The sequence below is a fragment of the Lycium barbarum genome, chromosome 1, assembly GCF_019175385.1.
Source record: "Lycium barbarum isolate Lr01 chromosome 1, ASM1917538v2, whole genome shotgun sequence".
Taxonomy (NCBI): domain Eukaryota; kingdom Viridiplantae; phylum Streptophyta; class Magnoliopsida; order Solanales; family Solanaceae; genus Lycium; species Lycium barbarum.
In genome coordinates this window covers 154,751,040-154,812,028 of record NC_083337.1, presented here as the reverse complement: position 1 = coordinate 154,812,028, position 60,989 = coordinate 154,751,040, and the positions used below count along the sequence as shown (strand labels likewise).

At 33.2% G+C, this 60,989-nt stretch overlaps 5 protein-coding genes and 4 non-coding genes across 13 annotated transcripts in view; 4 read left to right on the top strand and 5 right to left on the bottom strand.

Annotated features, from left to right (window-relative positions):
- The window catches only part of LOC132645914 (peroxisome biogenesis protein 2), a 7,884-nt gene extending 6,828 nt beyond the window's left edge, over positions 1-1,056 (bottom strand). The window contains exon 1 of the mRNA XM_060363173.1: positions 642-1,056. Coding sequence (XP_060219156.1) covers positions 642-752 — 111 coding nt within the window. The 5' untranslated portion in view covers positions 753-1,056. The remainder of the gene's footprint in view (positions 1-641) is intronic.
- Positions 1,057-7,449: 6,393 nt separating this feature from the next.
- Positions 7,450-7,531, bottom strand: TRNAS-CGA (transfer RNA serine (anticodon CGA)). The gene has a single exon. It is a non-coding gene; the product is annotated as a tRNA-Ser (tRNA).
- A 2,349-nt stretch (positions 7,532-9,880) lies between these two features.
- On the bottom strand, positions 9,881-14,693 carry LOC132645898 (uncharacterized). 2 transcript variants are annotated; one of them, XM_060363154.1, is made up of 4 exons: positions 14,322-14,693; positions 11,764-12,208; positions 11,460-11,575; positions 9,881-10,539 (listed from the first exon to the last, which is right to left on the bottom strand). In XM_060363154.1, exons 1-4 carry the CDS (start codon positions 14,641-14,643, stop codon positions 10,121-10,123), a joined length of 1,302 nt encoding a protein of 433 aa, XP_060219137.1. In that variant the 5' UTR covers positions 14,644-14,693; the 3' UTR covers positions 9,881-10,120. The 2 variants fall into 2 exon arrangements, with proteins under 2 accessions (XP_060219137.1, XP_060219145.1); XM_060363162.1 differs by having other exon boundaries at positions 11,764-12,204; positions 14,322-14,461.
- Positions 14,694-17,549: 2,856 nt separating this feature from the next.
- LOC132618456 (U5 spliceosomal RNA) lies at positions 17,550-17,666 on the top strand. The gene has a single exon (XR_009574109.1). It is a non-coding gene; the product is annotated as a U5 spliceosomal RNA (small nuclear RNA).
- Positions 17,667-21,747: 4,081 nt separating this feature from the next.
- On the top strand, positions 21,748-21,863 carry LOC132618447 (U5 spliceosomal RNA). Its single transcript, XR_009574106.1, has one exon. It is a non-coding gene; the product is annotated as a U5 spliceosomal RNA (small nuclear RNA).
- Positions 21,864-24,738: 2,875 nt separating this feature from the next.
- LOC132620231 (aquaporin TIP2-1-like) lies at positions 24,739-27,062 on the top strand. Its single transcript, XM_060334935.1, has 3 exons — positions 24,739-24,980; positions 25,681-25,931; positions 26,502-27,062. The coding sequence occupies exons 1-3, from the start codon at positions 24,854-24,856 to the stop codon at positions 26,868-26,870; spliced, it is 747 nt and encodes a 248-aa protein (XP_060190918.1). The 5' UTR covers positions 24,739-24,853; the 3' UTR covers positions 26,871-27,062.
- Positions 27,063-28,161: 1,099 nt separating this feature from the next.
- On the bottom strand, positions 28,162-28,235 carry TRNAN-GUU (transfer RNA asparagine (anticodon GUU)). The gene has a single exon. It is a non-coding gene; the product is annotated as a tRNA-Asn (tRNA).
- Positions 28,236-32,816: 4,581 nt separating this feature from the next.
- LOC132645876 (uncharacterized) lies at positions 32,817-39,256 on the bottom strand. Of its 4 annotated transcripts, XM_060363141.1 has the most exons (15): positions 39,040-39,252; positions 38,499-38,826; positions 37,333-37,753; positions 37,047-37,138; positions 36,577-36,735; positions 36,097-36,433; positions 35,256-35,374; positions 35,091-35,163; positions 34,807-35,027; positions 34,666-34,722; positions 34,429-34,585; positions 34,061-34,183; positions 33,810-33,980; positions 33,383-33,442; positions 32,817-33,307 (listed from the first exon to the last, which is right to left on the bottom strand). In XM_060363141.1, the coding sequence occupies exons 3-15, from the start codon at positions 37,534-37,536 to the stop codon at positions 33,188-33,190; spliced, it is 1,893 nt and encodes a 630-aa protein (XP_060219124.1). In that variant the 5' UTR covers positions 37,537-37,753; positions 38,499-38,826; positions 39,040-39,252; the 3' UTR covers positions 32,817-33,187. The 4 variants fall into 4 exon arrangements, 3 of the variants coding, with proteins under 3 accessions (XP_060219124.1, XP_060219115.1, XP_060219106.1); XM_060363132.1 differs by lacking the exon at positions 38,499-38,826 and having other exon boundaries at positions 34,429-34,541; positions 34,666-34,718; positions 39,040-39,254; XM_060363123.1 differs by lacking the exon at positions 38,499-38,826 and having other exon boundaries at positions 39,040-39,253.
- Positions 39,257-53,125: 13,869 nt separating this feature from the next.
- LOC132645867 (dehydration-responsive element-binding protein 3-like) lies at positions 53,126-56,655 on the top strand. Its single transcript, XM_060363111.1, has one exon. The coding sequence runs from the start codon at positions 53,668-53,670 to the stop codon at positions 54,223-54,225; it is 558 nt and encodes a 185-aa protein (XP_060219094.1). The 5' UTR covers positions 53,126-53,667; the 3' UTR covers positions 54,226-56,655.
- Positions 56,656-60,989: the final 4,334 nt, after the last annotated feature.

The following is a 60,989-nucleotide window of genomic DNA, read 5'->3' as shown; positions in this document are numbered from 1 at the left end:
ATAATACTTCCAATAATATCATTCCGCTCGCATACAAATTGAAGAAAATTTAAGCTAATCTGGGCCGGACTAGGGAATCTAAATACATTTTTCTGATCTCCCACAAAAAAAATAAAAAGTAAAGTATATGAATGTTCTAAGCTCCATCAAAGTTTCCAATGCGGAGCCAGAGGGGTCAATTGGACCCCCTTGGTCCTTCATTGAAAAATTATACCACATATCTAAGGAAAAAATGATTTTTTTTTTCTTTTGCATATATATAAGTTGTTGAATCCCCTTGGCGTAAGAATTTTTTTTTAAGAAAAATCCCCTTACTTGAATTCCTGGTTCCGCCACTGGTTTCCACAACAGGATAGGAAGCCAAAGCACAGTTTTGTCATCAAAACTGAAACAATAACTTACAATACTAAAAAAAAAAAAACTTCCATGGATTAAGCCATTCAATAATAAAGACAATATTTTGTGAGCAAGACATCAAATGAAACAGAAGTGCAGATACCACTGTAGCATTACATTTAAAAAAAAAAAAAAAAATCAACTAGACATACACTTTCCGCCCTAACTGGAAATTGGTTGTCATCTTAAGTGTAAACGAAGATTAAAATTTGTGGCATAAAATGGAATTAGGGCAGTGAGAGTACCTGGCGTGATGGAGGAAGAGACTGCCATTGAGGAAGTAAATTCCGGTAGGTATTGATCCAAGCATCTTGTTGTGGGGGAGAGGACGATGACGCTAGATTTTGCCTGTCCATATCTAGATATAATTTAAATCGAATTTTAACTACAGATATATGTGATGAACAAAATTGGTAATTCAGTTCAAGCAATGAATTCCAGTAATTTACTCTCAGACCACGCAACACAAATTTGAGACACAACAGTTGAGTGTTGACGTCTAAAAAATAAAAATACGAGCGGTTAGGGATATTTGTGAAGGGTAGTTTCGTCTTTTAAAAATGATGAGTCATGGAAGGAAGCTCGCGCTTCAAGATTTATTGGAAGTCTCGTCCTAGTGACCACCACTAGTTTTCTTCAACAATCAAACCACGCCGTAATTTTATTACTGCAGTAATTTATTTATTAGTTCTACTGCAGTCCACATCTTCCTTCATTTTCTATCTGCTTGTATACTAAAGAAGACACGCCTCGACTACTACATGAAGCGAGCTAAACTACTTGTATATTTGGTTTTCGGAATTGATTTTTGAAAACATTTGAGGATATAACTTGTGTTTTTCGTTTTGCAAATTGCAATGAGTTTTTAATTATACTAAGAGATATGAGGGTTAAAAACACACTCTAACTATCACTATTTTTTTAATTTCATACCTAAACTATCAGAAGATTGACAAAAAATTACCTAAACTATCGCTATCTAGTTTGCAAAACAAACCTCAAATTATACTTGAATGACACGTGATCTACACTCTCCATTTTATATAAAAATGTTGTCAAGTGTTGTCCACATGGATAAATAATGTCACAATGGCACCTACATGGAATTTTTTTTTTTTAAAAAAAAAAACTATTTGTTTTAAAAAAACAAACTGAATAATAATATTTTTTGTAAAAAAAATATATAAAAAATTATAGAAAATAAAAAAATAGTTTAAAAAATGGAAAAGCTATTTATTTAAAAAAAAAAAATAAGAAAACTGATTATTTAATTTTCACATTTAAAAAAAAAAATCAACTTTTTGCATTTTTTTAAATCATTTTTTTCTGATTTTCTAAATTTTTTGATATTTTTTTTTTCAGATTTGTTTTTTAAAAAATGCTGGTTTTTAAAAAAAAAATATACTATTTTTTTAATAAAAAAATATTATTTTTTAATTTTCATATAGGTGCCACCATAGCATTACTTATGTCATGTGGACAAATTTTTTGAAAAAATTTCAGCTTCACTTGTCTTTTGGAGGGTGAGTTCACACATTTAGTTCAGGTGTGTTTTGTAAACTAGATAGTGATAGTGTACATAGTTTTTTCACCCTTACGATAGTTTAAGTATGAAACTAAAAAAAAAAAAAAGTGATAGTTAGGATGTGTTTTTGACCCTTATCTCTTATACTAAACATGTTAGTTGGTTTAAAACTTCCAAACCCTTCAAAATTGGCTTCTTTTGCTATGGGCAATTCACACCCTTCTTTTGGGGTGGTCTTTAACTTTTGCCCCTCAAATTGATGGTCTTTAATTTTTATTCTTCGCCTAAAATTTATAGATTTCGGGTTCAAGTCCCTACTCAGTCAAAACAATTTAAAAAAAATCGCAAGGCAGAGTTTGAATTTCGCTCTGCCCCCTCCGGCAAACTTTGTCTTGAGGCATATATTTTATTTTATTTTACTTTTCAAGACAAACTTTTAGTTATACCTTAAAGAAAAATTCCTCCTTATGGGGCATACTTTTAGTTATGTCTTAACTAAAAGTCTGCTCCATAAGGCATAACTAAACTATACCTTAAGGAAAAATTTTGTCTTATGAGGTAGACTTTTAGTTATGCCGGATCTGGCATAACTTTAGTTTTTCCTTAAGGCATTTTTATGCCTGAGCGGGGGTTCGAACCCAGAACCTCAGGTATTCGTCCACCTTTCCAAGCGAAGGGCAAAACTTAAAGATCACAAATATGAGAGGCAAAATTTAAAGACCTCCCCAAAAGGGCAATCCGCGCAAAAAAATGTTTGCCATTACTTATCTACTACTCCTTCCGTCTCAAAATATTTATCGTATTTTTCATTTACACGCCCATTAAGAAAGCATTTATAAGGGTATCATTTTGACTATAATACCCTCTTAACATATTTCATCATGTTCTCTCTCCTCAATAAATATTTACTCTGTTAATGATGAAACATCTTAAATGTTGGTATGTGAACTCACAAAATCAGCCCATTGATGTAATTAATACAAAGGTAAAATGGGGAAAAACTACTTAATTTTATCTTCGGTACATAAAACTATAGATATTTTGAGACAAATATTTTTAGGAATGACGACAAATATTTCGAGACAGAAGAGTATATGAAATAATACTAGATATTTAGTTTTACTCATCTAATGTGAAGAACCAAGAGATAATTTTACTCCCTCCGTTCACCTTTACTTGTCCACTATTTCAAAATTAGATTTTCATTTTTACTTGTTCCTTTTCGCATATCAAGAGAAAAATAATCTGCTTTTCCTGTTTTAGCCTTAGCATTAATTACTCATTCCAAATCATTTTTCAAATCCAATACAATTATACACCAATTAATATGAGTATTATGGTAAAATATACACTTCATTTATTATTGGAAAAACATCACCAATTGCCCCCAAAATACAAAATATTTACCCGCCCATGCCCCCTCCTAAACTATTTTCGCTTCTACCCCCATGGTCTGAAAGTATTTACCCGGCATACCCCTCAGTCAAACCCCTTCCTCTCCGTGATACAATCGCAGTATATTTATATATCATGATGGTATCATGGAGAACTAAGAGAGGGACTGAAACAGTCCTCCAGGACACCATCTCAGTATATTTATATACTATGATGGTATCATGATCCTAAAGAGTGTCTCATTGAAGGACTGAAGCGGTCATTCATGGTATCATCACGATATATGTATATACGACGATGGTATCATAGAGGTTTTTTTTCAAAAAAAGTGTGTCAATTTTAATAAATAAACATGATCATTCATAATACCGTCTCGATATATTTATATACCATAATGGTATCATGGAGGACTAAGAGAATGACTGAAATATTTTTCATGATACCATCTCAGTAAATATATATATATATATATACACCATGATGGTATCATGGAGGACTAAGAGGACTAAATCATCTTCTATGATATCATGCAATATATTTATATACCATGTTGGTATCACAACTGAGGGGCATCTCGGGTGAATATTTTTAATTTTTTCTGGGGGCATGAAAATAATGGGGTATGGGTGGATAAATTTTTTTATTTGAGGGGGCATTCGTGATCTTTCCCTTTCATTATTTCTTAAGGGTGTGCAAAATTCATAATAGACAAGTAAAAGTGAACGGAGGGAGTATCATTTATAATCAAGGTTATATAATGTAACGACCTGTTTGGTCGTTTAGCACTTTTGAACTCGTTTACGCTAAAATACCCTTTTCGTAGTTTTAAAGGGTATTTTTGACTTGCGGGAATTGGTGACACGGTGATTTAATTGGCGAGTACTTTTTTACAAAAATATTTATTTAATATGTGCGAATAGTTTATTTATAGGAATATGAGTTTCACACATATAAGGTCTAAGTTGGTAAATAAAGTATTTTACGGAATTAGAATGATTATATTTATTACAATGGTTAAGTGAGTAGATAAATTGTAGAAATTATTTGGCTAAGTTATGGGGCTTAATTCACTTCTTATGACCCATATATATTAGAAGCCTAGGGTTTAAAAATAATTCATTTATTGCGGGCATGAAAAATAAATAGAAGAGAAACAACTTTGACGAAGGGGAAAAGACAAGGAAGCAGTGGGTAAGAAAGGGCGGTTACTTGTTTTCGTGTATTGAAGAAGTACATCTCCAGCCCTCTATTTATTTATCTTCTTTGGAAGGGAAGAAGGTACATTATTTGGATTGTTTTCATATATATTTTTTTTATAGCATAGCTTGGAAAAACGTAGGAAAATTAAAATACTTTTTCCTCTATTATGTACATGATTTGAAAGGCATCAACTTTCTCAAACTGATTATATATTTACACCTCTGTCCTAATTTCATGCCATTGTTTAAGTGATATGAAGGCAACTTCTTGTTGTGATAATGTGAAGGTGAAGTAGAATTAGACCTCTTTACGGGTACAATTCCTTGCTAGAAAGTTTAGGTGATAGATAGTGGAGGTCATAATGATTACCAAATGATTTGAGGAGCTAATTATAGTGTAATGATGGAATAAACTTTGGGAATATTTGATATAATGGGTGCATGGTAAGTCACTGTTTTGCTAAGTTGATATAATGGGTGTGTGGGTACCGCTCTACATTTATGCTAAGTGAGTTAGTGTTCCTCCGATTTTGAAAAATTCTCTTGTATGATTATCATGTTAGCCACTTCAACTTTTATTATATTAGGTATATGAAATTGATTATTAGGATATTGAACTATACGTACGCCTTCAAATTTTTGGTATTTGAGTTATGGAAATTGAGATTTCAATCCTAAGATAAGATTTTCGGGTAAAGAAAGATTTTGGGCTGTAGTCGTAAGAAATGAAAATTAATGATGAAAGTGACTAATTTTCTGGACATATGACCCTTAGGTTATGGGTAATATAATTTTCTAATAAAATTTCAGTTTTGCCTTTGTAGGCCCGTGGTTACTTTTTAAGGTCGTTTTTGGGTTTCGAATATAAGTATAGCAATATGGGTGTCTTCAGATTTGTATTCTAACGTAGATCGCATATTTGATAGGTTTTGATCGTTCAGAGGCTCTACGCAAAGGGAAGGCATTAGTTTGATTGTTCGTGGTACCCGCTCGGCATTGAGGTAGGTTACGGTCTACTTTAGTTAGACTCTGATTAGAGAATCGTATGTGGTTGTAGAAATTAACAGGGATAGCATGTTAGGCCTTCAGGCATGGAGTGGAGGTGAATTCCAATTAAGTTGGTTCTGTCAGCTGTTATGTGGGCTTGTCGTCGTATGTGTTATTTTCTGTGATTATCACTTGTTTGTATCTCCATCACATACTAGCTCACTCATCACGTGGAAATGAATTGTAATATCGATAATTGAACAGTGTGACTTGTACTTGTTGATTGTATATTGGTGATATTGTTGAGACGGATATCATGCATGACATGCTTTTCATATTATTCTTGTGATGATGGTGAGGTGAGTGATTGAGAGACTCCGAGGTCTTTGCCGGAGCTTGAGAGTGACAGAGAGACTCTGAGGTCTTTGCCGGAGTTTGAGAGTGATTGATAGCCTCCGAGGTTTCTGCCGAAGAGCATGGATGGTACATGGACTTCGCGGGTCCCCCATGGGTCATGGCTTTGAGGCACTGCCCTTAGCATATGTGTACGTGAGTGGAGTGAGAGAGGAGACAGTTGCATTGCATTGCATTCATCCACTCATATATTTGACTGGTCATTTGGTGAGCTATATCTATCTTAGTTGATTTCATGATTCCTTTACACTTTACTTGTATATGATGCGTGACCATACCTGTTTGCTTTATGTGCTACTTGTTAGTTTCCACTTTTTCATGCGTTATCTAATCATTGTCGGCCTATGATGCTTACCGGTACTAGTGTTGTACTCATACTACTCTTGCTGCACTTTTTGTTGAGTGCAGAGTACGATCCAGGCTCCAGTTCTACGCCCCGTAGCTAATACGCGAGGGTGACATCTTTCGGTCATTCAGGGTGAGCTACTTGGTCATCCGTGGCTCCTGAAGGACCCTCTTATTTAATTCTGTTTTTCTTTTATTCGACAGACAGTATGTAGCCTTCGGGTATTTTCAGACTTCTATTCCAGACTATATTTAGCGCTCTTGTACCATTTGACTAGGTTTTGGGATGTCGTGACATTTTTAGTTATGATAAGTATTTAAGACTTGATAACTTCTTCTCATTTAATTATTTTTTTCCGCTTATTTAACTTGTTATTGGTAATGTGGTTCACCTACTGGGAGGGATAGTGTAGGTGCCACCACGACTCGCGAATTGGGTCGTGACATATCGTAAAATTATTCTTTTATTTATTGCTTCTTAAATTGCTTATTTATTGGGGAAATTTCAGTAATGTACAATTTAACACACAAAATTACATTTGGGTAACCATATTTTTAAATTACAAACCTATGTCCCAACAAATTATGGCCACAACATGTATATACAACATTATACAACAATGTACAACTTTATACAACAATATACTACTTTATACACCTAATGTAGACAATGTATAAACCTTGTATAAAAATGTATAATAACTTATAAGAGGTGTTTATACACACTTCTACAGTGTTATGCAGTGTTATACAGTGTTTATACAGTGTTAAAAGTGTAACATAGTGTATGTGTTTTATATACACTTTACCCTTAAAAAAAACACCAACATTAGAAAGAGATTTGGAAGGAAAAAATAGCATCTTGGAGTTTGATATGGGGGAAGGGGGGGGGGGGGGGGGGGGCTATCTCGGGTAATAACTTTTTTTTAAAAATGGGATGAAGGCTTAAAAATGTAAGAAAAAAAAAACTATGGCCATTTCGGGTAAATACTTTACCCAAAATGCCATAGCGTGTTATTTTCCCTTATTTATTGCTTCATAATTTGCAGGCGCATCTTGCACAAGATAATACTCCAAAAAATATTTTATTTATTGCTTCTTAAATTGCTTATTTATTGCTTCATAAATTGCAGGCGCATCTTGCAGAAGATAATACTCCAAAAAATGATCATATGAACCAAAAGAAGACGTCAACAGCAGGATTCGAACCTGCGCAGGCAAAGCCCAACAGATTTCGAGTCTGTCTCCTTAACCACTCGGACATATTGACGCTTTCTTTGTAAACTCAAAGCAATTTACATATTGCTAAAACCATCACGGCAGGCTAAAAGTCTTCAGTTTCCCACAATTGATATTGTTATAGGAGTAAGTTTTTAGTCTTTCATTACGTCTCCTGAAAACTGTCCAATCAAAACAACAGAAAGAGAAGCTCTTGGCTCGTAACAAGAGTTCGTCTTGAACCTTCAATGTGTAAATGCAACTTTCTATAACCACGTACTTGACACCCTCTGTGCCTCTATCTCCCATCTCCTCCCCAATGAAATTATGAAAATGGTTACATATGATTGCTTCTGTTGCCCTTCCCTTGCTTGAATTGGTTTAGGTGCCGACTGTCTTATTTATTAGATACTCCCTTTGTCCCAAAAAAATTGTCCTCTTTTGATTTGACACAAAATTTAAAAAATAAAAGAAAACTTTTGAAATGTGTGATCCAAAACAGGCTTTAGATAGTTGTGTGGCTGTAAATCATCTCATAAAGTTAAATTGTTTCTAAATATAGAAAGGAGACAATTTTTTTGGAACAGACTAAAAAGGAAAGGAGAACAATCTTTTTGGTACAAGGGAGTATATGGTATGAGTTTCTGTACTTCAATCTCAACCGTCTATCCCAATTTCTTCATCAATCAAACCTCTCCAACCAACTTGTAATCTTGCCACTGGGTATTTATGGTTTAACACTAACAGCGCGGTAGTGGGGTGTTTTTTTTTTTTTTTTTTTTGGCACAGTTAAATAGATGTAAAAATAGGGGTACAACCGTACACGGCAAGGTAACCATCACTCTTTTTTATATGAAGATAAATACAAGTGACCTATCACTTGATGCATCTTTTTTATATTTCTTTGGCTTAATATCTAGATAGATCCTTAAACTTGACATGTTTTGTAAGATAGGCATATAAACTTACAAGGTGACCAGATAGACACTTAAACTTGCTCAAAGTATATTTGTCAAACACATTTGTAGTGAAGACCTGTGCGTGAGGTCCAAACGCCAATTATGTAGCAAATAAATAAATATTTTTTCATGTAAGAAAATATAGTCCAATCACGTGTAATTTTATTTCCATGTAAGCAAATAAGCGTATGAAGATATACTACCCCTCATTTGTTCAACCACACTTTTTTTTTGGTACAACTTGAGAACTACTGCATTCCTCTCCCAATCCTTATCAAATTCCTTGAGCTTGAAACAACATCCCTCTAATTCTAAAGTCAAAACTCATCTAAACTTCTACAAAAATCATGAAAAGGTGGAAATTTCATCTTTTGATCGGGGATTGAAGGGTTCATTGCAGCATTCATAATCAAGGATTTTGATGAATATTTTTAGAGATTTCGGTTGATTTCATCCTTTCATTGATAAATAGCAGTAAAAGAATCAGAGTGGTGTTTCAAGAGATATGGGACACTCTTCCACTAGTTCTGCACAACATAATGGTACACAAGCAAGTGCAACTACTCCTATTGTTCCTATGGCCAGTAATCCATCTTCTATTTGTGAAGATACATCTAGAGTTCAAAAAAGTCAATCCAAATCAGGTGCATCTGGAGGGAGAGAGAAAGGGAGAGGGAGAGGGAGTGGGAGCAAAAAGCCATAGAAGATTATCATACCACGTAAAAAAACTTGCATCCAGCCTAGTCACAAAGCCATAGAAGATTAGTGCCCAGAATAAGAGCAAAAAGAAAATCTGAAATTAAATTAAGGAAAACAAAGATCCATAAAACAATACTTACTTGTCCATATTCGCGGCCATAAAATATTCGACCAGGGTTATTTGGAGACCAAGAAGCTTGTGATACTACTTTTTTCCACAATTACAGAAAATATCATATTACCTAGTCTCATCGTCAACTTATTTGGATATCAAGAAAGAGAGTTAAATTAGAGTTTTTTACACTAATGTGAGAGAGAGGTTGAAGAAAGCACATGGGATGATCTCTGAATTTTTTTGGCTTTAATGGTGTGGTTAGCAAGAAGAAGATGGGTATAAGTTATATAAAATTATTTTTTTTATTGCCTGGTATTCTGACTCAACAATTTTAAAAACCTTCACGCGCTTAGGATAAAATTGAATCCACGCTAGTTTCCAGATGGAGAAATGTGTTTAAAAAATACACTTTGAGCAAGTTTAAGTGTCTATCTGGTCACCTTGTAAGTTTATATGCCTATCTTACAAAACATGTCAAGTTTAAGGGTCTATCTAGGTATTAAGCCTATTTCTTTCTTGCCATATAGCTTAAGAGTAATAGAGGCAAAGGAAGAGCCATCGAACATCAGCAGTTTTGGGCCTTTTGGCATATATTCCGTGTTGCGTAAAGAGGATCAAATTTCACCCATTGGACATCTAAAACTTCACGTAAATAATACTGTAGACTGTAGTACTTATAACAACCAGGGCATGAGCAAATTCCGTTAGTACCATGCCCAAATGGACAAGGGATACACTTGGCTCTCAAGAAGTACATCCTAAAGAACTGAAGAAATAGAGAGAGAAAGGAGATATACATGTAAAGAACAAAACTACAACCTAATACAGTGGCAACAAAAAGCTCATTTTTGACCAAATCTAAAACCAATTAAGGTTCTTGCGACACCTGAAGATAGACCATTTGAGTGTAACCATTGAATACAGAAGTCTCGAGTCCAGATAAGCCAAGCCTCTGAAACAATCTATATCTGCCATCTTCAATAATAGGACTTTGTGCACGAGCTGGATCGTATCTCGTCTGATGAGTAAGTGAAGGACCAGCCACAGGCGGGAGCTCCCAGTAAACATCTAACACTGACTCTACAAACCTGCTGTTTTGAAAATGCTCCGCATAAGTAATAGCTTTATTGCTGTGGTTAAAATCATCACGCATCTGCCCTCTCACACCCCACCAAGCTTCACCAGGACCGCATAGTTCCTCAATATCAACGGCCTTCTCCCAAAACTTCTTCCTTCTTGATCTAACCCTAGCTTCATCACTATCCTTAAAGCAGCTATGACCCCCACCTGAATATCAAATAGAAAAATGTATTATGCATGTATGCATTTTGAGTAGCACAGCAACTTCAAATAACCTAATGAGTCCATGATAAATCATAAAGGAGGAAAATTCACAATTTCAAAGCATATTAAGAAACACTAAGTTCATCTGTCAAGTAGAAAGAGACATTAATCCAATTCCATTTCCAGCAGTGTTCTTCCCTGCTACCTCTATAGCATAGATGCCTTATCATTTATTGACACTGTCCTAGAATGCATTAGCTTCATTTTATGTTCTTCCTTTTTCCTATTTTTTGGTTTCACAACAAGATTCTTTCCGAGAGCAAGAGTTTGCCAATTGTTCCTACACATTTTTCTCTTGTTATCTCAGTTTCCCGAATTCATAATCAAGACTATCTCAATTCTTAATTTAAAATCAATTAGCCAGCTATTAGTGTTTCAAACTTGCGTATTTTGTATACGCTTGGAGATGAATAGCGTATTCAAATTATGATAGTATATATTAAATTATGATATATTTAATGAGCTACATTACATACCCAAGATTTGCAATCAATTCATTTGGATTCTCTTGTTGTAATGTTGATTCAATTGATACATTCGTCTCCCGAATCATAGTGAGAGTAACCACAAAATCTTTTTTTAAGGGTTTTAACAGGGAAGATAATTGTTGGACATGCATATGTGGTAGCACAAAATCATTCTTCAATTGTCGAGTATCAATTTCCCAATATATGTTAAATCAACTTAGAAAGGGGGAAAAATATAATATAAAACTGAAACGAAATAGACTTCTATAGAAATTTAAATTAAACAGCATTACTTAAATGCAAAAAGATTTATAAGAAGATTAAATGCAAAATAACTTAAATGTCCAGTTAGGTCTTGACATATGAAAAAAGATAGGAAGTCGAAACGAAACACACCTCTTACATAAAATTGATCGCACATCTGCCTAAAAGAATAGTGGTCTCCAGTGCCAGTATCATAGTTGTCCTCAAACACAAGATGTCTGAACCCTGCTTTCAGTGCTTGCTTTAGTCTGTCAATCAAAGTTCAAAATGGAGAGTCAAGTGACGTAGAGTCAACAATTTTGCAAAACAAGTTGCAGTCGGTATACCATTAGACAGAATGGGTACTATTGCATTACAGTTAGACCGACCAAATGACCAAGAAATCCTCCATCAAGAAAAACACTACAAGACCGTCCAGTCTAAAAAGACATAATACCTTTTCAGTTCATTTTGATGGTCGTCGAAAAATATAAGAACCTTGCTAAGATCCTTGATTTCATGTTTCTTCATAACTTTTGCCCAATCAACACTTCCAAAATCAACAAAGTCTTTTCCAGCAAAGTACGTGCAATTTCCATCGACATAAGCAGGTCCTTTCTTCAGATATTTCTCTGGATGACGGGGTGTAATTGATATGATTGGTGTATCAGGCATTGCTTGTCTCAGAACCCAAGTTGAGTGTCCTTTGAAAGCGCCACTCTCAATCATCAGCTCTGGTTTCAACCATCGAGTAATAAACCAAAGCCCAAAGCTGTGGTCAAAACCCATCCCATACATGTTATTCTTGATAGGTCGTGTCTCGTATATTGGCACAAACTCCTCCAGACCTTTGAGTAAGTCCTTGGTGGTCCATTCAACAGATTTATCATGTTTCGATCTGCCTTTTGACAAGGATTAAATTATAAGCTGCATTGGGTCATTTTAATATCATCTTCTAATGCTCAAACCCAAAATGTTCAGATAGCTACAACTGATTGTTTGTCATCAATGATTGCACTGATTCTAGCTTCCTCATAAATAGAGAATGCACGGAAAAAACCTTCCAACATTCAAATGGTCATCCATTTTTTGTACATAAAAACAGATATATATCTATGTATGCGTGTATGCTCGTGTGTGCGTGCATATGAATGTATGCAATAATTGCTTCATTTAATGACACTTGATCGAGGCTACAACTTAAGACACAATTCAGGAAAAAGAAATAAGAAAAGAAGTGTAATGATGATAAACAATTCTTAATTCGGCAATCACAAACTGCGAAGCAGCAGCAAGTAACCGATTCATCCACTTTATGCCACATGCTAAAAGTTTAAAATGATCATCTATCAAACAACAATATAGTGAAACTCGGTATAAACAGGTAACTGAACAGTCTATATTTTGAAACTAAATTACTACTCCTACTTGGACCTATCAAAAAAAATTAGTACTCCTACTTGGCAAAATCTACAATCATTTCACCTTTTTTTTTTTTAATATGACAAGGGAACCCGCAGCCACTACCCTTTGGGTGCGCACAGGTTAAACTCCGCTCCTATGCAATAACCCGCAAACCACACAGGAGAGAGCTTGACCCAGAAGGCAAATCCCCTACTACGGCAGGGGGGTTTCAAACCTGAGACCTCCATTATGAAAGCCTCATGCTCAACCAACTGAGCTACCCGCGTTCTCAAATATAGTCCCATAATAGCACTAAAATTACACGACAGGACTGCTGCTAATAAGTTCCTCAAGTTCCATATCTGAGTGTACCAAATACCTATTAAATAACCAGAAACTCAATTCACACTTAATAAATGTTCCCATCGGGCCATTATACCAACCCCTTCCATTAACAATACACAGTAGCTGCTTTCAATCATATTTATATCACCTTATTGGAGGGTTGTCTATAATAACAAAAAGACTAACGCGCAATCCAGTAACTCGCACCTTACAGTTCTCCATTCTACCCAATCAACTAGGTCGTAATCCCAAACTAGCCAGAGCGGGCTATGAGTTCCTGATTCCACCAAAGATCCAGATAAATTTGGTAAACTAGACGTCAAGACTTCTTTTAATCAGAGAAAACTGGACCACAAGCAAAAATGAAATGTAGCTCTAATCAACAACATACCCAGTGAAATCCCACAAGTGGGGTCTGGGGAGGGTAGGTGTACGCAGACCTTACCGCTGTTTCCAATAGACCCCTTGGCTTAAGTAAAACATTTTAAAGCAGGTTTGAAAAGAAATACAGCAGTGACGAAATGTTGCAAATAATGTAGAAAAGAACAGTAACAACAACAAATAATACGATATTGAAGCAAAGGAAACAACATATAATAGTAATAAGAATCACAGAAATAGGAGAGTAATAATAATAGTACAGAGAAGGACAAAGTAGACAACGCTCAACTACTTACTAAACTTCTACCCTAATCCTCGACCTCCATATTTTCCTATCTAGGGTCATGTCCTCCCTAAATGTAGCTTTAATCATGCTAAGTAAAACAGCCAAACACGTCACATAATAATCTGTTTAATCACGAGCGAATTGAGCATATATTTCTGATCAGGAACGCATAATATACTCGGACACGCAATACTCAAGGGGCCAATTTGTGTGCTAATTATGAGGCACATGAACCCAGGATCTCCCTGTAAAACTAGGTATTTTATGTATATATTTTTTAAAATTGGTATAATATTATTTGCTGGAACTCATACTACAGGAAGGTTAAATGGTGCACTTGGTTGAACGTTGAGTTATTTACCTAGCCATTTAATACATTTTCTCTCTGTTTTTTAAGTGGTGAACCCATGTTCTAGAAATTCTAGATTTGCCTCTGTACTCAACGCCACAAGAATACAGATCTAAACAATTCTGGATAGTAAAAAACAACAATACATGAGAGGAAACTCTCATTTCTCAATATCATAAATACGCGAATTCATTAACTTTATCTACAGTGAATAAAAGAGATCCACACGTAATCTCACAAAAGAACTTACACCATGGAACACCAAGAGATCCGAAGTCAGTTTCAAGGCCTTCAAATCCAAAAAATCGCAACCTTGAAATATGATCCGATGAAGAAGCAGAGATACAAACAAGGTCACGTGAGTGATAAGCGAAAGAAGTAACGACCACTAACACAACTCCTATAATAAAGACAAATGGCCAGATGTGACATGTACGAGTCATGTAATTACTGAATCTCGTCGCCAGAGATAATTGTTTCCGTGTTTTAGATTCGTCTCCTTCTCCGTCACCGTCGCCGTCGTCGGTGACCGGAGATGCTGCCCTGCGTAAAGAGAGAACTCTTTCTAGCATCTTCTGTGTTCACTCAACACTCAATGTGTGAAATACAGTATCCTTTTCTTTTTGTTGGACACGAAACTACGGTTCACCTCATTTGGCAAAGTGAATTACACTTTGACCACCCAATTCTTTGTGGAATCAAAAAAATGCCCCCTAAACTATTTTCAAGGTTTTCATTTTTGTTCTTGGTTAAATACTGTACACTAAACATCCAGTTTCGAATACATTCCCTATATTTTGAAATCAAATACTTACACTGCCTGTAATTTATATTCCTAACTAAGTATATTAAAATTATGAGTGAATTTTTTTACGTATTTATTCATGAATTTTTTTATTCACGGGTTTGATTGAAAAAGAGAATAATAATAGGAAACATGTATCGAAAAGATAAATAGAAAATCAGCACAATTTTTAAAGTCAGATGACTAGATTTTTACGTATTTGTTAAATTATTTTGATTTTTCGAAACTTGTAAATATAATGTTGTTATAATTAATTTTCTAAAAACATATAAGCTTCTTGGGCAACACTTTCTTAATAGCACAATTTTTCTGTTAAGGAACTCTTGCTTCCGTTTAGAGAAAAGGACCAAAATCATCCATAATGTTTGGGTTTGGATCAAAATCATGCATATTTTTTCACATGGTGCACTAATAGTACATTATGTTTGCATAAGTGGTGCACTTTTAGTCACAATCCCAAATAAATTTAACGGAAAAGAACAAAAATGCCCCTGAACTTTTAGAAAAGGTATAAAAATACCCTTTATTCATCTATTTTGTTAAAACTACCCCTCAATTCAACTTTTTGGCTCATTTATTCCCCTTGACTAACGGACAACACTAATTTTTTTAAAAAAAAAATAAAAAAAATTGCACATGACATTTTATTACTGAAAAATTGATTTATTCTTTTAAAAAGAAATCTGAAAAATCGTTATTTGTAGAATAAGGAAAAATAATTTTTCAACATCCATTTCTTTAAAAAAACAAATGTAGTAAGCCTTTTATATATATATATATATATATATATATATATATATATATATATATATATATATATATAATATATATATATAAAAAACAAAATTGGATTGTCATTAAAACATGTGGAATTTTTTTAAGTTTGGAAAAAAAAAATTAACGGGTGGAAACCCCATTTTTTTTTTTAGAAAATTCAATTTTTAAATCTGAAAAACTGATTGTTTTTTTAAGTAAAATGTGCAAAACTAATACTCCATAATTTTCTTCTAGATTTAAAAAAATATAGTTTTCTGGTTTTATTTTTAAACACAGTTTTTCCATAAAAAAATTAATTTTTTCAGATTTTTATAAAAATCCAATTTTTCACATTTTGAAAAGAAAAAAAATTAGTGTTGTCCGTTAGTCAAGGTTTTACTCGTTAAAAAAAAGTTTTCCAAATTTAAAAAAATTCCAAGGTTTCAGATTTCTTTTTAAAAGAATAAATCAATTTTTCAGTAATAAAATGTCATGTGCAATTTTTTTTTTTTTTTTAAAAAAAATTAGTGTTGTCCGTTAGTCAAGGGGAATAAATGAGCCAAAAAGTTGAATTGAGGGGTAGTTTTAGCAAAATAGATGAATAAAGGGTATTTTTATACCTTTTCTAAAAGTTCAGGGGCATTTTTGTTCTTTTCCGTTAAATTTATTTGGGATTGTGACTAAAAGTGCACCACTTATGCAAACATAATGTACTATTAGTGCACCATGTGAAAGAATATGTATGATTTTGATCCAAACCCAAACATTATGGATGATTTTGGTCCTTTTCCTTCCGTTTATGGCGAAACTATTATTTTTGCACTATATTTCTTCTTGAGGTCAAAATTTAAACAGTGTTATCGGAATATTTTATTTGTGTTTGTGCAAACAACTCTGCTCCAGTGATTTTCCAATATATCTAGAGCCAGGTGCGGAACTAGCCCTTCAGGCATGGATTCGACGGAATCCAGTAGCTTTTGTCCGAATTATATATTTGTATCAAATTTTTTGTCACATATGTACAAGTTATTAATTAAAAACCTGATAATTTTAAAGAATTAGAACTCTAAACTCACAAGCTTCGAATCTTGGCTCCGCCTCTGTCTAGAGCCTGTAAATTGTAAAGAGAGCGAGAGAGCGCTTCCTCTTTAGAAAGAAGTATGTCTAATGCCATTACCAGCATCTACACTAAGATCAAGTATAATATACCGTCAAGCCTTTCTATAACATCGTCGTTTGATTCAATTGTTATAAACAACATATACTATGACATAATATGAAAGATTGATTTCGCATAAAACATGATTATTATAGAGAATGACTATTATATAGAGGTCTTACTGTAGTACTACACGTTCTTATCATTTGAAAATATATATATGAAATATGGATTAGTGTTTGCGTTGGCAGTATTAACTTACACGTTTTTAGGAGGAAGTACCACCATGCATGATAACTTGTTATCCGGCCTTTGCTATCGTTGTCATACGGGCCTTTGTTCACCTATTTTTAATAGTCTAGTGACCATTTAAGTAATGAAAAAAACTTATTTTCGTGAATTGGAAAAGCCACTAGTGGATGGTTCAAGGAAGACAAAGGAGCTATGTTTCATTTTCTTCGGTTTTAAAGATGTGATTTTACTTTATTCTTAATAAAATAATTTATAACTATGCAAATTTTTAGACAAGAAACAAAAATAAATTTGACAAGAGAACGTGTGGAGCTCATGTTAATGGCCCAAAAATACAAGCCCAATATCTCCATCATATGGGAAAGAGCACAAAGCCCATACTAGCAGAGCCCATAGTGATAGCCACTGCAGAAACTAGAAGAACATCCCACATCAAGAAGTTAGTGAAGAAGCGAGCGTATGGAACTTGCATATAAGGAGCTCAAGCACATCAACACAAATCACGCAGCCACGCAATGAGCACATAGCGAATTATTCTTTCGCCTTTTACTAAAGAATACCGTGTGCTCGTTCCATATAGTGGTATACGCCTATTTTTGGAGGGATTTCTTTAATGGAAACCCTAACAATACTAGTCTCAAATTTTCATCATTTGCTAGTTTATTAATTTCATTTTGTCCTAAATTATTATGCTAACAAAATTAGTTGAACATTCACAAGATAATAGTATGAAAAACAATTAAAGAAAATCCCTTAATGAGAAGACCATAGCTTCTTCATGTCGCTTTTTCTTTTCAGTTTTGAACAGTGCCATCTACAAAAACAATCAGAAAATTAAGCTCTGCCGACTGCCAAGATATATGCTTGGATTGACCAAGGTAGACAAGTCAATTTTATGCTAAAAATCAGTTTTGTATATTGTTTCTTTTAATTTTAGACATTTCTAATATATTTCCTATAAACTATGGACTCTTTATTGTATATTATTATTATCATCATAATAGTCGTTGTTTAGTTCTTATCAATGGAGATTAACTCTTTAAACTTCAATGGCAAATTATTGACACAGCCAATCTTCAAGTTTTCAGTTTAAACTTATTTATTCCAAAAGGCCTAATACATATGCGGCCCCTTCAATTTGTCCAAATTTTTTATTTAAACATCTAAACTTAACTTTGTTACTATTGAACACATGAATTCAAACTGAATTGAGTTTTAAGACATATATTTTGCGAACTCCAACCAAACTGAAGTGAGTGTATATCACTCTCTGCCAACGTGGCCAGTAAAACCAATAAGAAAAAGACGCGTCACCAAAAAAGAAAAATTGAAAGACCGTGTCTTCTCTCTTAAACCTAGTCTTTCTCCACTTTTTTGCTTATCCCCTGTTAGTAGTAAATTACCTAAAGCTCCTTCTAGTAGTTTTAATGCCTCAATTCTTAACTTTGGTGAAATTTGTAACAAGGATTCAAATTTATGAAAATTCAACTCTAATCACGTTTTATTACAGAAAAATTTAAAACTCGAAAACATTTACTAAAATATTGTCAATGGTGTTCACGCTGGTTTGGATCTTTCATTACAAATTAGAGGGCTGACAACTATTTGGATTTTTTCTTGCCAGTTATTGATGTCTAATTTAACATTAGGTACCCCAATCAGAAATCGATACTGCTATTCAAACTTTGAAAACTTTAAAACTCGAGAATGCGTAGATCGACAGCCATCTCCAAGCCACTCCCACCGGAAGACTGGAAGAGAGATGGTTTTGGCGTTTCACTTTGATTTATTCAAAATCAGTGGAATTCGATTTCTTGTGAAGAAGAGAGAAAAATTAGAAGAAAGATTAAGAAATAGAAAAGGAATTTTAAAAAAAAAGAAGCAAAAACAAGAATAAATTAGACATTTTTAAGGTTGATCACGCGCTGAGAAGGAGTGAGAGATATGCATTCTACCACATCATCACATTGTGTCTAAAAGAGACACTTTGGTTTGAGTTCATGTGTTCAATAGGAATATAGTGAAGTTTAAGTGTTTAAATGAAAAATTCATGCAAGTTTAAGGACCACATATGTAATAGGCCATTCCAAAATAACGTATCAAAGGTTCTAAAAGTAATTTCACTTATTTGTACTACTTTGGATAGAAAAAAAAATTAGAAATGAATTTACAGATCTTGTAAGGAATTCAATAAAAGAAGGGTTGACTACATATATATATACATATATAGAGGGTGTATTTACAAAAAATACCAATACTTTCAAGTTTGCAAAAAATAAGATTAGAAAACTTACAAACCCTATACAAAATAACAAATACAGTAAAAAAAGTTAATATACGGTACAAGAAAACCCAAAGATCACGGTGTAACCGATTAGTATCCTGCTCCCCATAATTTCTCTCCCCTTTTTTTTCTCCCTGATTTCAGCAATCCACGACAGTTTGAAGTAGAAACCATATTTTCACCATCACGGTTGAAGAGTCTTGAAAATTCATTTAACTGTAGTTAAAAATTGCAGAATTCATAAAACATTCAATATCAAAGTTCCAGATAAAAAAAATTCTATGTTTCAATGGCAGATGAGACAATTCATTCAATAATGGTACAACACAATGGAAGATGGGACGCATCAGGTGTTCATGTTAATGCCGAGTTTCTTATAAATTTTGTTTTTTTTCATGTTATTTTATTTTTATTTTTTTGCCGTTTTAAACCATATGATATGTATAGTTGTGTATAAAATATGTATGAATGATGAATCTAATATGTATATATTTGATTATGTAATGTGTCGTTAGTGTGTATGCACTTTGTATTATATTTGTATCATAATCGTCGTTCGTATAATGTGTATTTTGTTTTAATTTTTTGACAGGTAGATACGTAAATTTTGAAGTTGAAGGAATATTATACGATTCCAAATCAAAGTTTAGTGGTTTGGTCACAGTGATTGCTGCTCAACTAGGAATAGATACAACAATTCAAGGATTGGAGATTAAATACATTGTTAGTGACAGATGCCCGCCAATGACCATACACAACAATATAGGTGTCCATGTATATTTAGACCAAAAAAAGGAAAACAAAAACTTCTTCAGTAAGTATCCTTTATGTATTACATCGAGGGATGTAGCTTTGGATTTAATTGAAATCCAAGACGATGGAGGCGGCGGTTCGAATTCTATACAATTCGTACCTTCATACAATGGAAAAACTGATCAGTTGAATGCCATGGTTCCCAGTGTTGATTTTGAGGTTGTGGAATGTGAACGAAATGGAATTATAAGCGACAATCGATATGAATTTGTTGCTGAAAAACAGATTTATAAGGACAAGGAAACAATTGTTGCGGTTATGAAGAACTACGCCTTTTCGAAACAATTCCAATTTCAGGTTAAAAGATCTAGTTCTAAAAGGTATGAAAATTAATGTTATTTCAATATGTTGAATAATATGTAAGATATAACTTTTAAACAATCCTTTCAATTATTTATGTTTACGATTGTTGTATGATATATGTATGAAAACTGTATATAAAATATGTTTCTAATTTTTTTCTTTCTTCCAACAATAGCTATTGTCTTGAGTGCCCTGCGGACGATTGCTCTTGGAGTTTTAAATCGTCAAGTTTGAATGATTCAGGGCTTTTCAAAATTAGATCATTTTGTGAACAACATTCTTGCTTATTAAAGGATAGGATTTATTCAAGACGTCAAGCAACTACATCGGTTGTTGGAATTATGATAATGGATAAGTATGAAGATCCAAAAAGAGTATACACACCAAAGGATATAGCATCAGATATGAGGAAACAACATGGTTTAACAATGACTTACATGCAAGCTTATAGAGCCAAGGAAAAGGCATTAAACATGTTGCGAGGGGATCCAACTGAATCATACAATAAGTTACCGAGCTACTTTTACATCCTGGAAAAGACATATCCGGGCTCAGTTGTTAGTTTGGAAAAAATAGCAGAAGACCGTTTCTTGTATGCATTTGTAGCATTGGAACCTTGTATTAGAGGATGGGAGTATTGTATGCCTATAGTAGTTGTTGACGGCACCCATCTAAAATCAACTTACGAAAGAACTATGCTAATAGCAAGCACACTAGATCCAGGAGGTTTGTAATATTTTTTTTAATTTTATGCTTAAATTTCAATTATAAATGACCGTATTAATTGCATATAATTTTTATACAAAAACAGGTAGTATACTGCCACTAGCATATGCAATAGTTGATTCGGAGAATGATGCATCTTGGACATGGTTCTTTGAGAGATTTAGGATAGCTTTTGGTGAAAGGGAGAATATGTGCATTGTATCAGATGGACATGATAGTATATGGAAAGCTTCTGCATTAGTATATCCCGGGCTGACTCATTATGCATATATTTAGCATTTGTGGAATAATTTACTTAAGAAATGCATGGGAAATAAAGAACAGGTCAGGAGACTATACTTTGCATTAGCTAACGCATACAAGCCCATACAAGAACGTGCGCAGCTCATGTTAGCGGCCCAAAAATACAAGCCCAATATCTTCATCATGTGGGAAAGAGCACAAAGCCCATACTAGCAGAGCCCATAGTGATAGCCACTGCAGAAACTAGAAAAACATCCCACATCAAGAAGTTAGTGAAGAAGCGAGCGTATGAAACTTGTATATAAGGAGCTCAAGCACATCAACACAAATCACGCAGCCACGCAATGAGCACATAGCGAATTATTCTTTCGCCTTTTACTAAAGAATACCGTGTGCTCGTTGCATATAGTGGCATACGCCTATTTTTTAAGGGATTTCTTTAATGAAAACCCTAAAAATACTAGTCTCAAATTTTCATCATTTGCCTAGTTAATTAATGTCATTTTGTCCAAAATTATTATGCTAACAAAATTAGTTGAACCTTCACAAGATAAATAGTATGAAAAACAATTAAAGAAAATCCCTTCATGAGAATACCATAGCTTCTTCATGTCGCTTTTTCTTTTCAGTTTTGAACAGTGCCATCTACGAAAACAATCAGAAAATTAAGTTCTGCCAAGATATATGCTTGGATTGACCACGGTAGAGAAGTCAATTTTATGCTAAAAATCAGTCTTGTATATTGTTTCTTTTAATTTTCGTCAATTCTAATATATTTTCTATAAACTATGGACTCTTTATTGTATCAGTACTATCATCATATAGTCATTGTTTAGTTCTTATCAATGGAGATTAACTCTTTAAACTTCAATGGCAAATTATTGACACAGCCAATCTTCAAGTTTTAAGTTTAAACTTTATTTATTCCAAAATAACGTATCAAGGTTCTAAAAGTAATTTCACTTATTTGTACTACTTTGGATAGAAAAAAATTAAGAAATGAATTTACAGATGTTGTAAGGAAAATGATGGATTGGGCTCCTCTCCATTTCCCTTTTCTCCATTTTCCCCAAGTTCTATTTTGGATTTGAAACATATGGAATGAGTTATAATTAATGGCTAAGATTTAATTGGGTAAAACAAGACCCTAACCATGATTTATATAATTAATAACTTATTCATAGATATATTAAAATATTTTCTCTCTCTTCCTATTTTACTTTTCCTACACAGTAAAATATCTTTTCTTTACCTGATTAATTTTCCACTTAATTTTTTTTCCCTACTTAGAAATAGACCCCATTATTCAATTGGTGATATTTTCCATTTTTTTCAATTATGATGCTTAGTAATTCACATAATATAGACCCCATTATTCAATTGACAATTGTATATTTCTGAAAGAGTTGTCTATATTTTGTAAAATATCACCATTAAAGAGTTGTCGTAATTGAAAAAAAAATAGAATATTAAAATAGGAAGAGAGAGAAAATATTTTTAATATATTTATGGATAAGTTATTAATTATGTAAATCATGGTTAGAGCCTTATTTTAGTCAATTAAGTCTTAGCCATTAATTCTAACCCATGCCGTGTGTCTCTAATCGAAGGTAGAATTTGGGGAAAATGAAAAGAAGGGAAATGGAGAGGAGCCCAATCCGAAAATGATATACTAAAGAAAGGCAAAAGTACAGAAATAAATGGTTTGCAGAGAATATACAGATCTTAAATAGAGGGGAAATGAATTTAAAAGAAGACAAACACCAAACATCACTGGAGCAAGCTCTCTCAAGATTCATTATCTATCCAACACAATGGCAACCCTTTCATCACGTTATTAACCCTTTAATTTAAATTATCTATGCTAGCAGTGTAAAAGTGTTAGAAAAATTGTATACGTATCTCAAAAGGAAAAAATTTAGAGGTGAACCTGAAGTTTATGGACTCTACAACGATCTCAAGTTAATATACAATAATAAATGAGTTCACGTGAACCTAATACATAGGCTAGCTCCGCCTCTGAAGAGTACCTAATTACTGGTTAAAGTCAGTGTTTTTAAATGAATTTATAAAAAAATTATCCTTTATTGGGCTCGTAAGTCGTAATATAACTATAGTAAAGGAATTACGCGCCTGAGAAATTGGCCTTAAGGCAAAACTGATGAACTTGCCAACCCCAACCACCAACTATTTGTATATTTTGGAGCTTACTGGCAAATGTCCAAAATAATCCTCTTGGAATCTAATTAATCACATAACCATATAATTGAGTTGTTAAGCTCTTTGATATATTATTTTTGTTATACTTTTAGCTGCTACACAGTTATATTTTATACTAATAATATTCATTAGTATACTAGAATAGTTACTGTTATCAATTTTTATCATATAGATTAAGATAAAATAATCTAAATACTTTTTAGTACTCCCTCTGTCCCAATATATATGACACACATTCATTTTCAGTCAGTCCCAAAAAGAATAACACATTTTCTTATTTGACAACAATTTAACTTTAAACTTTACCGTTTATGCACGAGATGATTTATAACCACAAAAAATATCTTTGGCTTGTTTTAGACCACAACATTCAACAATCTTTCTTTATTTCTTAAATTTTATGCCCAGTCAAACTACATCAGAAAAATTGGGACGGAGGGAGGAATTAATATTATGACTCTACTTCAATTTTTATCCACACATTTTAAGAACTCCAGCAAATTCCATCACAATTCACAAGCCCGATTTTCCATTTTCATGGTTGGTCGGTGAATCTTGTAGATCAAAACCCATTGGTCATGCATCCATATACGTATCACCAACTCTTTTGTTAAGCGTTATATTCTTCACAAGGGACCCCTTATCCACCACTCAAAATGTCTTAATTAACGATCGGTTCACATGGATGATCATTAATTATTTGATCATGTGAGCTTCCAGACATTTCCATAAACAGACATGTTAGTGACAGCTAAGTTTGTAATGAAACATCTGATTGGATATATATATATACATATCCATTCCACTTATATAACAAAAAAAAATGCTCGTACCAATCTTATGGTATACTCAGAGGAGCCATGATTTGAAGCTTGTGGGTTCGGGATTCTAATTCGTTTAAGTTACTGAGTTCTAACGTAAAAATTTATACATATTCAATAAATTTTTCAAGACAAATGCAAAGTTTCAATTGAAATTATTGGATTCGGCCGAACCCGCAAATAGGCTCCGCCCCTTGGTATACTATAGTGAAAAACTCATGAAGTGCATTAATTGACACGATATTTTATTCTTATATTTGTAGTATAAATACGTGACAAACTAAGGACTCTTCGGGTCATCCAAAAGCAATATTCTGCTCTCTGTCTATTGTAATTTGCTCTTCTCGAAGAGTTCCCTCATAAGCTTCTTAATTTGAACAAATTATAATTTTCTCTAAAAATGCCTTGCATAGCTTTTGGACGCTTTGATGATTCATTCAGTTCCGGATCTATTAAGGCTTATGTAGCTGAATTTATCTCCACCTTGCTTTTCGTTTTCGCTGGAGTTGGTTCTGCCGTTGCTTACAGTTAGTAACCTTTTTTTTTTTTTAAGTATTTAATTTAGTTACTTATTAATGAACTCTAATGGAGTAACTTTGTTTATGTTGAAGTATCTTTTGCAAATAGCTTTAGTAGTACGTAAAGTTCCTTACGTAACACCCACTTTTAAGTGAAAATGATAACATGCATAGATTAATTAACGTATGAATTAATTTTACAGCCATAAATTATAGACAGAGACCGATCTATGATTTGAATTTTATGGGTTCAAATTCGTAATTCTATCACTGCCATTAAATTTACCTGGTTTGGAATTTTATGTGTACAGATTTAGTACTAGATTTTTTTACCACATATACATAGCCTAAGCCAAAATCAATGGGTTTAGATGAGCTCATATCTAGTCAGTTGGATACGCCAATTTATAGATAATAGAGAATCGAGGGCGGTAAGCAATATTCTGTAATCATTCCAAGTTTTCTAGGCTGTCCATTCTCTTTGTATGAAAAGTAAGTGTCTTAGGTAAAGCCGTCCATTACTATATCCGTAAGCCTTCCATGTATTGCATTCGTTCGTCTAGATAATATTATGTGACAAGCATATAGAGTTTTGATCCCTGCAAATTATGATAAGTAACATGTTACGACAGGTAAAACAACGTACACTAGTTACTTCTGCATTTTAAGTTCGATGGTTATTCCAAATTAACATTGTGTTGAAATGCAGACAAGTTGACAGCAGGTGCTGCTCTTGATCCTGCCGGGCTAGTAGCAGTTGCGGTTTGCCATGGATTTGCTCTCTTCGTAGCTGTTTCTATTGGCGCTAACATCTCCGGCGGTCATGTGAACCCTGCTGTTACTTTTGGTTTAGCTCTTGGTGGCCAAATCACAGTTCTTACGGGCCTGTTCTACTGGATTGCTCAACTTTTGGGCTCCATTGTTGCTTGCTACCTTCTCAAATTTGTCACTGGAGGATTGGTAAGTTAACTAATTCTAGTTCTCAAATTATAGACTTGCATTCGAAAAGATCCTTGTTATTAGTTTATGTTAGAATATGATATTTATGGTTAAAACAACAATCAATTTTAAGTTATCTTGATTATGGATAGGCACATGATATTTGACTTTCTAAGAAAAAGATCATGTTAGTACGTTTATTTTGATTTGATGCTTTTCTAAGAGTATTTTAGCCTAATCATTGATTTATATGCCAGTATAAGATACACACACACTATCTTTTTTCTTTTATTTTGTATGATTATGGCATGTGATAAGGTTAAATATAATGGAGAAATAATCGGCCATGATGATTCATATAGTTGACCTTTGGGACTGAACGATATACAGTTGTTGAACATGAACTGTATTAAGCCCAATAAAAAACATGGCTGTGATAGGAATGATCAACGTAAAAGTAATCAAACTATGACAGACCCTCCCAAATAGCCAGCAGAATAAATACAAGAAAATCAACTCTAAACTAATTTAACATTGAATCATAATTGATCGATTGATTTTATATCTAATTATTTTTCTTCTCTCTCTCAGGTTGTTCCAATTCACGGTGTGGCAGCTGGTGTAGGAGCTGCTGAAGGAGTTGTGATGGAAATTATTATCACATTTGCATTGGTGTACACAGTGTATGCTACAGCAGCTGACCCCAAGAAGGGCGCATTGGGTACAATTGCACCCATTGCCATTGGTTTCATTGTTGGTGCCAACATCTTGGCTGCAGGCCCATTCTCTGGCGGTTCAATGAACCCAGCCCGATCTTTTGGGCCCGCAGTAGCCAGTGGCAACTTTGCTGGCAACTGGATTTACTGGGTTGGACCACTCACGGGTGGTGGCTTGGCTGGTCTAATCTACAGCAATGTGTTCATGAACGACGACCATGTCCCTCTCTCGAGCGATTTCTAAGAAATTGTTTGAATTTGATCGTGTTCAGTACCTCATTGGCTTTTTGTAATAAAAGGAAGAAAAGCAACATTTTGCTGTTTTTCTTTCTTTTTTCCTGGTTTAACATTTTGTCATGTTTTCTTGCTTAATTTCTAGCTTTTGTTGTGCATATTTGGATTCAACTTTAATGAAATATTCGAAATGGTGCACGAATTTGATGATATTGTTGTGCATTCATTGATCATATATTGTGCCATTCATTGATCATATTGGTGTGCAATTTAAAATTTGAAATATCGTGGACAGTGTCCCTGCTTGATTGATTCACGTACATTTGGCAATGAAAGCAACCGCTATTATCAAGCCAACGAGCAATTGGTATGCATTTTAAAAGGTCGATGCTCATAATTTTGTCATGAAAGGGTATCTAATACTAGTACTCAATGGTCCCTGTTCAATTTATGTCACGAAGTTTCAATAGACATAAAGTTTAAGGGCCTGTTTGGCCATAAATACCAAAAACTTTTTCACCTTTTTTGGAGTTGGAGTTGTGTTTGGCTATAGTTTTTGACGTTGTAATTTTTGGTGAAATGTAGGGTAAAAAAGTGAAAAAAGTTGAAAATTTTTGAAAAATAAGTTTTTCTTGTTTTTAGTATTCCGGAATACAACTCCGGAAAAAAGTGAATAATTTTTATGGTCAAACGCTAAAAGTAAAAAAAGTGAAAAAAAATTCCGGAAAAAAGTGAATAATTTTTATGGTCAAACGCCCACTAAGAAATAAAGAAAGATTTTTGAAACTTATTATCATGAAATAATTCCCAATTTTAAAAAGTTTTTTTTTTTTTTTTTAACGAACTAAAAAAGAAAATGTTATCATAAAAGGTGGAACAGAGGAGTATTATTTGTCAATAATTGTTGATGTTTGGCTTAATGATTGATCACCTTGTGTCCTTGCCATATATACACTTCCTAGATCCGTTTGTAATGTGTTGAATTATACCTAATGCTAGACAGCTAGAGGTGCCGTTGACTATAATAGAAGGGACTATCATTATTGAAGCTGATCAAGTTATTTGGTACCATAATCTTTTGATCTTTATTTACAATTGGTAAATTCAACTCAACGTTTTATATGCAATCAGCCTACTAAATTTACACAGACATGCTAGCAAACAAATTACTTTTTTCAATTAGGAACTTCTAATGAAGCTACCAAACATCGTACAAGATCAGTTGGTAAGAACTTTGCAGTTGCAGGCAAACCACTGGCCAAAAAAAAAAAGTTAAAAAAACGAAAAAGAGTGACCTTCAACGCTAGAAGAAGGGGTTGAACCTTCGACGTTGTGGTTAACAGCCACACGCTCTAACCAACTGAGCTACTCCAGCTGATCGCTGTACACATCTATTTTATTAATATTTGAAAATTTTAAACATTAGCAATTTTTTAGAATCTACTGTGAGTTGAATAAAATATTCTCTTCTTCCAACCAAACAATGGAATATAAAGATAATAGAAGTAATTGTTTTAGTTCCCTCTCTTTTTTTTCTCTGCTTTTTGAAACGTCTAGGTAATCCTTTTCACATTTAAGTTGACCATTTCTGCACTTACAACTATGCTATCTAGAGAAAAAAACTTAAAGAGTACCTAAGTAGGCGTTTGGCCATAGAAACTATAAAAAAAAAATCACTTTTTTTGGAATTGTTGAAGTTGAAGTTGTGGTTGGCCATAATTTTTGAAAATAATATTTGGTTGTTGAAATATACTTTTTCTAAAAAATATGAAATATGATTTATACCCCCCCCCCCCCCCCCCCCCCAAAAAAAATTTCTAAAAACTAGAGAAACCACCCAAATCAATTAATAAACATCACCAGTGCGAGAAATATAGAAACTATACTCGAGATCAGCTTATGGAGTGCTCAAAAGTGATGATTTCTTTCCATCAAAAGGCTTTTTAGCACATGATGTTGAATGTTGTTGGAGTGGAGAACAACTGAGCAACATAAGTTGCCTCTGACCAATGAAAAAAATTGTATGAACTTTTAGGGTAAAAATTGAACTACATAAAAACTTTTAGGGTAAAAATTGAAAATAGAAAAACAAAAGTAACAGTCCAAAACAGAAAATAGAAAAAGTGAAAAACTAGATTTTGGTTGTTTTTCCAATTCCAGAATTTTTATGGCAAACACCATAAAGTGAAAAAAGTGAAAAAAAAATCCCGAAAAAAGTGCATAATTATCATGGCCAAACGGGTCGTAAGTATATTCTTTCAGTATCCCACGTCAACTTATATTTGAAAAGCATTCACCGGTTTCTCAGTAAAAGAAAATACTACTCAGTGGTCGTAAGTAGAGGTGGCAAAATTAGCCCAAACCAATTTGACCTGCCCAACCCGCGCAAGCTTTAATGGGTTTGGGCTAGAGTGATTTTGAAGATGGGCTGATTTGGGCTCAAGTTGACCCATCACAAATCATCAGCCCAAACTGACCCATCGATTGTCCTCCGTTCAGAAGTGTAAAAGCTACAAAATATAATTAATTTTTTCATTTTCTTATTTAAATTTTTATGATATTTTTATTTTAAAATTTTTAATAATTTTTTTATTTTAAATTTGTATAAAAAAATTTATTTGAATTTTTTAACAATATTTTATTTTTAGTTTCTCAAAATGTTTGAAAAGTGGGATAAATTGGGTTGGTTGGGTTATGGCTCATCATTTAGCCAATCTTGACCCAACCCATCTTAGCCCAAACAAGCTTGGGTCATTTGCACGATTATCCTTCATGTCACGACCCAAGCCGATGAGTCGTGACGAGTGCCCGACCATTACTGACCAAGCACCCCTAATCTCGTACTTGCATCTCACCGAGCAACCTGGTGGCCCATAAATAACTTACAACTGAGCTATACCATCTCTTGTAAGATTAATACCATAGACTCTGCATCGAAAACTCACAACCAATGCATATATATAAACATACGTGCTAAGGATAACAGTGCAAGCTGACTAGGCCGCTACGTATGTTGTTCAACAAAAATAAGAGCTGACAAGGCTACATAACATCCCAACTACATACAACTGTCTACAAACTTCTATGGAGTGCCCGACCATTACTGACCAAGCACCCCTAATCTCATACTTTCATCTCACCGAGCAACCTGATGGCCTATAAATAACTTATAACTGAGCTATACCATCTCTTGTAAGATTAATACCATAGACTTTGCATCGAAAACTCAACACCAACGCATATATATAAACATACGTGCTAAGGATAACAGTGCAAGCCGACTAGGCCGTTACGTATGCTGTTCAACAAAAATAAGAGCTGACAAGGCTACATAACATCCCAACTACATACAACTGTCTATAGACCTCTATGGAGTACGAGTTGTAGAAAGGATAGGACAAGGCCCTGTTATACCCATATATACATGTCAAAATGGCATAACAAAAGGGATTGCAGCTCCGAGCCAAGTGGAGCGCACGGTCTGTAGTTGAGCGGAAGGCCTACTGAGCTGGATCGCCTGTCTGGCTACCTGAACCTGCAAGCATGAACGCAGCGCCCCCCGGCAAAAGGGACGTCAGTACGAAACAATGTACTGAGTATGTAAGGCAAAGGATAACTGAAACTGAACTGAAAACAATACAATCTGGAGGCTAAAGAATGCCCTGAATATCTCACCTGACCTGTCTCATATGAAATGCAATATAATGCTATTATATGTCTCATTGACCCGTCGGTCAGGCAATCTGTCTCACTGACCTGTAGGCCAGGTAATCTGTCTCACTGACCAAGTGGCCATGCTAAAGAAAATTTCTCACTGACCAAGTGACCAGGCTAAAGAAAAATATATATGTACATCATGCATATGCTGAAAAACACTAATACTGTAACATGTCTCTTCTGTCTCTCTATAAACTCAAGGACATAGGGAGGGGATATGGCCCCTCAGAAAGAACAACATAACACTCGGAAACTATGTGACAATATGACAAGCTCTACTTTGACAAATCTCTAGTCATAAGGTTCTTTACGCTCCTACCATATATGGAATCATGCCAAGAAAAAAAGGAACGGCCTTATCATACCTGGAAGTTCACTTCTCGACTTTCCAATCTACTTCTGGTCTCGCAATCTACATAAAAAACCATTCATACTATTGTTAGGCTTATTGTCGTATGCTTATCTTAAGACTTCAAATTAAACCTTTTGAATCTGCCGAAATTCGGGCAGCATCTCCCCTATATCTTCTACTCCCTCCAATATTCAAAACAACTCCCAAAGCACAATAAAACATCAACAATTCCATAATCAAAAGATTACATCCAAACTATACTCATTTTAATCCTAAAACTTCTTTTCATAATCAATCTATAACAACAACTTCACACAACCCCTTATATACTCGTATACGACAATTCCTTAACATCATTATTATCCCTCATAACAAGATTATGCTCAAAACATACTAATAATTATAACTCAAGCTAATTCACAACTCAAAATATCATCAAATGCATATTTGAACTTTTCCTCCAATTTTCTTCTCCTCAAATCTTAACATAATTACCAAACAAACTCATAAACATGAAATTAAGATGAAATCTTACCTCAAAATTCAAGAACACTTCAATTCCATGGTTACTCCGCCTTAAAAATACTCACCCAAACATCTTCAAGAAGAGGAGACAAGTGTAGACCTCACTTGGAACCCTTAACCACTTTAATCTTCACTTTGATCCTAGGTTTGGGCTTGGAAATATGTTTGGAGAGGTTTCTAGGACTTCCTATGACTTGGGGCTATGTTAAAAATGAATTAAAAATGACCAAAATTGTCATATAGACTTGTAGGAATATGTGTGCATGTTGTGGAAGTTGGAGGAATGTTCTACAGGATTTGGGATATGTTTAGGGGGGTTTGGATATTGGGTGAATGTTGTGGGAGGTTCTAGAGAGGTGTGGAGATGAGAAATGGTGAAAAATTAAGTGATTTAGGTGACTTAAGAGGGTATATATAGTACTCCAAATCGGGTTGGGCTGATGGGCCGAAATTGGTGGGCCTTTTAAGTAATTTCTAAAATTTCTGCGTAGGTTCGCAGGCTTCTGACAGTCTGTTTTAAAATGCCCGTAACTCCCTACTTCAATGTCGTATTGACGAACGGTTTGTTGCGTAGGAAACTACACTCGACGAACTTCATTTTAGGCTTTTGAAACACCTCAAAACTCGTGATATCCAAGGAGATATACTTCTCTGAAGTTGACCCAAAATTTCTGTCCAAAATTCTGCCAAATTTTTCCCAAATTTTTGACAAACTTATTTTCTTCTATTTGTTTGATCCCAGAACCTTTAGACACTTGCTTAACACTTGTTAAGAGTATTTCTTAACCTTATAAGGGTTCCATGACCTCTCCGAGCTTACGTTAGTTTACTCACGACGCACACGACGTGAAAATTTTCGAGGTGTAACACTTCAAAGGCATTGGTCTTTAATTTTTGCCCTTCGCCTAATACCATGAGGTCTGGGATTCGAACCCCAGCTCAGTCAAAAAAAAAAATAGCAAAGCAGAATTTCGTAGCAAAGTTAGGCCTATTCGGGCCAAGGTTAGGCCTCAGGTAGAGTTGAGGCAGAGTTTTGCATTTAAAACTCTACCTTTGTGAAATTCCTTCTTTTTTTTTTTTTTTTTTTTACTAAGCTAAGATTCGAACCAGAACCTCAGGGTATTAGGCGAAAGGCAAAAATTAAAGACCAGTGCCTTTGAAGGGCAATCCACACCAAAAAATGAACAAGCTTTGGGCAGAGTTAGGCATTGACCCATCTATTGGTTCAGTCCATCTTGATCCGTCCAACTTCAACCCAAACGACCCATTTGCCACCCCTAGTCGTAAGTATGCACTGTGCATTGACCTCCTTGTGGTTTGCCGACTTCTATAGGAATTTCGAAAATGAAAGTTATCTCCAACTAAAAAAGAAATAATTGTAACGATTATAAATTTAGAACTTAGGGAGTTGTTAGCAGCCACACACTCTCACTAAATAAGTTCCTCGAAACTCGAAAGCTTTGTCTTAAACCATGGACAATATTAACAATAGTCAGATTATGCCTAAGCAAATACACTCGATCAAAATCTAAGTTGCTTTCTCTAAAACTAAAACTAAACTTAGCAGCATCTTTGTGTACAGGTGTTCTTGAACGAGTGTTGTTTCTATTTCCTCTAATAGACAGTTTCTTGCATCGGCTATAATAAGGTGTATGTGCAACTTCTCTTGCCACTTTACAGAAGTTAAGCTGAACCAACACCATGATAATGAAGTTGCTTTCCACAGCTTGCATTCACTCTACAACTTTAGAAGAAGGGTTCTCAATGCTGCTCCGAGCTTGGACTTCCTTCTTCTTCGTTCTCTTTAATTGTTTTATTAGACCAAGTCTTTCAGAAGAATACGGAGAAGGAATCTGGGCCACAGAGAAAAAATATAAGCAAATAACGGCACGGAATATTGTATCAAATGATAGATTACAGTTAATTACCAAACTTGGGATATATTTCTTGATTGCGGCTAGCATTGCTGCATGACCCACGGCAGAAACCTGATAAATTTAACAAAGTGAATCTTTGAGAAGCTCTTTTCTTTGTGAGAACAATAGGGAAGAACTATTTTTCACATTGACATCCTGAAATTAGATAAAAGCTATTCATGGTGAAAGTCTATTGTGCAACACCTATAAGAATCAATCCCCGTTTTCCAGATCATTTCATTTTCAAAGAGACTTTATCATGCTTACTTTGTAGTCCTTTAAACCTTGTCATATCATCTCTGACTTCTTTTTGAGTTCTATAGGCCTACCATTTCTATCATAGAGCATGAAGTTGACCAGAAGACCAGTTCATTCAACAGAAAATATAAGCATTGAGCAGAAGGGACGAATATCCATGTTTCATATAGTTGATCCTTACAGGGATTAGCATTAAGATGGTTATGGGAACAAGGGTAGCAATATCACCCAGCGTTCTCTTCATTTTCTTTCTCTCCCTTTTTGTGAGTCGACGGCCTTTCAATTGCTTTATAAGTAGCCCTAAAGCATCCGATACGTCTGTAAAGAGCAATTCAGTACCCATCCAGATATCCTATAGCATAATGCAATACAAAAATTAACTACTATAGACATAATCTTTTGATTTGATTGAACAACTGGATAATAACTTACAGCACTTGCAGATAACAGCTTGGTTGTAGATTTTCTGAGTAAATTTTCATGCAGTGGTTTGGGTGCAATTGAGCAATCCAACTCCACCAGCGTCACAGAGTCCATCACAGCAGAGCTGGTGGCCTGCCATTTGATAAAAGAAATTAAAAGTCTATGAAGGGCTTCAGAAACTAATTGCTAAGCCAAAAGGTTGTGCACAAATATTAGATGACTATTGATGAATAAAATAAGAACTGTCCACAATGCGTAAAGCAACGTTTTCTCGTGGGACACAAAATTTAGTAATCCAGACTTTCTTTTTTTTTTGGCCAAAAAAAAGATAACGAACTTAGTAAAGCAGTCCCTTTTATAAAATCTAGTACTTGTACCTGATTCAATCTAGATCCAGAATGATGCTTTTCCTTTTTTATCAAGTCAGTTGGCCTCTCTTTTGCTTCCCATAGGATGGATGAACCCATTCCACCTTTACTAATCAAAGATGCTGCTGGATCAGAGGCACTTCTATCAGCAAATTTTTGCACTTCTCTGTTCGAGAGAGATAGGCAACTCATTATTGGAATGTGAAGCAACAGAAGATTAAATCTTGTCCATTAAATCCAACATACCCTGTTCTATCATAGGCTGCCCAGTAGTCCTCCAGACATACAGACAGCAGACTCTGACTAAAGAGAATGACAGAAATCAGCTAAAAAGTGAGCTACATTTATGCCGGAGACTTTCAGTACATTCTCAGAATGATTTGATACCTCTGAAGCAAGAAGTCCAGTAATTTTGCATCTAATGGCTGCTGCGCGGAATTGCTATAGTGGGCGAATCCAGCTATAATATCGTAGCATACAGTTAAAACAGTGTACAAAATTATTTCTTTCTCCGCTTGGATTGGTTGTTGTTTGGATCTTCTTTTGACACAAAATTTGCTAGCAGCTGCAGCATAAAAGTCGAGCCACCCAATTTCATTGACTACTACCTGCGAGAGTTGTTAATTAATGTTTATTTCTTTCACCTTTTCCAAGTTATTTTAAATGCTAACCTCCATGAAGAGCTGATATTCAGAGAGAGTGGAGAATTCTGGATGCATAAGAAGGCTACCGCATTCTAAGTAACTGCAAGGAGAAAGCATAAAATTGCCCAACATCAATCAAATGTACAAGCCACACTGACTAGAGTAAGGAAAGTAGGCTCTCTCTTTAAATACCTCAGAAAATCTTTAGTTTGCTCATCAAGATCCTTTACACCCATTTCCGAGAGGAACAATCTCGTCTCTCTTCCCAAATATGCAAAAAGCCCCAGGGTAGCTAAACTATTTTCTTGAACCTGTCAGATCTCGAAACTACAATCAGTTCAATATATAACCTTTTCTGTCAAAATCACAATTAACTGATGCATCCAAATTATAGAAGAACCATCATTTTCTTTTTAGGCAGGGCAAGCTTTCAGTCTGCTGACTAACTATTTCGTAATTATTGTTATTGTCAATCTTTTTTTTTTTATAACTGTGGTTTCGGAGCTAGCTTGTGCGCAACTTGACTAATTCCATGGGTTACCTGATACCTCCCACCAACACAAGTACTTCTAACTCTATACACCAAGGATTGGACAGATGGGAAGAATCACCTAGTGTTTTTGTCTCCGCTCGGATTTGAATCTAAGACCTCATGATTCTCAACCCACTTCATTGACCACTAGGTCACACCTTTCGGTGCTCAGTGTTATAGTCAATCTTTTTATAGAACTTATTGAAATAGGAAGAAAAAGGTATTTATCAACTCTAGATCAGTTCACTTACCCGGAAAAAAAAAATCCATTCAAAATCAGTTCCAAGATGGAGTTTCTTTAACATTAAAGATTAATGTAACCTTCTTTCTCTGAATTCAAGACCTAAACATAGTTCAATGACAGTAACGGCGAGATATCATAAATTTGTAGGTACTTCGCAGGTCTTGTCAGTTGTCAAGCATAAAAAAAAAAAAAAAAAAAAGAGAGAGAGAGATCAGTCACATAATTAATTAACTACAATGCAATTCGTAAGAGCTAACCTTGTCGTGAAAAGTATGCTTGTCTGCAATCACGTTCTCTCTGTGGAATGCATTACTGAGTTTACTTTGTACCAATCCTATCCAAAATTCTACATCTTCAATACTGTTACTTGGCAGAACCTTTCTACCAAAATGGAACAAGAAGTCTTCTTCGAATCCAGCCTCAGTTGCTAAGTAGTGCAATTTATCAACTGAAACAAGTCTCTGTGACAAGTTCATGAGCTCTACTAGTGCATCTTCAACTGAAGCTGAAAATAAAGGACAAGAAACTCGTCCAGGACCTAATTTCTGCACTGCAGTGCAACAGCTTATAGCCAAGATATTTCCTGCAACACCACTGAATAATTCTGAATTAGATGTTTTATCAACTGAGATATGAAGAATACATGAACCAATCAGTAGATTAATATTAAACAGCATATGGTTGCATCATGAAGACAGCTATAATAACTTACGAAGCAGTGGTCTTTAAGAACATACCTTCCTGCATAATCCACAGACCATTTCTTGAATAGGGGAATGAACATTCCTGCAATCCGTGGCAGCTCCATTGTTCTAAACCATTGCACCAACTTCGGATTCCTCAAATTCAACTGACTTTCAATGCGCTCACCAAGAAAGTCAGTGATTGGGGATAGGCTGATGTAAAGCAAGAAGAGAAGAACATGAAAATACGAAAAGGGACAAGTTCGCCAAATCGTGACATGCAGTTTCCTTCTCCATATATAGAAGACACACAAACACATAGGAGTTCATGATGAGTTCCATAATGAATATGATCAAAGGAGATCATAAAACTGAGTGACCATACCGCTCTACTACTTTCTTCTTTCTTAACAATTTAATAGACAGAGGCGCACGCTAGTGAGAAATTGATAAGCTTAACAGTTAAACTACATGACAATACATGAATGTCCATTTGTGGAAAGGTTTAAGATAGTCAAACTTACATTTCATGAACAGAAGAAGTGTTGCTGCTGCGTTTGCGAGAAAGAAACACCTCCACTTCTATTGCTGCTTTGAACAAAGCATAAATTGCTACCTGTGCAGCAGCATTTGCTTTTTATTTGTCCGCATAGGTTCCAAAGTTTGCAAACTTGCCAATTATCATAGTTATGAGACAAGTGTTTAAGATGGAAAATCACAACTCATATTAACCTTCACAATTTAAAACTGAACCACAAATGCAGTGTGTCAGAAATTCTATTCACAGAACTGCTGGCTGTACTTCCATACCTGATATGCGATGCTTTTATGCCAGGCATGCACATCCACCCCAACCCATGCACTTGCAAGCTCAGGCCCATTTTTAGCCAATTCAAGCGTCTGCACTGCAACTGAGAAGCTTCTTGCAGATTCATGAAGTACCCACACAAGACAATTGACTCGGCTGAATTCCAGCTCATCCCTGAGTCTATTGGCTATAGAACAGTCCGTCATAATAATGTTTTGATCAGGGTTGCCTGTAGCTGCCACTGATCCTAGTGCTTCTGAAGGAATGCATTTAACTGAAATCTTCTGGGACAATGATCCAGAAAGATATCCTTGCAGAATAATGTATTTTACACAGCCAAAACTCTGCTCTTTCACATATATATTAGATGAATGCAGTTTCCTAGACCCAGACTTCGCTAAGTTCCATGATCGGACAATTTCTCTGCAGAACAAAAGATCCAACAGTGAATTTGATTTAATGTCTGAAATATGAAGAAATCATAGGTTTCAAGGACCTTTTTAATCTACACTTGCATTCTCACAAATTTCCAGACCCTTGCAAAAGCATCTATCTATGATTTAGAGACTTCTGATGGGGCTTAAAATTTAAGAACCCAAACCTAGTAGACTTGCTTGGACCTTCTCTGCAGAGGGTCTTTATAGTTTCCTAACCAAACTCATGTATGGTTAGTGGTTAATTTGATACTGCGATGATTTGCACTCCCCTCAAACACAATTTCAGACAATTAAACTGAGGTGATTAAGTGATAACTTATCGCTGGATGAAGAACAACCATCTAAGAAGCATCAAATCTTGCATTTTTTGTTTTTGTTTTGGATGTATCACCATTTTATGCAGATCTATAACTATTACAAGAATGATGATAGTAAAACCTTTTCCTTCCTTGTTGAGTTGTGCTGATGCACTTCTAAACTATTTCCCATTGCACTTTATCAGTCAATAATACTCCATCCCAAGCTAGTTTGGGTTGACTAGATGAGTTCTCTTATATCCATGCCACTCTATTTGGACTTATTTCAAGTGAATACTAAACAAATTATCTTTCAAGGTAAATTAGGAGTTCTCCTAAAAGTAGATTTTCTCAATAATGTTATACAAGTTTTTAACAAGAATAAAAATACTTTGGAAAAATACCGAACTTAATGAAGTGTAAACAACTAAATACCTATTGGCTGGTACTATATGTCAACATTTGTTTTCACTGTGTCTGTGTTATGTTCTCAAGCGATCTTCTCTCAATGTTTTATCCGTACGTACTTGTCCCCTTTATCAACATGATCATTTTTAATTTGTCCAATCTGGTATGATCACACATCCGTATTTATATGACACTTATCTTGCAGACATATGTATCTTAGAAGCCCAACATTCATTCCCATATAATATTGCTAGTTCGCAATCAGTTCTACAGAACTTGGCATTCACTTTATTAGTAATCCCGCCCGCATGTCGCTCCTCCTCTTCAGCCATATATTTCCGTCTCACAAATGAATCTGAGTTACAACGCAAAACCTTAGGGCTTTGAGCTGATCCTTAACACTAAATCTTTATACTAAGCACATTACGAAATAACGAGACTCAAATCATCGTTGACTCTTATTTTCAACAAATCCACACGATATAACAATGGAATTAGCAATCATACTTGTAAAAACATAAAAAAAAAAAAAAAAAAAAAATAATTAGGGGCAATAGAGAGAACTTACTGATTGTGGAAAGTGGAAGTTTGGAGAGAAAAAAGGGAAGCCATGAAAAAGGATAGGGATGAAAAGCGAATATATATATAAAAGAGATTGAAGCGAAGCCATCGAGGTAGACAGAGAAATGAAGATGGAATTTGATGTGTTAGGTGGGTTTCCGACTTTAATATCCTACGTAAAACCAACTTGGGATTTAGCTCCCACACAGCTATTCCCTTTTTTTTTTGTTGTTTTCTTACCAGGAAAAACGAAGCCACTATTTAAGAATGAGAGTTAATTCCGGTCGATAATTTTTCACATCATTAGACCTCATATTTTTTTAATAATAGACTTATTTAACTCATTTAATCAAATTCATAGTTTATATCTAATCAAATATGACCCTGTTAAAAAGCGAAAAGGAACAAACAAGCATGTAATCTATATGAATTAGAATTAAAAGAGAGATTTTTTTAAAATCTATAGATAAGTATTAAATTAAAATTAAAATATAAAAAAAATATTTAGAGATTTATTTTAATATATTGCTAGGTATTAATATGATTAACATGAAAAGTTGGAATATCTATATCATAACATGAAATAAATTAAGAATATATTATATTTCATATAAGACTAATAATATAATATTTCAAAATAAAAAATAAGAGTTATAATATAATATTTTAAAATAAGAATTATAGTAATAAAAATTCTATACCTTTTGCATGAGAAATAAAAAGACCTCGATGGTATGTAAATGAAAATCCCAAAAATTGCACACTAAATATATAAGAATAGATAGCTAAAAATAAGAGAGAAAACTTTACACTAACTTTATTTTTTAAATATACGATTTAATTAGATGTTTTAAAAGTTAAACCAATACGAATATCATTTTTGTGTTATCTGTGTAATTATATTTTAATGTGGAAAGAACATGTTGTTTAATGTGGAAAAAAATATGCTATTTAAAAAAACTTGAATTTGAATAGAAAGATTAAATTACTTAAACTTTAATTTAAATTGAAAGATAATATATTTGAGTCGAGATTAAAAAGAATTTAGATTTGAAAAAGTGGCTTAATAAAAAGTATGGTTTGATTCTTTTGCCACTTTTTAAACATGTGATATTTAATTGGGTATAAAATATGAATTTGATTAAATGAGTTTGATGAGTTAAATATGTCTATTATAAAAATTAAAAAAAAATAGCACTTCAGTGACATGGCATGCCAACTAGGAGAGAATGAGGCTTTTGAGGTGTTTAAGTACTTTTTGAGGAAAATCGTGATACTTGAGTGACCTTATTGTCCTAAATGAAACAAGAGTGACTTTTGTAGGAAATTCTCTAAACTTAGGTGACCATCCAAGGAATTAACTCTTAAGAATGACGACAACTTTTAATTCTTACACCCTTTATAATAAATAAAATACTAGAAAGAAATTTTAATAATGTACAATCTAGTATATAAAATTACATTTGCATAGCCATGTTTTTAAATTACATTCCTCATAGCCATTTTTTCACAATATACAACATTATACAACTTTATACATCTGTAGTAGATAATGTATCAATCTTGTATAATAATGTATAAGAGGTGTTTATATCCAAGAAATTCAATTGTATACAACAATATACAATATTTTTTCAATTGTAGTGAGGTTACAAATATAGGACAAGCTTTTGAAGCGAGGGATACAAATTGGGCCATTACGGCTAATTTTACAAACATGTGCTATTTCGATTAATTGTTTTTCCTAAATAGTCATAGAGGATTGTTTTCCCTAAATACTAGTTACCGGAGGCATGTGTTAAGCCCGAGCCAAACTCAAAATGTGTTTTATCAAATAAGTATAATTTGTGTCACTTTTTAAGTACATACTTAATTTAATTTAATGTAATTGCATGTTAATCATATTTAGTTTATAAATTTTCAGGATTACTAAATATTGTTCATCATATAATTGAATAGTCTTTTTTAAAAAAAATTATTATGAGGAAATAAGTTTGGTAGGAAAACTACCAAATACCATAAGGGCTCAAGCGATTCGGTATTCTATAAACTAACATGATAAAGTATGATAATTACAACTTGGCGGAGATCATAAGCTGAAAATTATTTTTGTATTTTTATAAATTTGTGAGCATGCGATTTTTATTTATAGATACAAATAGATTTCTTTTGATATTTATTAATTTTTCACTCATTATTTTATGTGCCAAGACTTTATGCTAGTCAAATGTGTTTTTTAACTTTAGTTTTAGACAAAATTCAATAAATAACCTAAATTCATAAAATGAACAAATTTATTCATATATACTTTATGCTCAAAATGATTGATTTTTAGTTAATCAAACAAGAGATTTTAAAGATAATCTAATCTAGACTAATAATGCTACCTTCATTTTCACACTAAACAATGTCATTCAATAATTTTTACTTTATGTATTTGTAAGCACATATGATATCACTAAAGAAGTAAAATGTTGGATGTTTAATAGAGAGAAACATATGGAGAGAAATATATGATGTTGGCAATGTTTGAATGTAAAGTAAGACCTAATAAATGCTTTAGTTGGAAAAGAAAATTTGACTCTAACAAATCACTCATACCTAGAAATTGAGAAGTTTTTCCACTAAATTATCCTTAATTAAATATTATCAATTTTATATGGTTTCCTGTTAGTGTATAAAAATTAACTTATCTAAATGAGGATAAATTTAACTATATATAAGGAGTATATAACAAAGAAAATGACAATTCTAATTTTTTAATTTACTTCGTTTAGAACTGCTATACCTTTACATCAAATTTGCTCTTAACTTTACATCAAATTTGCTCTTAAGTAACTTTTCAAACCCAAATGGAGCCAAATTAATTAATTTATATACTTTATAACTAGACGACTTATGCCTGTGCTGCGCACGGGTCCAACACTTTAGATTATACTGCATCTATGTGTATGTAGTTGTCTTTGAATAGTGATTATATATATATATATATAACATGATTAATATAACATTGTAGTTTGTGCTCCGTATCTAAAATTTTATTATATTAATGTTTGCTACGAATACAAAATCGGCAAATTTATTAATATTTTTTAAAAGAGAAGACTTGTTGTAGAAATTGATTTTCTATCTAAACGAAGAAATGCTATTTTTTAATTGTTGGTAAATATTCTCGGTTTAGCTCGTTTTACTTGTCATGTTGTCTTTTGCATTAAACTCTATCTTATTTTAAAATATAAATATTTTAAGTATATTTAGTGAACATAATAACTTGATTTTATCAATATGGGATACTATGTTCAAAACACGATTAATATAACATTGTAGTTTGTGCTCCGTATTTAAAACTTTATTATATTAGTATTTGCTACGAATACGCATGGTGTTAATATGGGGCCCACATTTTTTTTAACATTGTTTGTTTTTTAAATATGTGATTCACTTTTTTTTTTTTCAATATTGCTTGATTTTGTTAATATGGGGTCCACTTTTTTTTTAATACTGGATGGTGTTTAATATGGGGCCCACAATGTGGGATTCATTTTTTTTTTTTTTTATATATTGCTTGATTTTGTCAATGTGGGATACTATGTTCAAAACACGATTAATATAACATTGTAATTTGTGCTCTGTATTTAAAACTTTATTATATTAGTGTTTGCTACGAATACGCACGGTGTTTAATATGGGGCCCATAATTTTTTTTTTTAATATTGCTTGATTTTGTTAATATGGGGTTCACTTTTTTTTCCCCGTGAGTTTGGATGTGGTGGGTTCCACTTTTTTTTTTAATACTGGATGGTGTTTAATATGGGGCCCACATTTTTTTTTAATATTAGTCGTTGTTTAATATATATAGGGCCCACAATTTTTTTTAATGGGCCTGTTTAATATGAGGCCCAATTTTTTTATTTTTATTTTTATATATACTATATTCAAAACACGATTGATATAACATTGTAATTTGTGCTCCGTATCTAAAACTTTATTATATTAGTGTTTGCTAAGAATACAAAGTCTGCACTTTTTTTTTTTTTGACATTGTTTAGTTTTTTAATATGAGATTCATTTTTTTTTATATATATTGCTTGATTTTGTCAATATGGGATACTATGTTCAAAACACGATTAATATAACATTGTATTTTGTGCTCCGTATTTAAAAATTTATTATATTAGTGTTTGCTACGAATACGCACGATATTTAATATGGGGCCCATAATTTTTTTTAACATTGTTTGTTTTTTTAATATGGGATTCACTTTTTTTTAATATTACTTGATTTTGTTAATATGGGGTTCACTTTTTTTTTTCCCGTGAGTTTGGATGTGATGAGTTCCACCTTTTTTTTTAATACTGGATGGTGTTTAATATGGGACCCACATTTTTTTTAATATTAGTTGTTGTTTCTTTTTTTTTTTCTTTTTTTTTTCCCCACCCATTTAGGAGGATTTATAGTGTTTCCACACTTCCCCTCCAGTGTGACTCGAACCCAGGACCTATCGGTCGTAGGTGGAGGTGCTTAACCACTGAGCCATCCTCACTTGTCAGTTGTTGTTTAATATATACGGGGACCACAATTTTTTTTTATGGGCCTGTTTAATATGGGGCCCAATTTCTTTTTTTTTTTTATATGTACTATGTTCAAAACACGATTGATATAACATTGTAATTTGTGTTCCGTATCTAAAACTTTATTATATTAGTGTTTGCTACGAATACACATGGTGTTTAATATGGGGCCAACTTTTTTTTTTAACATTGTTTGTTTTTTAAATATAGGATTCACTTTTTTTTTTTATAATACTGGTTGGTATTTAATATGGGGCCCACAATTTTTTTTAAATATTAGTTGTTGTTTAATATATATGGGATCCACAATTTTTTTTTTAGAGCCTGTTTAATATAGGGCCCAAATTTTTTTTTTAATGGGACCCATCAACGGACGACGAAGAGGGACGACCAAACTCCCTCTTCTAAGTAGTAGAAACTTGGATTAAGAAAGTTATATAAAATGACACTTTAGAAAATACTAGTAAAAAACATGATAACTTTATGAAATTATTAACATTTAAAAAAAAATATTAGATTAAAATTGAGCAAAGATATGATATGCGTGTTGAACAATAAATAGTAGCTTAATGAAATGCAAAATAAATACATTTTGAGTTATTTCTTAAAATAGTTTAGGTCATAGTGATAGATTTATAGCCGGTTTGGCCAAGCTTATTTTTCTCTAAAAGTGCTTATTTTTTAAAAAAATATGAGGTGTTTGACCAAGCTTTTGGGGAAAATAAGTGTTTCTGGGGAGTAGCAGATGAAATTTTCAGAAGCTAAAAAAAAATGTTTTTGCCCAAAAGCACATTTGAGAAAAATAGGTTTATAAGCACTTTTTAAAAGCTTGGTCAAACGCTAATTGCTACTCAAAAGTGCTTTTTAAGTTAATTGGTCAAACACAAACAATCTTTCATTGAAATAACTTTTTTGAAAAAGATTTTTCAAAATAAGTTGATTTTAGAAGCTTAGTCAAACATGCTATTAGTCTTTCATTGCGGGTGTAAATATATAGGAGTATATCAATAGATATATACAACACCTTTATAATTATATATATATATATAATCCAATCTCTTACTCTATTTTTTTAAAGGAGAGGTACACAAAAAGTCATTGCATATTGTCAATTTGACAAATATACAATGAAAAAGCTGGAATCCTTCTTTAGAGCATTGCTGCAACTTTAAAAAATAAAACAAAAAATGAATAATAAATGGTCCGTGTGAAAATGTAGATTTTACGGAGATTGGACAACAAAAGAAAATATGTGCCCTTGAGTAGAGTTTATGTGGGACCTTAACTTTTGAAAAAAAATTCTTGATAGTTGCAAAGTGTCTCTCCACCTTTGTTGCTTTTTGGGTATAATTGCCATCATTTTTTTTTAAAATTTACCAAAATACATATAGGCAACTATGTAAATAAAGGCCAAAATCGAAAGTTTTGAGGTTGTAAAGACTAAAAAAACTCTTATTCTCCCTTATATGAAGCCTGTTTGGATGGGATTAAAAAAAACAGTTTATAAGCCAAAAAAAAAAAAACAATTGCGGTACCACAATTTTTTTTTTTTTTGCTTATAAGCTGTTTTAGATAAGCTAAGCCAAACGGGCCTAATTATTTTTTGGGCTTATTTTAAACACAAAATGACTTTAAGTTGGCCAGCCAAACAACTTATAAGCCAATCCAAACGGACTCATAGTAGTAAATTTCATTTGGAATAAAATAAAAAACTTAAAGTTAAATTATTTTGGATCTCCACAGAAAATTAGTTGCACATCAAGATTAACATTCCACGTCTTAACCAATTGTACCACATAAAAACGTAGAGAAAAAGTCCAAATATTGTCACTCTCTAAACTTAAAAAAGAACGAGAAGACCCCCAATGTCACAATACCAACTATTTAAGTTTTCCTAGTATTAATGGTACTCACGACAAGTATACAAGAAGAAGAAACATATGATGGATCATAATAATTGATACTACAACAGAATTGCAACAGTGTGAACAATTCCAAATAAAATTCAAAATTTTGTGAAGTAAACCTTTACTTTTTTCATTCGAAAAAAAAAAGAACCTTACTTTTTATTCCCTAAGAAGGAAGTAGCCAGGAAACTAATCGAAAAAATTGAAAGTAAATTTTTACGTAATCATTTGAATTTAATAAATTGAGTGTATTTTCAATTGCAACAACTTTCCAAATACCTATACTAGACATTAAAGTATATTGAAGAGAATTTCAAATTACTCTTCAAAGTCTCGCTTAGTTCAAATTCCAAATGATGAAATAATATGGAAAGTGAGCGCGATACAATAACAAGAGAAATATATAATAATGAACTCTTGGTGGAATGGTGGATGAACGTTGGAACCATGGCTTCAATAGCCTCAAATCTTTTGCGCTACTACATCAATCCATAGATTCCAAATGTTTAGAATAATGTTTATGCTTGAATGTACTTTAATACGACTTCAAAAGTAAAAAATGATAAATTGAAAAACAGGTTATAAGTTGTTCTCTAAATTTGAAATACAACTTTAAATTGAATTTGAAATTTTCATAAGTAAAAATTGATTTTCAAATGAAGTGAAAAATTATTTTCGAAAAAAGTAAATAATTTTTATAGGCAAACGGCTCCTAAATCACGCATGCTAAGAAAAGCACCTTTGCTAGTATAAATGGTGGTCACTACCACTAAACTTGGGTTGTTTGGCCGAATTTATATGGCAGGACCATTCTCACCCAATTGCCTTGCGACACTCAAATCTCAAAATGGAGTGTTATGGAAATATGTAAAAGTAGATTGATTTGCAAAAGCGTGGCAAATAGGAAGTACTCGACCTACTTACAGGTTATAATGGTGACGATTATATTGACACACCAAAATGTCATAAATAACCACTTTTCAACCCTATAAAAATAGTCATTGTTCTGAAGTTTCAACTTCTACGGGTGAAACTCTATGACAATGTCCTCAAGTTTAGCTTCTATCTTCATGTCGTTTCACTTATAGAAATTAAAATTTCAGGATAATAGTTATTTTCAATTACAGAAATTGAAAAGCAGTTGTTTGTGATTTTCTTTCTAATGGTGATTCCAATAGGATTTTGCCTATTCTCTTTGGGCCTTTTAAGTCTCCAATAAGCCTCTACCTGGGTCCAACACCTAAGGTCTATTTGTAGCCCAAATAATGATCGTTTTCCTCGCATCAATACCCATGATGTGAGTTCTTTGCTACCTCATTCTTTTTCTCCAAGACTTCAGAATCTCTCTGTTGTTTTTCCCTTGTCTCATTACTACAGTACTTCTCAACAAAACGTGGATCACGTTCTTCAGAAAATGAGTGTACGCCAATTTGGATTAACACGTTCAAGACAAGTGTCTCTTTTCTAGAAGTAGCTAGTGATAATAAACAAGCACTATGCTGTGACTATCAGCACAGAAGAATCTCTAAGTAGAACAGAAAAAAAGAGAGAAGTTGCAGAATAACATCGATTTTGCTTTTTCCTACCTTGGGATAGTGATAGACTTGGATGAAATATAGTCGTGAGTAGGGGTGTACAAAGTAAACCGGCAAACCGCATCAAACCGATAAATCGAGTCAAACCGAGAAAAAAATCTGACTAGTGGTTTGGTTTGACTTGGTTTGGTGTTGAGAAAAAAAACCCGATCATAATTGGTTTGGTTTGGTTTTAACTAAAAAAAGTCAAACCGATCCAAACCAACCCGATATTACATGTATTCAATTTTTAAAATATTTTATACATAAAATTATTTATTTGTAATGGAATTTATAAATATTTCTTTTATTTTTTCGTAGTTTTTTTTTATCTATTATCATATTATTCAAGCTTGAACTTAGAATTTTGAATGTCAATAAGTTTTATATCCTATGGATATTTGTAACTCAAATAAAGTTCAAACCAAAACCAGCTCAACACTAACGCTAACAAAAGAAATTCAATTTACCACTAGGAATGACAATAATGTTGGATGTCTATTCTTTAGTTTTGCATAATTAGTTTAGAGAGTGAAAATACATAACTTAAGTTTTTTTTCTTTGTCATGTAATTAATATTTATTAGCCGTGTTTATTTTAGCATGACTTAGTATTTTTAGATTATGGTCATTTTCTTTATGGCTTGTTAATTAGAAATATTTATTTTAACTGATTTTATTAATTTTTGTTGAATATTTTAATACAATGTTATCACTCTTCTCACATTTTGTGTTATTTTCTTAAGAAACACCTTAATTATATAGTTGTATCTTACTAGGACAGAAATATTTGAAGTAAAAGTTATATGTATTGTATCAAGACTATTCCGAAAAAAAAAAATCCGAAAAACCCGAGAAAACCGAATAACCCAAGAAAACCCGAGGTTGAAAAACCTGAATTTTATTGGTTTGGTTTGGTGTATAAATTTAAAAACCCGACGCGATTGGTTTGGTTTGGTGTTTAAAAAATCCGAACCAACCCGATTCATGTACACCCTTAGTCGTGAGAATAGTATTACGCCAAATAATTTTAAAAAAAAATGCCGACATACACTATTTTTCAACACAACTATATTTACTCTCATTTCATATACTTAATCTGTATATCTGGCATTCATCCGTCACTACTGTGACATGTTATTCATTTTCTAATGATTGAAGATGTATAACGTAAAATGTTTTATTTGGAAAGTATTAGTATATTACTCGGAACTTTATAGTCAAGGAATGTCGTTAAAGGAAATGTATCAGGTTAATTTAGTTTATAATAAGGGAGGTAGCCTTTCAGCAGAATACGGAGATGGGCCAGATTTTAATGTTTGAACACGTATAAGGGACAAAAGTATAATGGTTCTACAACTTCTACTCAACGGATATATAAATGAAAGAAGGGTACGTGGATGATTTTGATTAAAAGCTAGCTACCAAAACTACATTAAAGAAAGAGGTCTTTTTATTGAGCTTTTTGGGGACCCCTTTCGCATTATAAATGACATAACTTTCTTGTTGGTCCCATTACACCACGAGTCTATTGTATTTTTGTAAATGGTGCTTTGGGTAGTTTGGAAGGTTACTATCATCAGTAATGAAAGAATATGCACAGTGTAGACAAATTTATACTCCATCAATTTTTTTTTTTTTTTTTGGAAGTAATTTTTTTTTATTAATAAATAAAAGTTAACCTCACACAGATAATAGTACAAGCAAGGGGGGCTAGACCTTACCATACTAATCTTAATGAGGTAACAAAACCTCTACTAACTAACAAGCATGAAGAAAATAAGAGCTAGAGAAAACTAAGTATTCTATGATCATCACAGAGTTTATAATACACTCTATGATGATATTACAAATGAGGATACTTAAGTAATGTAAAAATATAAAAGCCAAGAATAAAGTTGAGTTATCAACCTCAAACTTCATTTTATATATGTATGAACTAAAAAAGATAGTTTGCTCGTCTAAAGTAACCTGGAATATTTCTCTTTTGTCTTCTTCTTCAAATTTGTCCAACAACACTTGATAGTTCATCACTTCTTCTTGGATTTGTTGGATCTTGTTAAAGCTGCTAACACTGTCATATGATTTTCCATCAATTTCATTTTATATGTCATTTTTTTTAATCTATTAAAAAAATGCTTTTCTATATTTAAAAACATATACTCTCTCCATCCCAATTTCTTTGAAAATTGGCCAGTTTGAGGAGTCAAACAACTTTTCCTTTAACTTAATTTTAAACATTGATTCTTCAAGTATTTTATAATAAAATTTACATATTTGAAAACTATATAATCTGCATAATTAACAATTCACAATATATAAAAAGAGTTGGAGAAAATTGTAATTAAAAAAAGAGTTGTTTGACTCCCCAAACTGATTAACCTTTAAATAAATTGGGACGGAGGGAGTACTTATTTTCTAATTTTTTCCCTCATGACTATTTTTACAAGTAAGAGGCACAAAAATTCACAAAATAGCATGTTCAGAACCCCAAGTTCAACACTTTTGGACATTTGATTTAAGTCTTTTTACATTCTTAAACTTTTTATCTAGTTAAACTCCAATAATTAAAATGAAATGGAAGAATATGTTATTAGGTCAACCTAAAAAACACTTAGTATAACAATTAGAAATAATAAACTATATTACCTGTTAAATAATAAAAACATAGTATTAATGATGCAAAAAATGTTCTACACTATAGGTGCGTGCGTCTATATTGTCAGTAATATTTCTACTATTTAGAAGAGTGAGTTTTACTCACTCTTCGTCGTCCGTCGTGGTCCTCCATAAATAAAATAAAAAAATTGCCCCCCGCCCCATAAATAATAAAATAAATAAATTTGGGCCCGTATCTAAAACTTTATTATATTAGTGTTTGCTAAGAATATAAAGTCTGAACTTTTTTTTTTTGACATTGTTTATTTTTTTAATATGGGATTAACTTTTTTTTTTTTATATATATTGCTTGATTTTGTCAATATGGGATACCATGTTCAAAACGCGATTAATATAACATTGTAGTTTGTGCTGCGTAAATTATATTAATGTTTGCTACGGATACGCATGGTGTTTAATATGGGGCCCACAATTTTTTTTAACATTGTTTATTTTTTTAATACGGGATTCACTTTTTTTTAATATTGCTTGATTTTGTTAATATGAGGTCCACTTTTTTTTCCCGTGAGTTTAGATGTGATGGGTTTCACTTATTATGGGGGGCCCACAATTTTTATTTTTTTACAATCTTATTTTTTATTTTTGTGGGCCCCATATTAATAGAATCAAGCAATATTAAAAAAAAAAGGGGAATCCAATAAAAAAAAGAAACTATATAAAGCATGGGTTTAGACCCATGCTTCATCGTCCGTTGTCCCTTAAAAAAAAAGGGTGGGCCCCATACTAAATAACATCGAGCAATAAAAAAAAAAGTAGAACTCACCACATCCAAACTCACGGGAAAAAAAAAATGGACCCCATATTAATAGAATCAAGCAATATTAAAAAAAAGGTGAATCTCATATTAATAAAACAAACAATGTTAAAAAATAAATGCTTAGAAAATCAAACAATTAAATCAATAATGATAGACTCATTGCCACATGCGTATCAACCCATTAGTGGGAGCAAATGAAATTATTGTACAACAATATACTTAAAATACTTATATATTAAAATAAGATAGAATTTAATTACTTTTTCATTTTTTCCTTACTCTAATAAATGTGAAAAGAGATTAATGTCATAAAATAAAAAATAATATTAAATGGAGATCAAATAATTAATAAGCTAAATTAGTGAAATTATAATTCTAATTGACGTTTCCTTAAAAACCGTGTAAAAAATAACATGACAAGTAAAATGAGTTTAATAAAAAATATTTACCAAAAATTAAAAAATAGAAGTTCTTCATGGCCCATATTAAACACCAACTAGTATTAAAAAAAAAAGTGTAACCCACCACATCCAAACTCTTGGGAAAAAAAATGTGGGCCCCGTATATATTAAACAACAACTAATATTAAAAAAAAATCCCAAATTAAAAAAACAAACAATGTTAAAAAAAAATGCTTAGAAAATCAAACAATTAAATCAATAATGATGGATTCATTGGCACATGCGTATCAACCCATTAGTGGGAGCACATGTTGTACAACAACATACTTAAAATACTTATATATTAAAATAAGATAGAATTTAATTACTTTTTCATTTTTTTCTTACTCTAATAAATGTGAAAAGAGATTAATGTCATAAAAGAAAAAATAATATTAAATAGAGATCAGATAATTAAAAAGGTAAATTAGTGAAATTATAATTCTAATTGACGTTTCCTTAAAAAACATGTAAAAAACAACATGACAAGTAAAATGAGTTAAACAAAAAATATTTACTAAAAATTAAAAAATAGAAGTTCTTCATTTAAATAGAAAATCAAATTTCTACTTCGTTTCATCTTAAACATATAAAATTAATATAATAATTAGAATTAGAATTATCCAAATCAAATTTTGATAAAAAAATTATATGTATTACTTTACTATTACTACTATATAGAAGAGTTAGTTTATAGAGGCAACATCGTCATCCGTGTTCGGTCCTATTTTTTTATTTAAGAGTAAAAAAAATTCTTTGTGGTCCCACCCACTTTTTTATTTAAGGCAAAACAAATGACGTTTTATACTTTATATTACCAACTCTTCTAAAAAGTACATAGAAATACTTTATTATATTTCTATTTTTCTACTATATAGAAGCATCGGTTTACCCATGCTTCGTCGACAGTCACTCTTAAAAAAAAAAAAAAACTGGACCCCACCCTCCCCAAACTCATGAAAAAAAGTGGACCCCATCCTCTTCAAACTCATGAAAAAAAAAAGGACCCCATATTTTAAAAAAAAAAGGCAATGTAAAAAAAAAAAAAAAAACGTGCATCCCATATACTAAAAAATCAAACAATATTCATATAATTCCCAAAGTATCCCCATCAAGTCAATAATAGTGGATTCATTGCCACATGCATATTAACCCATTAGTGAGAGCAAATGAAATTATTGCACAGCAAAAAACATGAACCTCATATTATTACTTTTCTTCAAAATATTTAATTGCTGTATTTTCTATTCCGCCATGTCATTTATTTATTATGTTTACTAAAATAAGTATACTTAAAATATATATATTTAAAAAATAACATACAATTTAATTACTATTTTATTTTTATTCTTACTCTAATAAATGTGAAAAGAGATTAATATCAAATGAAGATCAAATAATAAATAAGATAAATTAGTCAAATTATAATTCTAATTCGCGTTTCCTTAAAAAACCATGCAAAAGACAACATGACAAGTAAAATGAGTTAAACCGAGAATATTTACCAAAAATTTAAAAATAGCATTTCTTCGTTTAAATAGAAAATTAATTTCTACTTTATTTCGTTTCAAACATGTAAAATTAATTTAATAATTTGAATTAGAATTATCCAAATCAAAATTTGATAAAAAATAATAAGTATTTTACACTTTTAAATTAATCGAATTAAAATTGAAAGTATCAACTGATGCTTAAATATTGCTATGATTTTATCTCAAAGAGAAGAAAATAGTTTTCTTTTAAACAAATCTTCTCTTTTAAAAAGTATTAAGAAATTTTCGTAGCAAACACGAATAAAATAAAGTTTTAGATACGGAGCACAAACTACAATGTTATATTAATCGTATTTTGAACATAGTATGTGTGTCTCTATATATATATATATATATATTATCATTATCTAAACACAACTACATATACATAGATCCACTATAATCCGAAATGTTAGGCCCGTGCACAGCACGGGCATAGGCCATCTAGTAATAAGTTATCTGTTGGTTAGTTAACCGTCAGTATTGGTAGAAAGGTGTTATATTTAACGTTTAAAAGTTACCACTTACCAGTACAACAAATTTAATCACTTATACCTAATCTATTTATGTCTAAATTATAGACGTAGTTGTAAATTTAATGAAAATTCTACACTCTTCATATTATATAAATATTGAGCTTGTTCAGAATTTATAATGATGAAGCCTATTTCTCCTCTCTTCGCTCTCTATAAGAAAAACACACTCCTCTCCAATTCCTTATCTCCCTCCCCCTCCAACGGCACTTCGTTGTTTTGTCCTTTCCTTTCATCCTCATTTTCCTCTTGCTTCTAAAAAGCAGAAATTCACACAATTTCACACTGATTTTTTTTCTCCTCTGTTTGCAGAAAGGCATTCCTCACTCTCCTTTGGTCATCATTCCATTACAACAAATCAACAACAATATACGCGGTGTAATCCTACAAGTGGAGTCTGAGGAAGATAGAATGTTCTCAGACCTTATCTTTATCTTTGTAGAGTAGAGAGATTGTTACTTGTAGACCCTCGACACAGCAAATCATTACCAAAAACAGGCTACAACAACAACATATCCAGTATAATCTCACCATGTGACGTCTGGGTAAAGTAGAGTGTACCCTTATCTTCACAAGATACGAAGGTTATTTCCGATAGACCCTCGGCTCAAAACAAGGCTAAAAAGCAGAAAATATTAATTGAATGACGAAGCGAGTAAGACAGAGTGCTAATGCTGGGAATAAACACCCAATATACAGAGGAGTTCGTATGCGAAGTTGGGGCAAATGGGTGTCTGAAATACGTGAACCACGTAAAAAGTCACGCATTTGGCTCGGAACTTATCCCACACCAGAAATGGCAGCTAGAGCACACGATGTTGCCGCGTTAAGTATTAAAAAGAACTCATCTATATTAAATTTCCCTCATCTAGTTAACTCATTGCCTCGACCAATTTCACTGTCACCAAGAGATGTACAAGCTGCTGCAGCTAAAGCAGCTGCAATGGAAGAACCAACTTCAAATTCTTCGTCTTCTCTTAGTTCAATTGATAAAATAACATCAGGGTCGGATGAGTTGGGTGAAATTATAGAGCTTCCTAGCTTGGAGGGAATTAGTTTTGACTTGGACGAGTCGAAGAGCGAGTTGAAGTTGAGTGACTCAGTTGATACGTGGCTATATCGACCGTGGTGGTCAACAGATAACGACTTTGCTGGGTATTTTCTTGAACAAGATGCCGTTTGGAGAGAGTTTAATTCTTAGCAGCTTTGAGATGCTGAAATAAGAAAGAGTGGTGTAAGCCTTTTTTTTTTTTTCATGAACTAGTCATCTGTGTTTATGTAGATAAGATAAGAGATAAAGTATCAAAATCACATCTCAAGTATCGCTTCTTTTTTAGTTTCCGACATGAAGTATCAGGTGTGAGAATTTTCAACCTAAACTATCACCAACTAGTTAGTGATAGTTTAAGTTAAAAACTTCTGGACATAATACTTCAAGTAGGAAACTAAAAAAAAAAATAAAAAAATACTTAAGGTTTGTTTTTTACTCTTAATTCATATTATAAGATGTATGGAGTAATATATACAGTACTTAAAATAGAAGTGTACTTTTTATAGCACATTCCTGAACATATATACTTTTGCAGTCTACTTAATTAACCTACAGCAAGGCAGCAAGTGTAGGGCATTCTTCAGTTAGCATGCAAACATCTCAAGACTTGCGAGCGATTGTACCCAATAGCTTTGAAAGACACAGAGTAATTAATTTAGAGTAAATAACAACGACAAAAAATGATACATTCAATATAATTTTACAAGTGGAGTTTGAGAATGATAGGATATATACAGACCTCACCCCAGAAGAGAAATTTTCCAAGTAAGATTGCAGGAAAAATATGACAACAAGATAGAGTTTATATATAGTAAATAACCTTAAAATTAATTAAATATTTTTTTTTCTTTTTTACTTTTAATCTTCTATATTCATTAGGTAGTAAATGATTTTTTTTTTTAAATGGTACATAAATTTAGAGTAAATAACCAGCTTAAAAGTAATTAAAACCTTTGAAATATAAGGTTATTAAATTGTTAGAGAGGATGTAATGCACGTATAGATTTAAGCTATATACACTGACAGTGTAATGTGACGTGTTATAAGACAAATAAGTATTTTGTGACTCACACTGATGTTGTGAGGTTTCTTTTTGTCTCATAAAAAGTGAACCCAAAATTTGTGGATCCAAAGCTGGAACACAACAAATGTTAGTTGTGTGAAGGGTTGTTACATTATCAGTGCATAACATTTAAAGTCAACATGTAATAATCGACTGATCTTGTAATGAAGGGCCATTCAATTGTATTTGCACTCAAAAGTCAAAACTTGTGTTAAAGAAAATGGGTAGGGGTCGGGGTTGATAGGAAAAAATATCAAGTAGAGTAAATACTCTGCATTATCTCAAGTAAAAGGGTATTCAAGAATTGAAATCTTCAAAACTAGTACTATAGGTTAACCTGTCATTTTCGTCGTCTATCTTCATTATCTTGTTCTTTTTCTAAAGACACTGGCCAAACTCATTTGGATGACCATTTTATTTTATTTTACTCTTTTATGGTGAACTTTTTAAAATAGCTTGCGTTTCTGGTTTTATGTTAAAGAAGAATTATTCGTTGGTTTTGTTAACTGAAAGAGATTTTACAGGCACAAAAAGGGAATTATTTGCTCAAATATCCCTTTATAGGCTCTAATATTTTTTCATAAAATTTGCAATTTACTTCTAGGCCATAGTCTAAAAAGTTCATTAAAAAAAAATATATATATATTTACTAAATGTATAATTATCCCAAAAAGGGATGAGTGGTGAAAATTTCTCTACCGAAAGTCTAAGTGGGCAATCATTGATTCGGCGTGCACCTTTCAGCCTTAAAGGTTTACCCTATCAATTTTCAGCCACGTTCTGCATTCATCCTTAGGTTCGTCTTCAACATGTTTTTAACTCTTCTATTTAGTTGTTTTCATGCCGCCTCCTTGCGAGACAATCCCCCCTGCCCCTGCCCCTGCCCCCTCCCCCTCCTTTTCAAAGTTAGACACCACGCATTATCACCTCCGTGAGCCTATGTTGCTTAGTCGTCTCTTCAAAAATATTGATGGGTGCGTGTCGGATCTGTATACGGTGAAAATCGGATATGAGCCAAAACGGTGATAAGGTAAATTGGTGATGGAAAAGGAGCGAGAACATACCGGATCTGTTCAGTCCTACCCGGAGAAGGCATCTGTACCGGGGCTAAACGAGTCTGTCTTCTCCGTCATCGAAACGGCCAAGTCTGCTGATCCGAGCGTCTGTGGCCATTGCCCCGAATGGTCGTTTGACCGAATATCCGTTTGACCGGGTGGCCGTTGGACCGGGTGCTGTTGGTCCGCGTAACCGTCGCCCGCGGGCCCCGCACCAGTGGCGTGCTGTCATAGTCAACTACCTACCATGCGTGTGTCAGACGGCGCCATCAGTCTAATCCCACCAAATCCGTGCAGGGCTGTCATTGTCATGATTATTTATTTTTTCTCCACTTGTATGAGATCCAGAAGGTGGCACTATAAATAGGGCATGTCCTCCTTCCTTAGGGAGGTTGGTTCCCACATTTCTCCAAGAACACTTGTAATAGAATAGCTCATATATACAATCTTTCCTTCAATTTCTGATCCGGCCACGACCGTTTTGTTCATGTTTTTAGCATATTTAATCCATCAAGCCTTCTACGCTGTTCATAAGTATTTGTGTTCATAAACAAACCACCATCATTAGCCATTTCATTAAAGAACTCTTGCATATATATTTTCTCTATCTCATAAATATATATTAAGACCCAAGCACATATCCTATACCCGCTTACAAATTCAATTGATTATCCGATTTCGGGGTAAACAGGATCCTCCAAAAATTGTGTATTTGCATATGAACCATATATGATACATGCTGCCGAGCTTTAGGGCCTTAGGCCTTAAGTAACCAGTCATTCTTCGAACTAATGGCAGCGCGCCACTAAAACGATTCTTTGTTTGAAATATATCATCAACTATCGGGTTCCTGACTTCGCCAATAGGGGAGGGACTATTTGCATATGAACCATATATGATACATGTATATGATTAAACAATTAATGCTGCCAAACTTTAGGCCTTAATTATGACACATGTATATGATTAAACAATTAATGCAGCCAAGCTTTATGCCTTAATTAATCTACTTACACTTTCTAATCTTTATTGTGGTCCGGATCCCTATAGAGGTTTGGAAGTACTCTCTCGTTCACTTTTACTTGTTCACTTTTGACTTTTTACGGTATTTAAAAAATAATAAATAAAGTGTGTATTTTACCATGATGCCCATATTAATTGCTATATAATGGTATTGGTTTTGAAAAATAATTTGGAATGAGTAATTAATGTTAAGGGTAAAATAGAAAAAAAAAATGTCTTATCTTGATATGTGAAAAATGATAAGTAAAAATGAAAATATATTTTAGAAATAGTAGACAAGTAAAAGTGAACGGAGAGAGTACCTTGGAGATGTAGGAGTGGAATGGCTCACCAAGCTATTCAAAGCTATACTAAGAAGTGGTAGGATGCTCAATGAATGAAAGAGTACTCTGGTTCCGATTTAAAAGAACAAAGAAGATATTTAAAGTTGTGTGGATTATTTGGGAAAGTGTGATAGAGCGTAGACATAGGAACACAATAAGTAGGCGTTTGGATATGCGGTTTGAAACAATGACATGAAACCAGCGTTTGGACATGCATTTCATCTCATGGTTTGAAACCCCAAATCATCCAAAAAGGCATGATTGGGGGTTTCAAACCATGGCTTCAAAAAATTTAAATATAAAACTTGACCCATAAGTTGGTAAATATTTTTAACAATTACTCCCGTCAACCATTTACCAACCTCATTAACTTCCACCAATCTTTATTTATGTCTACCATGCGGGAGGATTATGTTAAATAGTAGTTACATTACTATTCATGTTAAATTTTCGTTTTATTGAGCTAAAGTTTGATCAATTGATGTTGTATTTTTGAGAAAAGGACAAAAATGGTCCCTTAACTATGATAGTAGGTTCAAAATAGTCCCTTAACTATGCACTTAACGGTTTTAGTCCTTTAAGTTTGTTACAAGTTAACAAAAATGGTCCCTTAACTATGAGAGTAGGTTCAAAATAGTCCCTTAACTATGCACTTAACGGTTTTGGTCCTTTAAATTTGCCATAAGTTGACAAAATGGTCCCTTAACTATGAGGGTTGGTTAAAAATAGTCTCTTAAGTATGCACTTAACGGTTTGATAATGTCAGAAAATGATGTCTCGAAACACAAAGACCGACGGACTCTATCGATTAAAACTGAGGGAATCCATCGACTAAATAAAATACACTAGACTTTAGAAATAAATTAGAAATAGCAGAAACTAAAAAAGTTGTCACTACCAAAAACAAGCGAAAAAAATGATGGACGGAAATCGATGGATAAAATCGAGGGACACTATTTTTTTTTTTAATTTTTATTGTTTTTTACGAAAACCAACGGAAGTCCATCGGTTATTTTTGAGGAAAAATGCGCAGAAGTCCATCCTATAACCGACTAACGTCCGTCGGTTTTGTCCCGAGTTATTTGACCGATCTAGAGTTCTCACTAATTTTTCCCTTTTTTTTATAGTTCTCGTCAAATCTAACAAACAGAGTTCGATGAATATTTTGTTGAGACTAAAACTGTCAACTTATGGCAAACTTAAAGGACCAAAACCGTTAAGTGCATAGTTAAGAGACTATTTTGAACCTACTCTCATAGTTAAGGGACCGTTTTTGTTAACTTGTAACAAACTTAAAGGACTAAAACCGTTAAGTGCATAGTTAAGGGACTATTTTGAACCTACTATCATAGTTAAGGGACCATTTTTGTCCTTTTCTCTTGTATTTTTTAGAAAGGTCTTCTAGTAGCGTATTAATATTTGTTATGAACTATGACTTGCTCATTTGGTAAGATTGTATAAGAATTGAGAATGTTTTGATTGTTTTAACAACTTGTAGAGTTTTTATGTTTATAAGAGAAAATGCAACTTAAGATATCCAAATTACATGTCCAAACATGGTTTCAAATCATGGTTTCAAACCATGTCCAAACGGCTCCTAAGAGTGAAAAAGAACCAGTTTGGATTTATGCCTCGTAGATCTACAATGGAGGCTATATCCTTACTAAGAAGATTGATGGAAATTTTCTATCACGAAAAGAAAAAAGATCTACACATGGCGTTTATTGATCTATAGAAAGCATACACACTACAAAAAAAAAAAAAAAAGGTAAATTGTGGAGGTTGAAAGTTCCAATTCGTGGGGTTTTTAGCTTCTGCTAATTGCTTGAGGAGGCTAAAACCCCCGCGAATTGCGACTTTCAACCTCCGCAAATTACTCTTTTTTTTGTAGTGCGTACAATAGAGTACCACCAGAGGCGTATCTAGCCTACAAGGTAGGGGTTTCCAAATTTTCGATACGGAGCCTAAATTTATGTGTAAAAATTATTAAAATTGCAATAATTAGCGTATATGAACCCCTAACTTTAAAAATATAATGGGTTCAATGCTAAAAATCTTAAAATTGGACCCATAAAATTTAAATTCTGGATCCGACTATGAGTACCACACAAGGTCCTTTGGTGGATGATGGAAAAGAAAATTCATAGTATTAAATATATTAATATCATGAAGGACATGTATGAAGGAGTTGCCACTAGCGTGAAAACAGTGATAGGTGACACAAAGGAGTTTCCCATAACAATGAATTTACACCAGGGATCAACAATATTGTGTCTCTACTTGTTTACCCTAGTTATGTACGAGCGAACCAACACATTACAAGGGGAGGTCCCATGATATATGCTATTTGCTGATAATATTGTGTTAATTGACGAAATTAGCGAGGGTGTCAACCAAGCTTGAATTATAGAGAAGCACATCTAGAGCAAGAGTCTTTGTATAAGTAGAAGTAAGATTGAATATATGCATTGTAGGATTAATCAGCATGAGAGGAGAGAACTTAGTTGAGGTGAGACTAGATGGGATTGCAGTGCCAAAATGCAAACAATTTAGATATCTAGGCTCGTTGTTTCAAGAGAATTAATGGAACGATGTATGTTGGTCATAGGAATAAAATCGGATGGTTGAAATAGAGAAATGCTACCGGGTTGTTATGTGATAGAAGGATTAAGTAAAAGGTCAGTTCTATAGATGTACAACTACAAGACCGGCTATGTTATATGGTAGTGAATGTTGGGGTGCTAAAGGCTAACTTATTCACAAGATGAGTGTTGTGGAGATGTGGATGCTAAGATGGATGTACGTTCATATCAGATTAGATAACATGAAAAATAATCACATTCGCCAAAAGGTTCAAATAGCACACATTGAGGATAAAATGCAAGAAGATCACTTGAGATAATTTGGACATGCCTTGCGTCAATAGATATATATATATATATATAGATGCACCGGTCCTGAGGTTACATTGACATAATGAACAGATTTTCAAACCATTAATTTGCAAATAATGAAATTCATTTATGGAGAGGGTATTTAGTACTTACGCCTTGTTAGGAGAATAATATACCTATGGCGGTTTTGTTAGCCGTAGCCTCCGCGGTTGGCTACATCTGACATCTCTATCACTTATCCTAAGATCGTGAGTTAGCTAGGTTACATGATATATCCTAGTTACAATTTTATCATTTATATCGCTAATTAACTGCAATATTCTAATCGCACCCAAGATTCTCTGATACTCTCACCTTTTTACCTGTAAAATAGGGCTAATAATCTTTATTTCTAATTTAACGTGACGAGAAGTACTTCTCAAAAGTAAAAGCATGGAAAAGTGCAAAGTTTCCTAGTAGAAATATATCGTGGCCACCAGAGGCGGACCCAGGATTTTGAGTTCGGGGGTGCTGGATCCAGGAATTTTGAGTTCGGGGGTGCTCTATTAACTATTTA

Bases quoted from the DNA above. Each gene is read 5' to 3' on its own strand.
- LOC132645898 (XM_060363154.1), bottom strand. From the start codon at position 14,643: ATGCTAGAAAGAGTTCTCTCTTTACGCAGGGCAGCATCTCCGGTCACC. The intron at 12,209-14,321 runs GTAAGTTCTTTT...CCTTGTCAAAAG, and splicing joins ATCTCTTGGTGTTCCATGGT to GCAGATCGAAACATGATAAA. The intron at 10,540-11,459 runs GTGTGTTTCGTT...TTTGATATTCAG, and splicing joins CGATCAATTTTATGTAAGAG to GTGGGGGTCATAGCTGCTTT.
- LOC132620231 (XM_060334935.1), top strand. From the start codon at position 24,854: ATGCCTTGCATAGCTTTTGGACGCTTTGATGATTCATTCAGTTCCGGA. The intron at 24,981-25,680 runs GTTAGTAACCTT...GTTGAAATGCAG, and splicing joins TGGTTCTGCCGTTGCTTACA to ACAAGTTGACAGCAGGTGCT. The intron at 25,932-26,501 runs GTAAGTTAACTA...TCTCTCTCTCAG, and splicing joins AATTTGTCACTGGAGGATTG to GTTGTTCCAATTCACGGTGT.
- LOC132645876 (XM_060363123.1), bottom strand. From the start codon at position 39,083: ATGGCTTCCCTTTTTTCTCTCCAAACTTCCACTTTCCACAATCA. The intron at 35,375-36,096 runs GTTAGCTCTTAC...GAGATCTGACAG, and splicing joins AGCATACTTTTCACGACAAG to GTTCAAGAAAATAGTTTAGC. The intron at 33,981-34,060 runs GTAAGTTATTAT...ATTATGCTATAG, and splicing joins AGCTGTTATCTGCAAGTGCT to GATATCTGGATGGGTACTGA.
- LOC132645867 (XM_060363111.1), top strand. From the start codon at position 53,668: ATGACGAAGCGAGTAAGACAGAGTGCTAATGCTGGGAATAAACACCCA.